Source organism: Nicotiana tabacum, chromosome 13 (assembly GCF_000715075.1).
Source record: "Nicotiana tabacum cultivar K326 chromosome 13, ASM71507v2, whole genome shotgun sequence".
Taxonomy (NCBI): Eukaryota; Viridiplantae; Streptophyta; class Magnoliopsida; order Solanales; family Solanaceae; genus Nicotiana; species Nicotiana tabacum.
This window is the reverse complement of record NC_134092.1, coordinates 22,143,245-22,215,333: the sequence shown is the minus strand read 5'-3', so window position 1 is coordinate 22,215,333 and position 72,089 is coordinate 22,143,245. Positions and strand designations below refer to the sequence as shown.

General features: G+C 39.1%; 3 protein-coding genes across 3 annotated transcripts in view; 1 reads left to right on the top strand and 2 right to left on the bottom strand.

Annotated features, from left to right (window-relative positions):
* The first annotated feature begins 28,627 nt into the window (after window positions 1-28,627).
* On the top strand, window positions 28,628-36,094 carry LOC107822639 (serine/threonine-protein phosphatase PP1). Its single transcript, XM_016649182.2, has 4 exons — window positions 28,628-28,944; window positions 33,507-34,066; window positions 34,254-34,472; window positions 35,837-36,094. The coding sequence occupies exons 1-4, from the start codon at window positions 28,770-28,772 to the stop codon at window positions 35,858-35,860; spliced, it is 978 nt and encodes a 325-aa protein (XP_016504668.1). The 5' UTR covers window positions 28,628-28,769; the 3' UTR covers window positions 35,861-36,094.
* A 9,959-nt stretch (window positions 36,095-46,053) lies between these two features.
* LOC107822641 (phosphoenolpyruvate carboxylase kinase 2-like) lies at window positions 46,054-48,616 on the bottom strand. Its single transcript, XM_016649184.2, has 3 exons — window positions 48,136-48,616; window positions 47,012-47,366; window positions 46,054-46,442 (listed from the first exon to the last, which is right to left on the bottom strand). Exons 1-3 carry the CDS (start codon window positions 48,562-48,564, stop codon window positions 46,384-46,386), a joined length of 843 nt encoding a protein of 280 aa, XP_016504670.1. The 5' UTR covers window positions 48,565-48,616; the 3' UTR covers window positions 46,054-46,383.
* Window positions 48,617-60,414: 11,798 nt separating this feature from the next.
* The window catches only part of LOC107822640 (inositol phosphorylceramide glucuronosyltransferase 1), a 14,201-nt gene continuing 2,526 nt past the window's right edge, over window positions 60,415-72,089 (bottom strand). Inside the window, exons 3-10 of the mRNA XM_016649183.2 lie at window positions 71,732-71,917; window positions 71,321-71,484; window positions 63,957-64,064; window positions 63,540-63,677; window positions 63,353-63,460; window positions 62,888-63,155; window positions 62,676-62,799; window positions 60,415-60,960 (exon numbers count right to left, since the gene is read on the bottom strand). Of these exons, the coding sequence (XP_016504669.1) occupies window positions 60,816-60,960; window positions 62,676-62,799; window positions 62,888-63,155; window positions 63,353-63,460; window positions 63,540-63,677; window positions 63,957-64,064; window positions 71,321-71,484; window positions 71,732-71,917 (1,241 nt within the window). The 3' untranslated portion in view covers window positions 60,415-60,815. The remainder of the gene's footprint in view (window positions 60,961-62,675; window positions 62,800-62,887; window positions 63,156-63,352; window positions 63,461-63,539; window positions 63,678-63,956; window positions 64,065-71,320; window positions 71,485-71,731; window positions 71,918-72,089) is intronic.

Sequence of the window (72,089 nt, the reverse complement as noted above, 5' to 3'; positions counted from 1 at the left end):
GTCCAACAATTGGCATAAAAAGTTTATATTTTAACATTTGGCATATGATAGTCTAAAGTTATTTTTTTTCTTCTAATGGTTCAACCTGTAGGCAATTAAAATTTTATTGAATTTAAATCCATAAGAAATTTGGATTTGATCTCAATTAAATATATTTTGGTCCAAATAAATATTATGAGCTAATATAATTGGATTAATTATATAAGTCCAATATAATTGGACTAGCCCATTTAATTGGGCTACAAATGATGAGTCCACTTTATTATGCCCAAGATATCATCTTCCTTGAGGCCCAGTTGGGTGCCACGCGTTAAATGACGGGGCACGCTAAGTCAAACGGAAGGGCCAATAGGATCATGCCACGTGTCAAGGCATGCCAAGTCAAATTAAATAGCCAATGAAATTGTGCCATATGTGCAAGTGACATATTCTGGCCAATCAAATGCGGCCTTGTCACACTTCAATTTGATTGGTCGGAAAGAGTTTGTTCTTATCATAGCTCTTTCCTCCCACAACTATAAATAGGGGTCTTCATAACTCAGAAAATACACCAGAAGTTATAACAAGAAGCAAGAAAGAGCTCGTGGATCAAACGCTGCAAATTACTCCACAAGTTCAAGTTCAAGCAATCAAGTTCAAGTTTAAGCAATCAAGTTCAAGTTTAAGCAATCAAGTTCTAGCTCAAGAACGAAGAACAAATCAAGTTCAAGCTCAATAATGAATAACAAATCAAGTTCAAGTTCAAGAACGAAGAACAAATCAAGTTCAAGCTCAAGAACGAAGAATAAATCAAGATTCAAGGAGTACGAGTTCAAATCAAAGTTCGTGCTAGTTGAATTCAAGATCAACGTTCGTGGCAACAACTACATATTCAAGATCAAGCTCAAAGGCCCTTGGATTTATTTACTATTGCAAAGAAGAATTAGAAGATCTATAGAGATTGTACACATTATTTGAAATCAAATACTATGATTGTTGCAATATTTTTCGGTCTTGGTTTTATTTTCTCGACGCAATTTATTGTCTACAAATTCTGGCATACCTAGTGAGACAATCTCTACCTCTCATCTTAACTTTTCAATCACCAAAGTTCAAGAACGTCGAAATGGCTTCAAAGAAAATCGACTCCAGATCAACATCCACCAAGGCTGCTAACTCCAAGTTCTACGCTAATGTGGAAAGCATTCTCGATGTTACCTTTGGAAGCTTTTTACCAGTTATGAGGAACAAAGCAAGCTCTTTAGGACAACAAGCACTCCAAGTGTCGTTCGCATCAAACCCTATTTTTGGATCTTTATCCTTGATAAGTGGGGATTTTGACTACCTATTAGCGCCTTTTAACTTTTATTTTAGTCTAAAAGCATTGAATTATGCTCCCAGAACTAATAAAATTATACAAAATTACAGGAATGCTGGAAGTTAGGCTCCCGAGATAAAATCCAACTCAAAGAGGAGTAGTCCAAGCACAAGGCAACAAAGGGCATATAAGCACAAATGTGCGGTCCGCAGAAGGAATTCTGCGGCCTCAAGAGAAATTGCGGACTACAGAATTTTACCTGTGGCCGCAAACAAAGAAGAAAAACTCAGCAGACATTTATGCAAATTGCAGACCGCACATGAATTGTGCAACCGCAAAAGCTGGGCTAGGATTCAAGATCAGAGAGTATGCAAATTTCCAAGTCCCGAGTCTCTGTGAATTACGGACCGCACAATAATTGTGCGACCGCATAAGAAGTGCCTTGCAGCCACAGACCTAATTATGCGAATCGCAGAAGATTGGCTTGCGACCGCAGACCTAATTGTGCGGACCGCAGAAGATTGCCTCGCGGCCGCAGTTCAGAAATGTGCGGCCGCAGAAATCCATTTTCTGCCAAGATGAAGAAATCTGCGGACTGCACATGGAATTGTGCGGCCGCAAAACCTCCCAAGGGGTATTTTTATCCGAGATTTTTAGACTTGTATAAATGGAAGAGTTTTTCTTTGTCAACAATTACTGTAGCCATTTTTCTTTGTCATTTTTGGAAGTTTACTTGGCTTTGGTGTATTTTATAATAGATTTAATTATTTTAAGCTATCATTATGAGTTTAATTAGTCCTTCTTCTTCATTTTCTTCAACCAAAGTATGAGTAGCTAGATTTTTACTAGGGTTATGACCCAACCCTAGTATGTAAACCTTATGAGTATTTAATTTAGTGCTTGTTTATGATTGAGTATTTATTGTTTAGCTTAGTTCATGCTTTAATTTGAGGAATTAATGGTTGCAAACATTAGTTTATGCATATTTGACTTAGTCTCTTCTTGAGAAAGAGAGACCTAGTCTAGAATAATTTGATTAACAAGGAATTGGGTCAATTGAGAGATTGATTTATCCAATTAAAGAGTTCAACCTAGAGATTGTAATAACTCAATTTCAGCTTTTATCAATTGTTTTGTGTGATACCCATTTGGTCTTGAGAAAACCAAATTGGGTAAAATCACTCTCTGACCGAGAGATATTGCGTGGGTAATTTAGAGTTGATAGCTATAATACACCCCAGTCAAAAGAATAAGCATTATAGTCTTTTTTCCATTAGGCAAATACCTAAGTAATAGTCACAACCCTAGGTTTTTTATCAATTTGGAAAAACCTCAAAAACAGTTATCTCTAGTTTTCTTTCGATATTTTGCAATCAATAGAGTAAAAATTAGAAATTGAAAACCAATCTTTTGTGGAAGTGCAATCTCGATAATTCAATCACGCACATTGAAATATATATCTTCTAACTCCCATCTTAGCTCTCTGTGGATCGATCTCGACTCTTAGTTGGGTTTCTATAATTTCAAATGATCGTTTCATACTTCTTTTGAGGTGTGTAATTGGACGCGATTAATTTTTGGCGCCATTGCCGGGGAGTTAAAAACGGTGTTAGCTATATATTTGGGTGTGTTTTTGGAATATCTTATTTTCCTTCAGTGTTACTAACTTGTTTGAGAAAGCGTAGGTACAACCATGGCAAACAATGAGCTTGAAAATATTGCTTTGGGGGATGTGGACATTGAGGATGACCAAGTGGATGAGGTTCCTTTTGAACCTCAAGCCAATAGAAGAGGCCGAGTGCCTCATGACAATGTGCCCGTTCCACCCCCACCTCCACCACGAGCGGCTCCACACCGGGTGTTACCCAATGAAGGGTATGCAAGTGCAATAGTTCCTCCCAGTATTAGGGTGGGAAACTTTCAAATCACCAACGTGATGCTCACGTTGCAAGAGCAATTAGATTTATTCACCGGTGCTCCAATTCAAAATGCATACACATATTTGAAGGGGTTTGTGGACACTTGTTGGGGGAGCAAACAAACAAATGTCTCCGAGGATGCATTGAGGCTAAGGATTTTTCCCTTCTCTCTACGGGGGAAAGCTTTAGATTGGTTGGAACATTTGCCGAACCATTCCATTCACACTTGGGATGAGTTGGTGAAAAAGTTTATTTCTAAATTCTTCTCTCCGAAGCACATGGCTGCACTTCGGGATGAGATTTTGGCATTTAAGCAAGAGCCAAATGAACCACTACACGAGATATGGGAACGCTATCGAACAATGGTTAATGAATGTCCCAACAACGATATGATGGAGAACATGATTCAACAAACTTTCTATCGTGGGATCAACACAACCAACCAATGTGTAGTGAATCAACTTACCAGTGGGAACTTCATGACTACACCATATGCGGAGGCATGTGAGATTTTAGATGAAATGGCAAAAACATCATCAGCGTGGAAATCTCGGGCTAATGTTCCACAAGGCGATCCCAACGTGATCCACCTTCACAAAGAGTTGCATGACCATGGGCAAGCCATTGCCGAATTGACTACCGCCATGAATCAATTAGCAAAGGATCAACTTCAACAAATGCAAAATACTAAGCAAGTCAATGCCATGGAGGGAGTAAACATGGTGATGAACAAAAGAAGAATAAAAGGTCCACAAGTGCAACATCGGGTGGATAATTTTGTGCAAGAGGATAGTAGTTTTGATCAAGATGACTCTTACAATGATCAAGAAGAGGAGGTGCAATATGTGAACAACTTTCAAGGGCAACGAAATAATTTCCAAGGCCAAAACCAATAACAATGGCGACCTCAAAACAATCAAGGCAATTAGAATTCTAACAACTAAGAAAATTGAAATGGTGAAAACAATCAGGGGAATTGTCATAACAACAATCAATGAAAATAAGGGGGTAACAATCAAGGCGGATGGAACAATAATTAAGGCAATCAGGGGTCGTGGTTTCAAAGGCCCCCGATGTATCAACAACCGAGCAACATGCCTCCTTATACTTCCAATGGTCCTAGTTCTTCAAACAATGAGATGGGGCATATTTAGAACATGTTCAAGCAAATGATGGAAAAGAATATTGATTCGGATGCCCAACCTGCCTCACACAACACATCGATCCACAACTTAGAAGTTCAAATGGGGCAAATCTCTCAAGCTCTAAATTCTCATCCTAAGGGGGGACTACCAAGTGACACGGGGGTGAACCCAAAGGGTGGGAATAGCACGGGGAATGCCATGGTCATTACTACAAGAAGTGGAAGAGGTGGGAATGCACCCACCTCATGTCAAAGGCAATTTGTGGATGATGATCAAGTGGTACAAGAAGAAGAGGTCCCGAACGATATGGTGCAAACAAATGATCAGATTGATATTGATGATAGTGTAGAAGAAACTCAAGAGGAGGTGAACCCGTCTAGGGATCAAGTTATTGACATACCGAAACCGGTAGTGCAAAAGGCTAAGGCACCATTGCCTAAGCCTCCACCTCCATATCCTCAAAGACTTGCCAAACAAAATGGCGAGAATCAATTCAAAAAATTCATTCAAATGATGAAGAGTCTCTCAATCAATGTGCCATTAGTGGAAGCTTTGGAACAAATACCCGGTTATGAAAAGTTTATGAAGGATCTTGTGACAAAGAAGCGGTTAGTGAATTTTGAAACTATTAAGGTCACTCATCAAGTGAGTGGAATTGTGCACTCAATGGCTCCTAAATTGGAAGATCGCAGTGCTTTCACAATTTCTTGTACAATTGGAAGTGCCGAGTTTGCTAAATCTCTTTGTGATCTAGGGGCAAGTATCAATTTGATGCCATATTCGGTTTTCAAGACCTTGGGAATTGAGCAACCAAGACCCACCTCTATGAGATTGTAAATGTCCGATCGTACCATCAAGAGACCTTTGGGAGTGATTGAAGATGTCTTGGTTCATGTTGATAAATTCATTCTTCCGACGGATTTTGTCATTCTAGATTGTGAAGTTGATTATGAGGTGCCAATTATTTTTGGAAAACCTTTTCTTTCTACGGGGAAGGATCTTTGTAATGTTGAAGCCGGAGAACTCACCTTCCGAGTGGGTGATGAAAATGTGGTTTTCCATGTGTGTAAATCCATGTGGCAACCAAACAACAATGAGGTGTGTTCTTTTGTGGATTTGGTGACCGATGTTATTGTTGATGATATAAGTGCCACAATCAATGTTGGTGATATATTGGAGGTCGTCTTGCTCAACTTTGATGATGACAAGATGGATAGCTTCATGGAATGTGTGAACTATTTTCAAGAAATGGGGGTACAATTATGCACCCCGGAAACTATCCTTGGATCTTGAAAATAGGAAATCTCTTCCTACAAAGCCTTCCATTGAAGAGCCTCCTACCTTGGAGTTGAATCATTGCCTCCACATCCTCGGTATGAATTTTTTGGCCCTTATTCTACTTTACCGGTTATTCTTTCCTCTTGTTTGACTAATATGCATGTAGATTCTATATTGGCGGTGCTACAAAAAAGCAAGAAGGCTATTGGGTGGACATTGGCGGACATTCGGGGGATAAGCCCAGTATTTTGCATGAATAAGATCAACTTGGAGGAAGGTGCCAAACCATCTATTGAACATCAGAGGAGACTAAATGAGGCTATGCAAGAAGTTGTCAAAAAGGAGATTATCAAGTGGTTGGATGCCGGGTTGTCTACCACATTTTCGATAGTTCGTGGACTTCTCCGGTTCAATGTGTCCCAAAGAAGGGGGCATGACAGTGGTCACCAATGACAAGAATGAGTTGATTCCTATAAGAACGATAACCGGTTGGAGAGTGTGTATGGACTATTGCAAGCTCAACAAAGTAACAAGGAATGATCATTTTCCACTTCCTTTCCTTGACCAAATTCTTGATAGGTTGGCTGGCCGTGCTTTCTATTGCTTTCTTGATGGGTATTCGAGATACAACAAAATCCTTATTGCTCCGGAGGATCAAGAGAAAAAAACCTTTACATGTCCCTATGGTACTTTCGCCTTCAAGCAGATATCATTTGGTTTGTGTAATACACCGGGAACTTTTCAAAGGTGTATGATGGTTATCTTCACGGACATGGTGGAGGATTACTTTGAAGTTTTCATGGGTGACTTCTCGGTGGTTGGGGATTCCTTTGATGATTGTCTTGCAAATTTAGATAAAGTGTTGGCAAGATGTGAAGAAATGAATTTGGTGCTCAATTAGGAGAAGTTTCATTTCATGGTCGAGGAAGGCATTGTCCTTGGCCACAAGATCTCAAAGAATGGAATTGAAGTTGACAAGGCAAAGATTGAGGTGATTTCTAAACTCCCACCTCCAACTTTGGTAAAAGGTGTGCGGAGTTTCTTAGGCCACGCGGGTTTTACTACCGTTTCATCAAAGATTTCTCTAAGGTGGTGAACCCGTTGTGCAAGCTTCTTCATAAATATGCTAAGTTTAACTTCAATGATGATTGCATGAGAGCCTTTGAATTGTTAAAGTTCAAGTTGTCAACCACTCCCATCATCACCGCTCCTAATTGGAGTGCCTCTTTTGAACTCATGTGTGATGCTAGTGACGTAGCGGTTAGGGCTGTTTTAGGGCAACATATCAATAAGATTTTTCATTCCGGTCTACTATTCTAGTAAGACCATGAATGGTGCCCAAGTCACCTATACCTTCACGGAGAAAGAGCTCCTTGCCATTGTGTTTGCAATTGAGAAGTTCCGCCCGTACTTGATGGGTGCGAAAGTTATTATCCACACGGATAATGCAGCACTTCGTTATCTTATGATCAAGAAAGATTCCAAAGCTCGGTTGATGAGATGGGTGCTTTTGTTACAAGAGTTTGATATTGACATCCAAGATAGAAAATGAAGTGAAAACTAAGTGGCGGACCACTTGTGTCATTTGGAGGAGGAGGGGAGGCTGCATGATGGAATTGAAATCAATGACTCCTTCCCCAATGATCAACTTTTGGATATTTCAATGAAGGAGGTGCCACGATTCACGGATCTAGCAAATTTCCTTGTGTGTGGAATCATCCCGGATGAGCTCTCTTCAAACCAAAGGAAGAAGCTCAAACGGGATTGTCAAGATTATTATTGGGATGAACCATACCTTTTCTAGATTTGCACATATGGGATGATTAGAAGATGTGTACCGGAAGAAGAACAATGTGAAATTCTTGGGACTTGTCATTCTTCGCCATATGGTGGTCACCATGGTGGAGCAAGAACGAAGGCCAAAGTGCTAAGTTGCGGTTTCTATTGGCCCACTCTTTACAAGGATGCAAGTGATATAGTGAAAAAATGTGATGAATATCAACGGGCCGATGGAATCTCGAAGTAAAATGAAATGCCTCTCACTATCATTTTGAAGGATGATATCTTTGATGTGTGGGGTATTGACTTTATGGGTCCTTTTGTAGGTTCTTGTGGAAACACCTACATCTTGGTCGAGGTTGATTATGTGTCTAAATAGGTTGAGGCCGTTGCTCTACCCAACAATGAGGTGAGAAGTGTGGTGGCGTTCTTAAAGAAGAATATTTTCATAAGGTTTGGTACTCCACATGCTATCATAAGCGATGGGGGGTCGCATTTTTGCAACAAGATTTTCGACACTTTACTTAGCAAGTATAGTGTTACTCATAAAGTCACTACTCCTTATCATCCACAAGAAAAACGGTCAAGTGGAAGTCTCCAACCGGGAAATAAAGAGTATTTTGTCTAAAATAGTGAATGCTAACCGGACGGATTGGTCCAAGAAGCTTGATGATGCATTATGGGCTTATCGGACGGCTTATAAAACACCTATCGGAATGTTGCCATACCGGTTGGTATTCGGAAAAACTTGTCATCTTCCGGTGGAACTTGAGCACAAAGCCATGTGGGCTCTAAAGAAGTTGAATCTTGATTGGGATGTAGCCGCTAACTTGAGGGTTGCACATTTGAATAAATTGGATGAGTTTCGGTATTATGCTTATGCAAGTTCGTCCTGTATAAAGAAAAGATGAAATATCTTCATGACATATACATTTGGAACAAAGAGTTCAAAGTGGGCGATCTTGTATTGTTGTTCAACTCGAGGTTGAGGATGCTTCCCAGAAAGCAAAGTCTAAATGGAGTGGTCCTTTTGAAATTGTGGGTGTGACACCTTTTAGTGCATTGGACTTGAAGAACAAAAACAATGAGGTATTCTGAGTCAATGGTCACCGGGTGAAGAACTATTTGGGAAAATTTGGATATGGCCACATCGTGGCGGTGATTCATTTCAACTGATGACACTTTGCGTCGTGTCGCGATGTTAAATTAGGCACTTCTTGGGAGGCAACCCATGTTTCTTTTTCTTTTCTTTGTTTCTTTTGTAGTTAGGTGTTATTTTTGTGCTAACTTGATTTGAAGTGTGGTGCAGGGATGAGTGTGCTTTACAGGAATTGTGGCCAGAAATCTGGTTAAGTATTGAAAGAATTGTGTACTGCAGTTGCATTGTGCGGACCACACAATTATGGTTGTTGCAGCAAAAGGTGCTCTGCGGGTGCACAATTAACTTGCGGACCGCACAAATTGAAGATGAAAAATGACAGCTCTCTGAAGTTGGCATGTCAGAAAAATGGCCGATCTATGGCCGCAACACAAAATCTACGGTCCGCAACAAGGATCTGCGGTCGCACATAAAATTCTGTGGACCGCAGACAAAATGAAGGTTTAATCTCACCAAGTAACATCGTGCGGTCTGCAACCGGAATTCTGCGGCCGCACTCACCCCTTTCCCCTTCTGCACTTCAAGCATATAAATAAGAGGGTTAGGGCTACTGTTACCTTTTTCCCTCTCTGAGCACAAATCTTGCACCAATTTGAAACCTCTTGGTAAATCATCTGCCCACACGCCTAGCAATTGTTGATCACTCATTTCTTGCACTCATTCATATCTAGTATGCTTCATTTACTTGTTAGGATTTTTCAATTTTTAGTTTAATTTATAGCTTTTTAATTAGTTTAGACCTTTTGTCAGAAAAAATAAATTGTTAACCATGTAGGGGTAAATCTGTAGTGGTCAACTAGTACATGCTCTATGGGGACTGGGTCAATAGATTTTCATGCTTGTACGCTGTTACCATGTCAAAATTTGTGCCAAAAAATTGGAAGCCCTAGATAAAAGGACTGACGTGTTAGTAATTGTTTGAAATCTGCGACCATATAAGAAATTGTGCAGACCGTAGAAGTTGAGTCTAGGGTAACTTTAGGAATAAATGGGTCTGCGTCCGCAAGGAAAATTGTGCGGACCGCAGAATTTCCATTGCGGCCGCAAAACAGTTGTTTCCTAGTGTGCATATTTGTGATTCATGTGAAGCCGCAATAAAATATGTGCGGTCTGCAGAAAACATGTTGTGGCAGCACATCAGCTAATTCTCCGTCATTAGAGAGTTGGCATATTTTTGGTTTATGAGTTGCGGCCGCAATGAAAAATGTGTGGACCACACTTCACATCTGCGGTCACAAGAAAGAATTGTGCAGTCCGAAAGGCCTAATATGCGGCCGTAAGGATAAATGTTTGGACTGCAGATCCCTGTCCTGCAAGCATATTTCAATTGTGTTCCTCACCGTGTCTTCTAGTGTGTCCTTACATAACTCATTGTGAACTTGAATTACAACTAACAATTGCCTTTGCTTGGTACAGAAAATGGTTCGATCTAGAGGCAGAGTCGACACTACGAAAGGAAGGGGTGAACCTTCCAGGGGTCGAGGCAAGAATGCTTTACCCCTCGGCCTACAAAAGACAATCATAAAGAAACCTACAACTGGCAGAGGGAGAGATGCAAAACTTTCCGATACCAGCTCTTATGTCCCATCTAAGGAAGCATCAGAGGGCAACTCTGCCTCTGTACAAGAGCAACCGGTTGTTCAGTCAAGGCCTCCAGGGAGGTATCAACTCGGGGACGAGTCGTCCTTATCTCATAGCACTTTCGAGGGATCGAAAAGTGCTAGTCAAGCTTCTAAGCCATCCACTACACCTGTCCATGAGGCACCAGATACATTAGTTCAGGACATCACCGATGATGGCAGATGGGGAGATACTACTGTTGTCGGCCTTGAAAGGTCGAAGAAGAAAGAGGTATGGAAGGACCGGTTTGTTAGCTTGGCCGCCTTCTCCAGCTTCTGTGAATGGTGGCTAGTGAGGTCATTCACTCTTGAGCGACAGTTTTAGTTGAAAGAACTGGAGAGGTATAACCCAGCAGTATTGAGACAGTGTAGAGAACGCAAAGGGTGGATGTGGTTTACTCAGAGCTTGGTGGATGCTAAGGAGTACCTTGTCCGGGAATTCTATGCTAATGTGGCGCATATAAAGCAAGGGACAAAGGTGATGACAGTGAGAAACCTCAAAGTGCGATTTGATCAACACACATTAAACATATACTTGGGATTTGATGATGTCGATCCCACAAAGTACTTAGTGAAGTGTGCACTTGGGGATGCGGCTCGTCCTTGGCTAGCATAGATTCTAGCAGCTCCTGGGCCACCACCACTATGGATCACAGCAGAGGTTTCTATTCACAGGAACACTCTGAGCTTTGAGGCAAAAGGGTGCCAAACCTTTGTCTGCAGCTGACTAGACCCGTGCCAGAATAAGACCTATCTTCTGATCCTTCGAGCAGTTCTAGTTGCTTCTATCATGGTGGGTACCCTATCAATGTGGGTGACGTGATGTCGGCCAACATCTTTGTGATTGCACGGAAAATTGACATGTCTTACCCGTATCCAAACACTATTAAAGAGTATCTCTAGGATGCGAGGGTAGAGCTGAGGGACTTTGATACAAAGGTGCGGTCAAAGAAGCCTTTCTCATGGTACTCACTGATGGATGCACACAACCCTAAGAGAAAGGGTCAGCCATCTACCACCACAAGCCAGTCTGATGAGCCATCGGTGGTAGTTGCAGAGGCAGTTTATATTCCATCCACTTCGGTCGAGCCTTCATCTAGTACCACAGCTATGCCTCTACCACCATCTTCAGTTCCCACTGCAGTTCCTTCCACATGTTCCACCTTGACTTTGAAGCCGCTGTCCAAGCCTACTGCTCCACTTTCTGCGTTGTGAGTCTCCCAGACATTGGCGAGCCTCAATAACTGGATGCAGATAGCCACTGCAAAGTTGTCTGACTTACCTAGTACTGTTGCAGCACAGTCGTCTTTTCAGGCACCTCAGGTTCCCCCGACTGTGGAAGAAATATTGAAGAAGCTCCTGGAGAACCAGAACACCATCATGGCTACCTTGGTACAACACGGGTTAGTGATCGAAGAGTTGGTCAAAGAAGTAAAGAAGATGAGAAAGTCCTAGGCCAGTAAGAAGTCAGTGGAAAAGCTCCGGAGATAGGTTACAAAGCTTGTTGCAGCCGGAGATATCCCTTTCGATATGTTGATTGGCCTATATCCTTCAGGCCCAGATCCTACAGCACCATCAGCACCGATAGCACAACTGGCCAGTCTGAGGAGCCAGACTCTGCTGCCGACACTACCGAGGCAGTGCGTCAGATGTTCACCAACCCAGTCACTCCCATAGTTGAGGATGATGAGATCCAGTTGGAAGACTGAGGGTGGTGACATTGCTGGGGACACAGAGATGTCCAAGGAGCCATAGGGAGTTTTCTTCACTCTTTCCATTCCTTTACTCTTATTTTGTTAAGCATTGGGGACAATGCTTATTTTTATTCAGAGGGTGGATCTTATTTCATGATTCTGAGACATTTGGCTTGTAATAACTTGATACTATTTTCTTCTTCTTCTTCTCTCATTATGTATATTTCTTCTCTTTCTCCCTCATTATGTATATTCGTTATGCTTTTGACAGTTTTTGCTTTGTAGTTTCTTTATGTTTGTTTTCTTATTAGTTACTGTTTAATTTAGTAGCTTCTTTTTATGTTTCAGTAGATAATAAGCCTTTGGTTTTCTTAATGCCACGGTTCTTTCCAAAGGTAGTTATTGTGTGAACCGGGTGACTCATCCCAACGATAGATGGCGTGATAACCTTCTTAAGGGAATGAGTCTATTTTGTGTTTAGGTAATAATAGTAGTAGTAATGAATAAGAAGACCTAATTGAGTCATGCTCGAAGAGTCAATCGTGCTTTATTTGGTACCAACACACTTAACTACGTGCTTATGGTTAAAAATAAGGTTTTTGAAAGAAATAGCCCTAGTTAGTGACTTTATGACTCTTGTGTTGACTTTGACAACCGTTTAATGGTTTAATGAACCATAGTGATTTTCAAACTTGAATGTGGTCGTTGTGGGCCCTCAACTCTATACTCTTTAACAATCCAGTTGCGTGAGAGGTGAGTTGCTTTGTTGTTAGTTCAAGTACCCATGCAAAAGGTCTAGAACTTGCCACGAATGTGTTTCAAGGTGAAATCCTAAGTTTTGCTTGGCTTGAGAAGTGATTGTAGGCTTTACTTGGCCAGTTTGAGTTTTCTATTGCCTACCAATGATGTCATCCCTAGTCAACCTCTTATAGCCTTTATCTTTTCTCATTTGAAAACCATGTTACAAGCCTTTACCCGTTTTATTGTGACTCTCTCTTGGCACCCGAGCTTTTAACACTCATGTGAATCAAATGGCTAAAAACGTAAGTTTGAGGGAGAGACGAGGAAATTTAAAAAGGTATCAAAGCACAAAAAGAGAAAAAAAAAATGATGAGAAGAAAAGAACAAAAAGAAAAATGCAACAAAATGAATAAGTAGAAGAGTTGAAGGGGTTCAAAGAAAGGCAATGATCCCAAACATGAAGAAATATGAATGTAATGATCAAGAAAGAATGATGTTAAGTCTCTCTGGTCCCCCAAGGAAAAGAAAGTGCCTCAAGGAATTTGCAAAGTGTGAGCCGAGAAATGAATGATGGAGTGCTTAAGGAAGGTGTAACCACTTACCCACATTGTATCAAACCCTAATCCAAAAGCCTTCATTACATCCCGAAAGAAATCCTACTTGATTTTGAGTCGAGTGAGCTTAAATTAGTGGAGATCTACATGAGGGGCAAGCCTATGGTACTTGAAGCCGTACTTGCGACATTCTCTTGAGAGAGATGAGTGAACCTTTCATAAATCTTTGGATTGAGTGCTAAATTTCTTAAGTGGGCCAGGCAACTGGAGAGTAGAGGAGGAAGAGTTTAGAATCCACAACGACCTACATGATAGAGAAAGTCCTTGATGAGTAAGTCAACTTTTGATGCTCAAATGTCATTTTAGAACTATATGTGTATAAATGTTTAACTTGTCGCCTTGTTGATAATACATAAGTAGTGTGAATAATTGTTGGTCCCAACTGATGTGTGGATTACTTTCGACTCACTGAAATGACCCTTAACTTTTGGAGGTGGAAACTAATTTACTTGCTTGAGAACAAGCAAAGACTTAAGTTTGGGGGAGTTGATAAGTGGGAATTTTGATTACTTATTAGCGCCTTTTAACTTTTGTTTTAGTTGAAAAGCATTGAATTATACTCCCAGAGCTAATGAAATTGTACAAAATTACAGGAATTCTGGAAGTTGGGCTCCCGAGATGAAACCCGACTCAAAGAAGAGTAGTCCAAGCACAAGGCAACAAAGAGCACAGAAGCACACAATGTGCGGTCCACAGAAGGAATTCTGCAGTCGCAGAAGAAATTGTGGACCGCAGAATTCCACCTGCGGCCGCAAACAAAGAAGGAAAACTCAGTAAACATTTGTCCAAATTGCGTACCACACATGAATTGTGCGGCCACAAAATCTAGGCTAGGATTCAAGATCAGAGAGTATGCAAATTTCCAAGTCCCGAGTCTCTATGAATTGTGGACCGCACAAGAATTGTGCGGCCGCATAAGAAGTGCCTTGCGGCCGCATACCTAATTATGCGGACTGCAAAAGATTCCCTCGCATCCGCAGTTCAGAAATGTACGGTCGCAGAACTCCACTTCCTGCCAAGATGAAGAAATCTGCGGACCGCACATGGAATTGTGCGACGTAGAATCTCCCGAGAGGCATTTTTGTCCGAGATTTTTAGAGTTGTATAAATAGAAAAGTTTCACAAAATTAGGTTACGTTTGGACATCAACAATTACTGTAGCCGTTTTTCTTTGCCATTTTTGGAAGTTTACTTGGCTTTGGTATATTGTACAATATATTTAATTATTTTAAGCTATCATTATGAGTTTAATTAGTCCATCTTCTTTATTTTCTTCAAACTAAATATGAATAGCTAGATTTTTACTAGGGTTGTGACCCAACCCTAGTGTGTAAACCTTGTGGGTATTTAATTTAGTGCTTGATTATGATTGTATGTTTATTATTTAGCTTAGTTCACGCTTTAATTTGAGGAATTAATGGTTGCAAACATTAGTTCATGCCTATTTTACTTAGTCTTTTCTTGAGAAAGAGAGACCTAGTCTAGAATAACTTGGCTAACAAGGAATTGGGTCAATTGAGAGATTGATTTACCCAATTAAAGAGTTCAACCTAGAGATAGTAATAACCCGACTTGAGCTTTTATCAACTGTTTTGTGTGATATCCATTTGGTCTTGAGAAAGCCAAATTGGGCAAAACCACTCTCTTACCGAGAGGTATTGAGTGGGTAATTTAGAGTTGATGGCTATAATAGACCCTAGTCAACAGAACAAGCATTAAAGTCTTTTTTCCATTAGGCAAACACCTAGGTAATGGTCACAGCCCTAGGCTTTTTATCAATTTAGAAAAATCCCAAAAACAGTTATCTCTAGTTTTCTTTAGATATTTTGCAATCAATAGAGTAAAAATTAGAAATAGAAAGCCATTCTTTTTGTGAAAGTGCAATCTCGATAATTCAATCACGCACATTGAAATATATACCCCTAACTCCCATCTTAGCTCCCTGTGGATTCGACCCCGACTCTTAGTTGGGTTTCTATAATTGCAAATGTCCGTTTCATACTTCTTTTGAGGTGTGCAATTGGACGCGATCAATCCTCAAACGGAGCAAGATCCTCTACGAACGTATCCGACGGAGGAAGCGATATTGCTGAAAAGATCAAGAAAACTCCAGCTCTGCTTGACCTCTACGGATCCAAGAACTCTATTGTGAAGGAATATGATGATATTTCAAGTGATGGATCTTCCCCACTAACATTGCAAACCGTGAACCATTAGAAAATCAATCTGTGTGACAATCCGTGCTAATCCCCATCATCTACAACAATCATGCAAGCCATGGTGATAGATACTTCATCTGTAGAAAAGCAGTTGGCAAACTTGATGGAAGCAATCGCTGGCTTGACCAAGTACATGCAAAATCAAGATGCTAGAATTGACAAGTTAACGGACAGGGTGGGAATCTTGATGGAAGAAGAATCCACCCATGCACCTGGCAAACTCCCAGAAGTTCAAAAGAATGATCCTCCCCCACGACAAGTTACATCCACTAAGGAAATTCCAATCTCTTCGGAAGGTATGATTCCAATCAATAAACTAAAGGAGTTCATTGAAGGGACTATAAAAAACAAATATGAAGTTGCTTCTAAGTCCTCCTTTACCTACGCAAAGCCGTAACTGCAAGGATCAATATATTGAAGATGTATGCTGGCTATCAACCTCCAAAATTTCAACAGTTTGATGGCAAAGACAATCCAAAGCAATATGTGGCGCACGGTGTTGAGACATGCAACAATGCTGGGACTTATGGAGATTGCCTCATCAAGCAGTTTGTACGCTCATTTAAAGGAAATGCTTTTGATTGGTACACAAACCTCGAGGCTGGATCTGTTGATAGCTGGGATCAGCTAGAGCAAGAATTCATCAATCGCTTTTATAACACAAGACGTACTGTGAGTATGATAGAACTTATAAATACTCGTCAACGAAATGGTGAACCAGTTATCGACTTTATCAATCGTTGGAGGAATGTAAGCCTTAACTGCAAAGACAGGCTTAGTGAAGCTTCAAGCATAGAGATGTATATCCAATGCATGCATTGGGGACTCCGCTACATCTTGCAAGGTATAAAGCCTAGCACATTTGAAGAACTTGCGACTCATGCCCATGACATGGAGTTAAGCATGGACTCTGCTGGAAATGAAAGGCTACCTATCTATGAGCCTCACAAAGGGAACGACAAGCAAGAAGTCAGGAAATGGAGCAAGTTTGCACCCAAGTCTGAAAACAAAGAAGATATGAATGTCAACACATCACATGTGAAGTTCATAATGAAGGTGAGCAAGAAGCAGAGTACGAAATCCACTTCTTTTCAAGATAAACCAAGTGTAAAGTTGACTCTAAAAGAAATGCAAGAGAAGGAGTACCCATGTCTGGATTCTGATATGCCACCAATTTTTGAAGAACTCCTCGAGTTAAATCTCATTGAGCTTCCGGAGATGAAGCGGCCAAATGAAGCTGGTAAAACGAATAACCCAAATTACTGCAAATACCATCGACTCGTGAGTCACCCTCTCGAGAAGTGCTTTGTCTTCAAGGACAAAGTTATGGACTTGGCCCGTGAAAAGAAGATCGTGCTTGAAGATGAGAAGGAAAGTGAGAACCAATTCTCTATCACCTTTGGCTCATTCAGTCTAGATGAGCTATGTAGTTTAAAAGAAATCAATGATGAAGAATTACCGGAGAATAACAAAGTCGAAGTAGACGACCATGATGATGATAAAGGTTGGACGTTGGTGACTCGCCGTAGGCGCCACAAAATGAATCAATAAAACAACCAACAAGGAAAATGATGGTGAAAAGACCAAGGAGACGGGATCCAGTTAAGCATTTGAAGAAAGCAAAAGTGAGGGTGCACCATCCTCAAAAGCCACGACATCCAGTGACCTTGGAGGAGTTCTTACCAAGTTGCTTCCGCAAAAAGATTTCCCATGAAGGTATTGGTGCCTCTTGTTGCCATACTGACAAAGGGGAAGAAAAGAGTGATGACCTACAATCGGCACCATCTTCGAAAAAGCTCATCGAGTCCATTCCTCAAGAAGTTAATGCTTGTGAGGAAAAAGTTACGTTCACAAATGACGATCTTCTACTAGGTGACACTTCTCATAACCGCTTGTTGTACCTGGTTGGCTATATGCATAATGAAAGGGTAAATCAAATTTTGGTTAATGGAGGATTCTCAGTGAACATCTTGCCAATTTTATTGTGAAAGAACTTGGTATTCCCATGAACAAACTCTCAGAAAGTCGCGTGATGATTCAAGGATTCAACCAAGGGGGAAAAAGATCCATAGGTGCTATCAGGTTGGGAATCACCATTGAAGATATGCAATCAAGTGCATGGCTACATGTGATTGATGCAAAGACTTCATACAACGTCTTGCTTGGAAGGCCTTGGATACATGAGAATAAAGTAGTTCCATCTACCTACAATTAATGTTTAAAATACTACGAGGGTGAAGTCGAGAAGAAGATAGTTGCTGATGAAGAAAACAGTGAATACCCGTTTGAAACAGCCCAAAAAAATAGAAAAGGATAGAGACATTGCAGTGCCAGTGCATGTGCATAGTTCAGCAGTATTTATAGTACAACTTTGGTTTTGTTAGATACAAAAGATTACCCTATCGGAAGCATCTTGAACGGAGGGAGGAGGTTGTGTTTCTTTCTTAATGCCGAAAACCCTCTTCATCTTTCTACCTTTCCTCTTCTTCGTCGGCCTTAAAATTTAGGGTTTCTGATTCAATCGGAGTTGCTAAATTATAAGGTAATTGCGCTTCACAACTGATTAATATTGATAAATTTGTATGAGCTCATGTCGTTCGTCTTGTTCCTAGAGCAAATCCGATCAAGTTCGTGATGTCAAAACCTGTCCTTAGTGATCGATTAGCAAGATGGTACCTCTAGTTTCAACAATTTAAAATTGTGTACATCCCTCAAAAGTCTATAAAAGGACAAGCCTTAGTATACTTCTTGACATATCACCCTATACCTGATGATTAGGAGCTAACCGACGAACTACCTGATGAGGACGCAATGGTCATTGAAGTTCAACCTCCATGGAAGATGTACTTTGATGGTGATGCACATCGCGGATGAGCTGGTACTGGCGTAGTATTTGTCACTTCTCAAGGTGAAGTTCTGCCCTACTCTTTTACATTGACGCAACTCTGCTCTAACAACGTTGCTGAGTATCAAGCATTAATACTTGGTTTTGAAATGGCTGTCGAAATGAAGCGGTTGCAATTACAAGTCTTTGGTGTCTCTCAGTTGGTGATCAACCATCTTTTAGGTAGTTATGAGGTTAAGAAACCTGAACTACGCCTATATTATGATTATGCTAAACAATTAATGGGGTGGGTCGGTGATGTGACTATTCAACATGTGCCAAGGAAAGAAAATAAGAAGGCTGATGCTTTAGCTACCCTAGTTTCATCGTTAAACCTGCCTGATCAAACACAAGTTACTATCTGCCAAAATGGGTAGTACCGCCGCTAAATGAGGGTGAAGGTGAAGAAAATGAACTCGAGCATCTTGTGGCCATTTCTGAGGCTGAGAAGGAAGAATGGCGACAACCCATTATCGATTACTTGAGCTACGGGATACTCCCAGAAAATCCAAGGGGAAGGACTGAAATCCACCGTCGTGCACCTCGCTTCCTTTACTACAAAGATACTCTATATAGAAGATCATTTGAGGGAGTACTCTTGCGATGTTTAGGGCAAGATGAAACACTCCAAGCTTTGCAAGAAGCGCATTCTGGGGTATGTGGATCACATCAGTCTAGACCAAAGCTCCACTTCCACATAAAAAGGAAGGGATATTATTGGCCAACGATGGTAAAAGATTGCTTGGACTACACTTGAAGATGCAAGGCTTGCCAGTTCCACACAAATTTCATTCATCAACCTCCTGAAGTGCTACATCTGACTGTTGTATCATGTCCATTTGACACTTGGGGACTAGATGTTGTTGGACCATTACCAAAATCCTCTGGCAGACACTTATATATCTTGGCTGCAACTGACTACTTTTCAAAATGGGCTGAAGTTGTTGCTCTTAAGGAGGTAAAGAAGAAAAATGTTGCAAGTTTCATCCGAGTAAACATAATCTATTGCTTTGACATTCCTCGTTACATAATAACGGATAATGGCAAGCCATTCGACAATAGGTTGATGAACAAGATTTGTGATTTCTTTGGCTTCAAGCAACATAACTCTTCTATGTATAATGTTGCCGCCAATGGTCTAGCTGAGGCATTCAACAAGACTCTATGCAACTTGCTAAAGAAAGTTGTCTCCAAATCCAAACGAGATTGGCATGACTGTATGGAAGAAGCTCTGTGGGAATACAGGACAACTCATCGCACACCAACACAAGCAACCCCTTATTCACTTGTCTATGGAGTCGGATCCATTTTGCCACTTGAGCGTCAAATACCTTCATTACGATTAGCTATTCAAGAAGGGATCACTGATGAAGAAAATGCTCGACTTCGATCAACAGAATTGGAGGCTCTTGATGAGAAGAGGTTGGAAGCTCAATAGGGTCTTGAATGTTATCAAGCTTGATTGTCTCGCGCCTTTAATAAAAGAGTTCGCCCGAGATCCTTTCAAGTAGGAGATCAAGTCCTTGCCATACGAAAACTCATTATTACTTCCCATAAACATGTAGGGAAGTTCACTTCAAAATGAAATGGGCCATATATCGTACAAGAAGCTTACTCAAGCGGGGCTTACAAGCTGGTTGATGCAGATGGCATGAGAATTGGCCCTATCAATGGCAAGTTTTTGAAGAAGTATTACCATTTAAGTTTCAACGCTCCTTAACGCACGAGCCTAAACTGCATGCTCCTACACTCCTGGCATGCATGAGTCTAAACTGTGTATGGCCCACCACCAAGAAAAAAAAAGATTCTGCTAGGTTGAAAACCTCGAAAGAGGCGGCCTAGGCAAAAGTTAGGACATAAAATAAAAAATAAAAAATAAAAAAAAATGCTAGGTTGAAAACTTTAAAAGTGGCGGCCAAGGCAAAAGTTAGAACATAAAAAAATAAAAAAACATCACCCATTCTGAACTACGGTATGACTTGATCCTCTTCACCGAGGTAGGTAGGTAGCTTAGAGTTTCATTCTGAGTTCAGTCGCATAAGTTCAAAAATACATAATCTCCCAATCATTGTCCGAATGAAGTACAATGGAATGTAATCCATTCAATCAACACTTGAAAATCGAGCTTAGATACCATTCTTTTATTAAACTATGGATCCCATTTGATTAAAAGAGGGCAAGCCGCTATGGTAAATTGATGTCTTCAATAAAATGATTATAGTCTTTTAGGAGGCTACAAAGTATTTGCATTGAAGTCTGGGAATTCGCTATGTTTTCATGTTCACATAACTTTCAAGTTTGTTGGTCTTCATATCCGCTCACTTCCCTAAAAAAGAAAAAAAAGGAAGAGAAGAGAGGCGTCAGAAGGGAACACAAGTATAAGAAGGAAGATTACCTGGCACGGCGTTTCAAATTCAGTGAGACTTGAACTCAAGATGTTTGGTGAGAATGAAGCTCGAATTTCAATTTTTGGAAATTAAAAAATTCTTGCGATCTCGAGGTTTCCACACCAAGATACAAAATATTTGGTGAAGTCGCGCTAATTTGGAACTGTCGGCATATCAGAAACTAAAGTTGATCTCGAACTATCATCCGAAACTATCCTTAATGCATTAAATTTTACATTTTGGATATAATTTAGATTTTGAAGTTTAGTTTCAAATAAATCAAAGGGTTCGTGATTTCGACATTCCTATATCAAGATACAAAAGTTTTGGTGAAGTCGCACAAATATGAAATTGTCGCCGTGTCAGCATTTAATATTGACTTCGAACTATTATCTAAAACTATTTTTAAGGCATTAAATTTTATATTTTGGATATGCTATATATTTGTAAGTTAAGTTTCCAAAAAATTAAACGGTTCATGATTTTGGCTTTTCTACGCCAAGATATGATTTTTTTGGTAAAACTGCACATATCAGAAATTTTCAACGTGGTGGAATCTAAAGTTAGTTTCAAAATTTTATCTAGGGCGATTCTGAAGATGTTTGATTCTAAGTTTTGGATATGTTTTAGATATTGAAGTCTAATTTTTAAGAAATCAAACGGTTCGTATTTGGACTTTCCCACGACAAGATATGAATATTCTAAGCACGTAAATCTGAAAATTATGCGACTAAGATAAAAGTCGGATTATGTAAAGCAAAAGAGAAGCATTTTTATTTAAGATGAAATAAATATCCACTAGGTCAATATAATATAAAGATAAAAGGGGAGATAATGCTGATAGCCTAATCTAAACAGAACTTGTAGTTGATCAATTCTTGACAGCTAGTCTCCAGGTTCTTCTTCTTCTCCTCCAGATTGGCCGAATCATCAACAATCAGCAAATTTACGTTGTCATATGAAGAGACCTCAGTCTCGACAGCTGAAACTTTTGCTTGAATCTCCTCAACCTCCTTTTGAGTCGCTTTTATAACACCTTCAAGATTCTCCCTCTCTTGTTGTAATGTCTACAACTTCTTCACAACTCTATTCAGTTTATTTTCACTAGAGGAATCTTTCTTGACTTTCTCACTTGCTTCAAGTGCAAATCCTCCAAAATCTGAGTAAGGGTGGGCATAATATCGATCGAACCAAAAAAATCTGCCGAACCAAAAAAACCGATTTATTCGGTTTTGGTTTTTCGGTTTATTCGGTCAGTTTGCGGTTTATAGTTTTAAAAAGTTCGGTGTTCGGTTCGATGGTCGGTTTTAATGGTTCGATTTTCGGTTTAACCGAAAAACCGAAAAAAATGAATTTTAGTATCTGGTTCTCATCTTGTCCATAGGTGCTTGAGATCGCCTCTTTGCTTTCCCAGCGTCAAAAATATGCCTAACATGAGCAATAACGGATGTTAAAATGATAAGCACTCGACATATAAAATGAAAATCATTTTCTTGTTTACCTAAAATATTGAATGAGGAAAGGGAATAATATGGGAAATGTTTGGTAAAGTTCTGAAGAAATGCCCACAAAGAGAGCAAGGAAGAAAGCAAGGCTGCATGGAGAACTTATGAATAGTAGGTGTGACAACCGTGAAATTATCTTCTTATACTTTAGGTTCTTCCTTATTTGCCTGCTACAGTTACACATATTGCACTTTGATGCATCTACTTGTCTTTGAAGATTGGAGAGGAAAGCCATTTATAACATCTTTAACCACCTTTCTCAAATTTCTTTTTTTCCCAGAATGTTACAAACTATTGTACCGTTTCATTTGATTTTGGGCAATCATCTCTAACTTTTGGGATTGAATTAGATCAAATGTCCTCTTTGTATTGACAGTAGAAACACTTTTATCGGCGGCAAAAAGTAATCTATTTTCGTTGTTTTATACTATTTTTGCCATGGCTAAACCGAAAATCGAACTGATTAAACCGAATCGAACATGAATAAATCGAACCAAACCGACCAATACCCACCCCTAAATCTGAGTCCTTCATCTAGAGAGGCACTACAAATACTCCAAAAAATCAGGGACGTTCTGGTAAAACCTAAATTGATGACCAAATCGATGCGGGCTATATGACTCGATGATGAATGAGTTATCATACCTCAAAGAGAGGTAGTTAAAATGTAAGCTCATGAAGTAATTTGACTCCAACTCTTGAGGGGCCTCGTTATCCACATAATAATAAGGATGAGAATTAGTTAACATTGTTGGTGTCCAAACTATATCCTCTCCCTTGTGGATGCGCTTTCTTCCATCTTTCTTGTCAAAGTACCTCGCGGATCCCTCTTCTGAGTATGCTACCGTCAAAGGGACAGACGAACCCTTAGCAAGTGGATAATGGATTTTGAGGTAATGTTCAAGCCAGCCGTAAACATAATGGATGGGAAAACAAACTTTGACCTGATCAAGTTGGGAAGAACACAAAATCTTATTCAAACCATGACAAACACTCGCCAAAACTGGGACCGCAAGGCTAGTCTTTCGCCCGCTTGCCATCATGCTTGCCATCTTAAAAGTCTCGGCACGGATGAAGTTTTCTGCCTTATAGGGAAACACAAAAGCACATAGCTAACATGATAAGAAGGTTGTTATATATGTTTCATCTTTCTTGTCAGACCTCACTCTAAGCTTGGAGAATATAGCTTCATAAACAACATCATAAATCTTTGTTGTACTCAGGGTTTGTTGGCTTCCACCAAGTATATCTTCAGCCCATTTCCAATATCCTGGAATATGATAATACTCGCCCTCGATTGTTGCTGTGTTTTCCCAACGTACTTCTCCTTGAGTTATGCGACGCCCTAAGTTTGGAAGTGTGCTAGCAATATTTACGTGGCGATGGATTGGCACTTCGAGAGATCACATCTTGGACAATGGATTAGAAGTAGACTTGTGCTCCAAGGTCCAATTTTTTACATGAAGCGAGTTCCTCAAAGAAGGCCATGAGGCTGTATACCGGCCAGCTTGTGGGGTGTGAACCAAAAGCTTGGTTTGTTCTATGTCATATTCAGTCTCGATTATGAGATATCTATGTTTGGAGGAAGATGAGGTATAGTCTCTGAAATTTGCCATCTCTTCGGGCTGCAAAGGACAAAAAGAAAGTCATCAAAGTCAAAATCGAGAATATTAGAATGGGCACAAAGGTCTAAATGGATGAAATGGCCTTCGGTTTTCGGGCGGGGATGAATATCCGTCCCTTCACACCCTGAGAGTAATCTCTCCGATAGTCGGGTCATCTTGAGAGTAATCTCTCTGATAGTCGGGCCACCTTGAGAGTAATCTCTCCGATAGTCGGGTCATCTTCAGAGTAATTTCTCCGATAGTCGGGCCACCTTGAGAGTAATATCTCAGATAGTCGGGCCACCTTGAGAGTAATATCTCAGATAGTCGGGTCATCTTGAGAGTAATCTCTCCGATAGTCGGGCCACATTGAGAGTAATCTATCTGATAGTCGGGTCATCTTGAGAGTAATTTCTCTGATAGTCGGGCCACATAGAGAGTAATCTCTCTGATAGTCGAACATAGAGAGTAATCTCTCCGATAGTCGGGTCATCTTGAGAGCAATCTATCAGATAGTCGGGCCACATTAAGCGTAATCTCTCCGATAGTCGGGTCACCTTGAGAGTAATCTCTCCAATATTTAGGCGGGGATGAGTACCCATCCCCTCACACCCTAAGGTCACCTTCTTCGTACCTGAATCATCTCGTTAAACAAGAACATATCTTTCTTGTTTGACCTATAAAAAAAACTAGTAAAGGAAGAAAAGCACAAGAAAATAAGAAGAAATTATTTTCGCGTCAATACTTTCAAGTCGTCAAAAGTAAATTCAAGTGGTTTGCAAACGTCGAAAGTGATGCTAATAGAATAAAGAGTATACTGTATTTACAGATGTCAAAAGGCGATGGTTGAAAGTGAAGTGACGACGTGAGATCGAGTGTATAAGGCGGCTGTTACAATTGATTTCCATACGGGATTCGTCTAATTACGGCGGCGACAATTGTTGTAAGAATTGCCAACCTAATATGTAATTATGTATAATCATGACAATAAGAAAATACTTGTTTCCCTAAAAGGAATCGTAGATATGCGGCAATTATGATTTCACATTGAAATCACAAATTTCAATGGTTTTGTATTATCCCTATTCAAAGTAAATGGTCATTATATTGTTAAAGTAATTGACCGGGTGTACACGTAACAAAATTACATAGACAATCCTTTGTGCTCTAAACTGGCCTAAGCCAAATTTGATAGTCCGTTGATAGTCCGCCGGTGCTTCATTACCCGTTTTCGGTTTTGGCAAGTCTACATCTCAACAAGTCTTAAAGTAGGGGATATTTATTAAATTTTTATTGAATCTAAATTCATAAAAAAATTTAGATTTGATCTTAATTAAATATATTTTGGTCTAAATAAATATTATGAGCTAATATAATTGGATTAATTATATAAGTCCAATATAATTGGACTAGCCAATTTAATTGGGCTACAAATGATGAGCCTACTTCATTAGACCCAAGATATCATCTTCCTAGAGGTCCATTTTGGTACCACGCGTGAAATGACGTGGCACGCTAAGTCAAACGGAAGGCCAAACATGATCATGCCATGTGTCAGAATGACAAGGCATGCCAAGTCAAATTAAATAGCCAATGAAACTGCGCCACATGTGCTAGTGACATGTTTTGGCCAATCAAATGCGACCTTTCCACACTTCAATTTGATTGGTCGGAAAGAGTTTGTTCTTATCATAACTCTTCCCTCCCACAACTATAAATAGGGGTCTTCATAACTCAGAAAAGACACCAGAAGTTATAACAAGAATCAAGAAAGAGCTCGTGGATCAAACGCTGCAAATTCATCCACAAGTTCAAGTTCAAGCTCAAGAACGAAGAACAAATCAAGTTCAAGCTCAAGAATGGAGAACAAATCAAGTTCAAGCTCAAGAACATAGAACAAATCAAGTCCAGGTTCAAGAACGAAGAACAAATCAAGATTCAAGGAGTATGAGTTCAAATAAAAGTTCGTGCTAGTTGAATTCAAGATCATCGTTCGTGGCAACAACTACATATTCAAGATCAAGCTCAAATGCCCTTGGATTTATTTACTATTGGAAAGAAGAATATGAGGATTCATAGAGATTGTACACTCATATAATTTGAAATCAAATACTACGATTGTTGCAATATTTTTCGGTCTTGATTTTATTTTCTCGACGCAATTTATTGTCTACACAACCATCATCCTAAAAAAAAGCTCCATCAAAATTATATCCAACAAAAAAAAAGAGAGAGAAGAAAAACAAAGTTAAACTCTATTTTTTTTTTCTATTTTCTCTTTTAGTTTTTGCTTCTAATTTTCTCTGATGTGAGATTAACCTTACCTTTTCATCCTACTAATTTTGTGCATAATTTGCAATAATTTTTGCTAAATTACGAGAGAAAAAGAGGAGAGATAAAATAAGAAATATAATGAGAGAAAGGGAGAAGGAAATGAAAAAGAATACATAGAGAAGGGGTTATAGAGAGAATAAATAGGAAGTGAGTTTTTTGAGATTTGGTTATGCAATGCCAACTTTTTTGGGACTGCCTTTGCTAATGTAATTTACGACCAATAATTTACCGATTCCTCTTATGTATTGTTACCTGGTGTCAATTTCTCAATTGTGAACCCAAGTAAGCGGTCCAAAATATAACCATCTCCACCCAATTTTTACTCTTCAATAGACTGATCCTGATAGAAGAATTGGAAGTTTTCATTCAAAAAAAATAAAAATGGATCAAGAGCGCACTTGGATTCAAAGATGGGCTTGTGGTGCTTACTATTAGTCCAATAGAGCTAACTATATTCTTGGGCTACATTTCTTTATGGGCAAATTACAAATTGACCGTCGACTGAAACTAATTACATTTTATAGTTAAAATGTATATGAAAAATATATAATTTTTGTATGTAATATACATATATAAAAAAATTATAAATTTTATCGGTTATTATTTTTAGGATCTACTTATCCAATTTATAGTCATGACCCACTAATATGGAATTGGTTTTGGTATGCAATTTTCGGATAGAATTCCAAGTCTATGACCAAACAAAAGAAACCCACAGTTTCAAGTACAGTCAAAGATCTTTCATTTTTTCCAAGATATAGGAAGTGTAGAACAACTGTAGAAGATAATCAGATATTTAGGTGGTCCCAGTCCAATAAATCGTAGTGGGCCCCCCACATAAGAATTCTACCACTTGGTCCACTTGCTCCCGTTCGTGGGTCGTATTAAGACTTAAGACTACACACACCCACGCGACGCTCAGACCTCTATGCAATATGTGCGGCTTAGTATGTACCTATTTTATCTTTTTTTCAAGAATTATTTTTCATACAATACAACTATATATATATATATATATATATATATATATACAAAAACTCTTATGTAGAAAATTCAGATACCCTCACATAAATTGAAACGGAAGAAGTATCTATTTGTATGTGTAAAACTAAATTCTTTGGTTAATGATAAAAGGATCCGATCACACACTTGATGGTCTCAACGTCTTCTCAAGAGTTATGACTATAACAATCTCCAATTTATTAGTTTAATGTACTCTTTCGGTCCACAATAAATGATTTTTTGGCCTTTTTTATGGTTCAAAATATCTGATTTTTTTATATTTTAAAAATAAATTAATTATCTTTTTCCTACATTACACTTGAAGTAAATAATGTTGGAGTATGTGTTAGAAGTGTTTATGTGAAGAAATAGTAAAAGTTAATATGGTCAATTTCATTGCTAATTAATGTTAAAAAGTGTATTTCTTAATTTGTGTGAAAACAGCCAAAAAATCACTTATTGTGGACCAGGGAGTAAATATTTAAGTTTTTGTAATTAATGATTTCGCCCTATTGGTTTGATTATTTGAATTTATGCATCTAGTAATCAGGTAAATAAAGGTCAAAGAATTCTCCATTTTCTTAATTAGAACTCGAAATGTCGTTTAACAGAAGAAATAAAAAGCTTAAGAAGGAATAATTAAATATCTTTGATTCGTTGAATGATTGAAGTGCAAAACTTAATGAAAAAACGCATTCATAAATTAAGTAAGAAATATTTTTATAAAATGGGTAAACTACATGAGAAAGAAGAGCTTTCTCTTTGGTTAAGAAGGAAGATATATCATTACAATGATCCCAATTCCCATCCTTTTCTTATGGTCTAACAGTTTTTGTATATATTAAAAGAGTTTACATTATATACTTATACTGTGAATTTCGTATACACTATTAGGGATTGTTTGGTATGATGGAGGAGTAAAAGTAATTTTGGGATAAAAATTTAGTATCGTCTTATTTCTTATTTGGTTACTAATTCTGGAATAAATTATACCTGGATTAAAAATATTACTGAGATAATTATACATGCCAGAAAGTGGAATGGTAATATCAAAATAAGTTATTTCAGGATAAACCAATAAAATTAATAATCCTAACATAATTAATCCAGTATACTAATCCAATCATAATTTGTATTCAAACCAAACGATCCCTTAAGTTATTTAAACGGTATATATATAAAAATAATCCTAAGTAAAAAGTGAGATTCGTAATTTTAAAAATACTATTGATAGTATAATTTCTTTAACCCCATCGATAAATATGCTAGTAGTTAAACTTTTTAGTTATAAATATGCCTCCCCATTGGAAAAGAATTTTCACTTTTTGACATGTTTAAATTTTCATCATGGTCTGACCAAAAAGAACAGAATGTTTCAGATTCTTTAAAACGACACACTATACATAATAAAACGGCAACCACTTGACCCCTCTCCAAATCGCAACCACGCATATATAGAAAAAAGGAAAATAGCGAATCAATCAAATAATCTTCTTATACCAAGTCCCTCACATCTACACCCTCAAAACTCAAACCCCATTTGCAGTAGGTAAAAAAATTGTTAGTGAAACTTTTGAAGATTGAAAAAAATGGACCAAAATGTGTTAGATGATATTATAAGTAGGCTTCTTGAAGTAAAGGGTAAACCAGGGAAGCAAGTAGTGTTAACAGAGGCTGAAATCAAACAGTTGTGTTTGATTTCTAAAGAGATTTTCTTGAAACAGCCTAATTTATTGGAACTTGAAGCACCCATCAAGATTTGTGGTAAAAGTTTCAATCTTTTTTCCCGTTAATTCTTGATTAATTGGTAATTAGTTCTTTTTAGCTGTTTGGGTTTCATTTTCTTGTAAAGTTGACTTTTTTAGATGATGGGGTTTTTGTATTAGTTGCTAAGATTGCATTATTTTTTCTGTTCTATGTTACATGGTGTGTATCTGATACTGATATTTTTCCCTAAATATTTAGTGTACTTTGAAAAATTTACATGTACTCAAACCCTTTTTGATGACGGTGGTATCCGGGCCAGCTTGCGCGCGCTCTATCTGATCCATTGGGTAGCGGCTACCTCCCACCAGCACGATGTAGTCAGACCTATGTTACAGCAGTCTAATGCGAGTAGGTCTAGGCAAATGAGTATTCATATTATATAACTATGCTTGTTACAACAGTCTAATGCGAGTAGGTCTAGGCAAATGAGTATTCATATTATATAACTATGCTCGTGGTCTATACTGGGGCGGAGCTAGGCCTGGATACGGGTTCAGCCGAACCCAGTAGTTTTTGCTCAAACAGTATTTTTGTGTTAAGAAATTCATTAAATATGGTATAAGATATTAAATTTATAACCCAGCTATTAGCACTTATCGTCATTCTGAAATTCAGAATCCATAAAGTTGAAATGATGGTTCTGGTGCTGAGATGACAAACCTATAAGTTATTAATGGTTTGTTCAGAATTAGCTTCCTTTATGATGTGTTTGAAGAGGGGTGTGAATCATGCTCTTCGAATTTCTTGGTTTCTAATTTGTTCAGAAGTCTTGTCTTTTCCAATAGCTGGAGAAAGTTGTATATTATGTTCTGATGCTTTGTCTTGTTTGAACGATTCACTTGGCTTTTGTTGGGTTAATGTACTTCCCCTGCCAATAGATTTTTTGTTGAATTAATCTAATTTTTCTGTTGCTACACTTTCACTAAGATTGGCGATTGACATAGGTCGTTGTTTGGATGTGTTGAGACAAGTGCGAGATTTGGAGACCTCTAGTTGTAGAGAGCCCCTACTTTGTCTTAATGAGAAACTGTTTGGTATTGGATTGAAATGGTCTTGAATAAGAGGATTCATATCAGTGACCCTGATTAATTTGGATATGAAATGCTTGGTTGTCAATTGCTTGTATCATTTTGAATTATATGCTTGGCATTTGTTGCTTTTATAAGTGTGATGCATTGTTATCAAAGGCGAAAAGCTCAGAAAAGTTCTAAAGTCCGTTGGGGCTTTAAGCGCAAATAAATTGTGGGCTTTAATAAGAGGTGAGCCAATAGAGAAAAAGTACAAATATGTATGCGACACGAGGTGGCGTTAACGAGAGGCCGGAGGTTTGGAGGCAGGCCCTTGAGTCTAAGGGTTTCAGGCTGAGCAAGACTAAGACAGAGTACCTGGAGTGCATGTTCAGCGCCGAGTCTAGGGAAGCGAGCATGGACGTGAGCTTGAATCACAGGTCATCCCCAGTAGAGGATGGGTTATCCCGGGGATGGGGAGATCGACGAGGATGTCACACATCGTATTGGGGTGGGGTGGATGAAGTGGAGGCTAGCATTTGGAGTCATGTGTGACAAGAAAGTGCCACCGATACTCAAAGGTAAGTTTTATAGAGCGGTGGTTAGACCGGCCATGGTGTATGGGGTTGAGTGTTGGCCAGTTAAGAACTCACATATCCAGAAAATGAAAGTAGCAGAAATGATGATATTGAGGTGGATGTGCGGGAACACTAGGATAGATAAGATTGGAAATGGTGATATTCGGGAGAAGGTGGGCGTGGCTCCCATTGATGACAAGATGCGGGAAGCGACGCTCAGATAGTTCGGGCAAATACAGAGGAGAAGCCTAGATGCACCGGTGAGGAGGTGTGAGCGACTGGCTTTGGAAGGCACGAGAAGAAGTAGAGGGCGTCCTAAGAAGTATTGGGGAGATGTGATCAGACAGGACATGGCGTGGCTTCAGATTTTCGAGGACATGGTCCTTGATAGGAAGCTGTGGAGGTCGAGTATTAGAGTTGTAGGGTAGGAGGTAGTTGCGCCTATTTCTATTTCGTAATTATGTGAGGCTAGTTTTATAGGATTTTTGTCTTAGACTGCTAGTGGTTAATGTTGTGTTCTCACTACTCTTTCGTTTTTCATAGTGTCGGGACTATTTACTGGTTATTGCTATTGCTTTTCATCTATTTTCTGATTTTTATGATGCTGTTATTATTCTTTTGGTTTCTGTTGATGGTACTGATATATTGTCTCTTTTTATCTTTTTGAGCCGAGGGTCTTTCGGAAACAGCCTCTACTCTCTCGTGGTAGGGGTAAGGTCAGCGTACACACTACCATCCCCAAACACCACTAGTGGAATTTTACTGGGTCGTTGTTGTTGTTGTTGTTGTTGTATTCCAAGACTAATAATTATAAGCATGAATAACAAATATATGGACAGAGAAATTGAAAAATACTTACCATAAAGTGAAAGATCAATTGTTTAATGTTGTCTCTCCAGGATTATGGTCTCCGGCGAAGAAAAAGTATTTCTTAGAGCCTTGATGACGACATTGAAGCGTCCACTAAGCGAGGCCAAGTGCTCAACATGTTTTGCGCGTAGCTTCAGAGCTTAAGCGTGCTTTTGATAACATTGTGTGATGCACGAACGGAAGAAACCTGTTTACTTTTGATTCATTTTATTCATGTCTTCATGTTCACCGGGACTACCTTGGGCATTGGTTGCGTTTTACTGTCTCGCTACATCTATGCTTTTCTCTTTATATGTTGTTTGGTCATTTTTTTTTTTCCCGACAAATAAGGTAAGAGATTTCATCAAAATGCACCAAGCGGGAGCGTCCTATGTACAGCAAAAAGGATTTCATCCTCCCTCATTTTAAACCTGCAGGCTGTTTTTTGGTTATTTCCAAACGTCAAGTTGCTGAAATCTAGTTTTCTTCTCACTTCCTTAGCTTGCCTCTTAAGCCTTTAGTTTTCCCTCCTTTGATGAGCTTGTTTAATTATTACTTACATGAATTTCCTTTGAAGTACCAAGGATTAAGCAAAGGTCAAATGGGAAAAGCAAGTTTGGTTTAATTCTATTAGCTACTCTCAACCTACAAAATCATTATGCATAGTGGAGATGCTTTTACCTTAAAAATTCATGTATAATATAGGACTCTCTCTCTTGTGGTTATTGAGCTAGGTCATTCGAAGTCTAAGTCCAATCTTGAAGCTATATGAGCGAGTTTGTCTTAGGAAAACGATAGGCACCATTTGGCTTAGCACAAAGTTTAAGAAAACAAGGAAGACTTTTGAAATTTGTGGTCTAAAATAAGCAGCAGCCATTTGTATGGCCACAAATTATGGTAAAATAAAAATTTTAAAGTTAAATTGTATCTAAATATGGAAAAGTGACATTCTTTTTGGACAGATTGGAAAGGAATGAGTGCCACATAAAGTGGGACGGTAGAAGTATTGAATAACTTAAGCCTTGAGAATAGCTCATGGCACAACTTAGTTCTCCTACACCCTGTTTCTCAATGTTAAGTTATGTTACCCAAGTTCAGATACAATTATGAGATTCACGAACTAATACAGCACAGGGATGTTCAATTTTTGCTAGTCTTTAATGTATCTTTCGGATTTATACGAAAGCAAGTTGAATCTGTGGCTTGAAGTGTGAAAAATGTATTGGTGTTTTATTGCCTTCTATGCCAACTTATTAGTGTTATTTTAGATCAAGCACCTAGGAGCTAGGATTTATGGGGCCCCTTATTGCGCTGCTCATAGCTTGTAAAAAGCCATAAATGAAATCTTGATGATCTGTTCATATGCAGTTTATTGATGCTTTTTCCTGAACTGTGTTTGGAATCTTAAGATTTTATTTCTGGCCAAAGAACAGAAGATGTGATTCTGGAGTCAACTCCAATTCCGTTTCTGTGGATTTGTGGCAAAGCGTGGTGAGGCAAACTAGGATTGAGCATTTCCAAGAATGAGCTTGTTCTACTGATGTGAGATGTACAAAACAAGACTCTTAGCGAGCTACCAACTATTTGGTGGATAGTAGAGATACCAGAAGTTGACCAAGCTACCGCCAACTGTATGATGGCTATTGATGATTTGATGATATGTAGGGTATTTATATGCCAATTTTCATGTGGAATAAGCCTCAATTTGAAACATCCGTAAATATAGACCGGTTATAATATAATGTCTTAGTTTAACTAATCCAAGGAATTAGTTGTTCTGGACTTGTATGACCTCATTGTTTTGCATGTAGGAGAAAGCAATTAGTTCATCTCATGAAAAAAGGGAAATTTAAGAGCCTATTTACTTCATATGCAAAGCTCGCATTTAGGAATATATGTTCATGCAGTCAATGTAATACAATATTTGGTTCCAAATTGTTTCTTTTCGTGTCATAATAAAGGAAGCAAGGCATATTATTTTATTTTTTCCTTGTATCAGAATTTTAAATTTGTTTTGACAAGTGCTTGAGTCAGTCTTCTGACTAGGGAAAGCATGTCTTTGGATATGCACAAAAATTCTTGACTTAATGTCTTTTTTTACAGTTTATCCTGTTTTGACTTTCAGGTGACATTCATGGTCAATATTCTGATCTTCTGCGGCTTTTTGAGTATGGTGGATTGCCTCCTCAATCAAACTATTTATTTTTAGGGGATTATGTTGATCGTGGCAAGCAGAGCCTAGAGACTATATGTCTTTTACTTGCATACAAGATAAAATATCCCGAAAACTTTTTCTTGCTTAGGGGAAACCATGAATGTGCTTCCATAAACCGCATATATGGATTTTATGATGAATGTAAGAGAAGATTTAATGTTAGATTATGGAAAATCTTCACAGATTGCTTCAATTGTCTGCCAGTGGCTGCCTTAATAGATGAAAAAATTCTATGTATGCATGGAGGCCTCTCTCCCGATTTGAACAATTTAGACCAAATCAGAAATCTCCAGCGCCCGACGGATGTGCCGGATGCTGGTTTGCTCTGTGATTTGCTTTGGTCTGATCCTAGTAAAGATGTTCAGGGATGGGGAATGAACGACCGCGGAGTTTCATACATTTTTGGCGCAGATAAGGTGACGGAATTTCTTGAGAAGCAGGATTTGGATCTTATCTGCCGTGCTCACCAGGTCTAAACCCACTGCTGTAAACTTTTCTTCGCTATCTAAGTGTATTTATTTATGCTTATAATCAGTTGTCAGTGGTCTATTAATTGAAATGGTCTATGGTTGGAAAGGGGCAATCACGAGGTTCAGACAAGGTTTCCTTGTTTGCATTCTTTGATTAAATCTCCTAATTCCTTGAAAGTTGTTACAGGTGGTGGAGGATGGGTATGAGTTTTTTGCTAATCGGCAACTCGTAACCATATTTTCTGCACCTAATTATTGTGGAGAGTTTGACAATGCTGGCGCTATGATGAGCGTAGATGAGACGCTAATGTGTTCCTTTCAAATACTAAAACCTGCTGAAAAGAAGTCCAAATTCAACTTTGGAAGTACAACTACTGCTAAACCGGGATCTCCCACTGGAATGAAGGTAAAGAAAATAATTGCTTTTTACATAAACTCTCTTAGATGATTGATTTGGGAGGTGGTTGTTTTTTCCTATAAGCAGGAATCACTTGTTTAAGAGATGTTTTATTTTTAAAAAATTCAAATAGATAATAGGAGTTCAGTTCTTATATGCCTCATGTAACATTAGCTCCGCGGTTTCAGCTATGGATTTCCTATTCTACCCATAGGTATTTTTTGTTATTACACCTTAGCAGAAACTTTGTCCTTCAAGTTTCTGCAATTGAAAACATATTGTGATGCTAAATTCTTAGTATCTCTCCCTCGAAAAGTGAATTTTGGTTATAAAACACTCTCCTTTTATAATTTTTTTCCAATAATAAAAAGAGAACTATCCTTTTTATTACTGCCTATCGTTTAGTTGCTACCGTGGCCTTGGTCTTCTTTTTATCATGTTGTTGTTACTACTTGTTGCCATTACTTCTTTTCATCTTTTCTTTAGCCGAGAGTCTATCGGAAACAGTATCTTTGCCCTTCCACGGTCTGTGTATATCTTACCCTTCCCAGACCCTTCCCAGACCCCACTTGTGGAATTTACTAGGCTTGTTGTAAAAAGAGAACTATCCATAATATAAATGTCTAACTCTACGCCACTGGCTCTCGAAGATTTCTCAGCAATTAAAAAAATAAGTAAGAAAGAGAATAAACATCCAACTCTATCAACATTTTAAAGTTGTCTTTCTAGTGGGAAAATCTGGAGAGGTGGAAATGAGGGGGAGTGGAAGCTAAAGTTGATCACTATATATTTAAGTTTATATTCTTACATATAGATCTCAATTTAAATCCTAGTTAGTGGTCTATCCGAAGGCATCGTGATATCTAGATTTCCTGCACCCTCTTTTGCACTCAAGGGTGTGGCATAGCGGTCAATGAATAGGGCGAAAATCATCGAAAACCAGCTTTTGAATCCTAATAGAGACGATAAAAAAGCTAGGTGGTGGGCTGAGTTACTCGATACCTATGCTGGTGAGAGACCTCGACAGAATAATTAAGGTGCGCGTGCAAGTAGTCTGGATTCCACCATTGTCAAAATAAAAAGAAAAAGATAAAAAAATGAGATGTCCTGCACCCCCTTCTATATTTCCTTTAAAGTTTAAAACATCGGCTAGTTTATCTACTAACACTATTTGTTTTGAATGTGTTTCAGTCTACTTGCTTACTGTTGACCTGCCTGGTGAAATATATAAATGTGTGTCTGTTAGTTAAATGAGGGTACAACTTGAAACTATGTGTTTACTGCAGTCCTTTCTTAATGTCAAAGTATGTGAACCGGCTTCATGCGGGAATTAAGCAAGAACTGTTAACGCTTGAAATTACTGTTTGTTGCAGTCCTTTTTTAATGCCAAAGTGTGAGAGTCAGCTTCACACGGGGATTAAGCAAGAACTGTCCGACGCTTAAAGTTACTGTTTACTGCAGTCCTTTCTTAATGCCAGAGTATGAGAGCCAACTACTGGAGTTGCCACAGAAGGCATTAAGAGTGAATAGGTTAATTACCCAAACTTGATGATCATTTTAACCATGGTGGACATGTAAAAAGTATGAGAAAATGATGGAAAACCATACTTGTCACTGTTTTTTTGCCATTTCCACGATGGGCCGTAATGCGTCAACTGTTCCCTCAAGGGTCGCGATGCGATCCCCATAATTCACCATGGTCAGAAATGGTGGTAATTGCAATGTGATCCCTCGTCCGATGTCGAGCCTAGGCTCTGATACCAACTGTTACGCGGCGCCTTCCTGAAGTTCCTTGGAAGGGCGACGTAAGGCTAGGCAACCGATGTCAGTACGGTTGCTGTCCGCCAACTGAGGTCCCCTCCGTACGCTAGACTAGATTGTCAGTGCCGTACGGGAAAACCAATGTCATGAGCAATTGAAAGAGAGCAGAAAAGAGAATTGAGAATGAAAGAAAGCTTGATTGCATTGAATGAAAGCTATTACAGAAAACAAGACGGTGTCGGGGGGAGAGACACCAGTACAGAGAATTGTTTGCTTGCTTGAAAGTTTTGATTGCTTGGTCCCCCTTAATAATGCTTAAAAAAAATAAACCAAAGTTACATGACTAGACCTATGAAAGCTGGAAAATCACACTTAAAGAAAATGCAGCAAAACTACTCTATATTTACAATGAAAAGGACTTAGTCTTCTACAAAGCAGCAGCAAGTCCGTTGGCAGCAACTTTGTCTTTAGCATCAGGGTCTGCGCGCGCGGCGCTGTTGGCTTTTGCCTGTGGCTGGGCGCTGGCGATGGCTATCGGTGGGGCGACAGAGGCACATGCGCGCTTGTCACTTGGAGCTGCCGAGACCACGGGGCCGACCGTGGCGACGGGCGTTGGGAGGCTGGCCAGGACGCCACGGGGCGCGTCCAAGGGATCATGGGGCATGGCTGGAAAGCCGCCCATGACATTCTCCCCCACCTGAGTTGGCGACGTCCTCGGCGCCTTCCTTGCAAGGTAATCATCAATCAGGCTCTTGTAGGCTTTGAGGTTTGTTCCCCTCTCCCAAGTATTCTCCTCTGCATCACATCCCTGCCATTTCACCAAGAACTCCTGGTGATCTTTTCTTGAGGCGTGAATCACTCGATCATCAAGAATAGCTTCAGCACGCCTTTTTCCGGTTGAATTGGGGCCTCGAATACTTGGTATTGTGAGTTGGCTTCGTGAAGGATCCTCCACATCTTCCCGAAAAGGTTTCAGGAGACTGACATGGAAAACAGGATGGATTTTCCACCAAGCTGGGGTATCCACCCGGTATGCAACTTTCCCAATGCGCCTTTCAATGGACAAGGGTCCAATATATTTTTGCAATAGGCGAGGGTCATGGACCCCTGCAAACAAGTACCGCTTTGGGATTTTGACCATCACTTTGTCTCCCACCTGGTATTCCACAAAGCGGCGATTCTGATCAGCATGCCTCTTCATCCGCTTTTGGGCTTTGACAAGATAGCTCCGCACTATCTCCAAATTTTGCTTCCATTCTTTTGAGAAGCTGGCAGCCCGAGGAGATTTTGACATGTTTGGTGCGTTCACTGTGTGTGGTTCACAAAAGAGCTCAAGTACCAACAAAAGCTCTTTTGTGAATTGAAACACAGTTGAGCAGCATCCAGAAGCTTCACCCAATTCTTCTGCGATCCGGTCACAAAGTGCCGGAGATATTCCTCTAGCATGCCATTGAATCGCTCCGTCTGGCCATCAGATTGCGGATGAAAACTTGAGCTATGACTCAATTTTGACCCGAGGCACTTAAAGAGTTGGGTCCAAAAATTGCTAGTGAAGCGTGAGTCGCGATCACTAACAATGTCTTTAGGTAAGCCCCAATACTTGACGACATGAGAGAAGAATAGTCGAGCTGTATCTTCTGCTGATATATATTGTGGGGCTGCTATAAAGGTAGCATACTTGGAAAACCGATCCACCACAACCAAGATAGTTGTGAGATCTCCGACCTTGGGCAATCCGGTGATGAAGTCCAGGGAAACGCTTTCCCAAGGTCTTTTTGGTACAGCTAGTGGTTCCAAGAGCCCTGCCTGTGTCAAGCGGTCTGACTTATCTTTCTGGCATACTAGACAAGTCTTCACATACTGAGCGACGTCATCGACCATTTGAGGCCAATAATATGCACGGCGAAGCAATGCCATGGTGCGTTCCTCGCCGGGATGACCGGCCCACAAAGTATCGTGGCATTCTGCAAGAAGAGTCCGTCGCAGATCTCCTCCTTTAGGGACATAAAGTCGGTTCCCTTTCACCTTCAGGAACCCATCTTCGGTGTAGAACTGGCGAGTCTTGCCCTGTCCTACCAAATCAACCAAATACTGTGCAGCAAGATCCTTGATGAGTAGATCCTGTATCTGGTCTTTTATGGTGGTGGTTACTTCGCTTCCCTTTAGGGCAGCGAGAACACACATCGATGCTAGATCAGCTCTCCGACTGAGTGCATCAGCAACATGATTGGTCTTTCCACTTCGGTACTCCAGGTTGAAGTGAAATTCCGCTAGGAGTTCCTGCCACCTAGCCTGTCGTCCATTCAGCTTTGGCTGGGTCATGAAATGGCTAACGGCTGTATTGTCTGTCTTGACCACGAATGGGGCTCCCAGTAGATAATGCCTCCAAAGGCGTAAGCAATGAACGACAGCCAATAATTCTTTCTCATGGGCGGCATAGCGTCGCTCTGCATCCTTCAGTTTCCGGCTCTCGTACGCTACGGGATGCCCTTCTTGTAGCAATACTCCACCAAGTGCATAGTCGGAGGCATCCGTTTGCACTTCGAATGGCTTGGCCAAGTCAGGGAGGGCCAAGACTGGGCTACTGGACATAGCCATCTTCAATGCGTCGAAGGCCTTTGCCCGCTTGGGGCCCCAATCCCACGGGGTGGCCTTCTTGAGAAGTTCTGTCAGCGGCACTGCAATGAGGGAGTAACTTTTCACAAACCGCCGATAGAAGTTGCATAGGCCAAGGAACGACCTCAAGGCATGTATATCCTTAGGAGGCGGCCATTCTGTAATGGCCTGAATCTTCTGCTGGTCCATCTTGATCCTCCCTTCCTCGATGACATGTCCGAGGAAGTCAATTTGTTTCTGAGCAAAGGAGCACTTGGATAGCTTCGCATATAGTTCGTGCTCCCGCAATCGGGCTAGGACCTTCCGCAAATGCTCCAGGTGTTCTTCTAGTGTCTGGCTATATACCACAATGTCATCCAAATAAACCACGACGAATTCATCAATGTATTCTCGGAAGACTTGGTTCATCAAGGTGCAAAATGTGGCTGGCGCGTTAGTCAAGCCAAATGGCATAACCAGGAAGTCGTACGACCCATATCTTGTCACACAGGTCGTCTTGTGCTCATCACCATCGGCAATCCGAACTTGCCAATAACCTGTCCTCAGGTCTATTTTGGTGAATACCGTCGCACCACCCAGTCTATCAAACAAGTCTGCCATTAGCGGAATAGGGTACTTGTTTTTCACGGTGATTTTGTTTAGAGCCCGGTAATCCACGCAGAGTCGCAAACTACCATCATGTTTCTTTTGGAATAGCACAGGGGACCCGTATGGGGACTTAGAGGGCACAATGATCCCTGTGTCTAGCATTTCCGTCAATTGTCTCCGAAGCTCGGCGAGTTCGGGTTGTGACATTCTGTATGGCGCCCGGGCAGGTGGCTTCGCACCCGGCACCAACTCAATCTCATGGTCCACAGTTCGCCTAGGCGGAAGACGCTTTGGCATGTCTTGTGGCATGATGTCTTCAAATTCCAGAAGTAACTCCTTCACGGGTGCAGGAATGGGACCCGAGGAGCGTTCTATATCTTCCATGCAGAGGGTAGCCAGGAACGTGGGTTCATGTCTTTTTACCCCCTTCTTCAACTGCAAGGCCGAGATGTTCTCGGCTGCCATCTTCATGGGAATGCACGGAATAATGCAGGGCTTGGCCCCATTTGCCCCCATCATCATCAGCATGTCTGCATACGGTGCGGGCATGGTATTGGTCTGTTTCAGGAATTCCAACCCCACGATTAACTCAAAGTCATCTATGATCACTACGCGCAGGTTGAACTTTCCTTCATAAGGGCCAAGCTTCACTGGTACTTCTTTGGCTATTCCACCCACTGGTTGAGGTGGTGAGTTGATAGCCTTCACACGACCTTTGCCCTTTCCTACGACTAGTCCAAGACGCTCCACCTGAGTCGAGGCTAAGTAGTTGTGGGTGGCACCTGTGTCTATCATTGCCCGAATGGGCTTGCCATTTACCTTCATGTCAACGAACATTAGGGTCCTCTCTTGATGAGGAGGAGTCCTCAAATTCGCCTTCTTATTTCCTTTCCTGGCAATTGGACAGGGGTCCTTCTTCTTGCGAATACCGGCACTGGTACCCGCTAAGGGCTCAGAAATGGAGCCAACAATTGCATTGAATGCACCTACTGGCTCGGTCTGGTCCGCATCATCGGCGTCGTCATCCGTCCCATCCTTAAAAGCTTGATGGGCATTCATCTGTGCATGTGGACATTCATTATTCCAATGTGGTCCGCCGCAATGGCGACATCCTGAGGGGGGTTTCCTCCCCCGATCATTGTTGTTAGATGCAGCACTAGTACTGCCGGAAGAGGGAGTCTTGGATTTGGGTGCACTCCGGTCTCCTCCACTTCTGCTAGGGCCACTAGTGTTTGGTTGGCCCCCTTTGTATCCTCCTCGGACAGGCTGTTGAGGCCTATCCTTCCGGGCTTCCACTTGGTAATCCCCAAGGCACTCTGCTGCTTGGATTGCCTTAGGCAACGTGTCTACCCTTTGTCTCTGCAACTCCATCCGGGCATAAGGTTTCAACCCTTCCAGGAAGGTGAAGAGTTTGTCTTTGTCCCCCATGTCACGGATGTTCAGCATGAGCGCGGAGAATTCCCGCACGTAATCTCGCACTGATTTGGTCTGGCGGAGCTCCCGCAACTTTCTCCTGGCATTGTACTCAACATTTTCGGGGAAGAACTGTAGGCGTATGGCTGCCTTCAGTTCCGCCCATGTGTCGAGGGCATCTTCACCTGCCTTGATGGCTTCGTACTTCACCCGCCACCAGAGTTTGGCATCACCCTGAAGATACATGGCAGCAGTTGCTACCTTCTTAGCTTCTTCCAGGCTTCCCACGGCATCGAAGTATTGCTCGATGTCGAAAATGAAATTTTCCACTTCTTTGGCATTCCGAGCTCCACTGTATGGCTTTGGCTCAGGAATTTTCAGCTTTTGTGCCATGGGGGCGAGGTTCACACCACCCCCAAATTGGTTTCCGCCTCCTCGAAGTAGGCCTTGTAAAGCAGCATTGACAACATTGAGCTGGCCTGTCAAGTTGTCAATGGTTTGTTGCATGGCAGTCACCCTGTCTGCCTCTTGTTCCCTGTTGGCTAAATCCTCGGCACGCTCCTGCTGGAGGACCTCAAATTTACCAAAAATTTCAGCTGCCTCTGTGGCTGCTGTTTGCCGGTCTCCTTCAGAGTCGCGGCTGATGTTTTCTATGTCAACTTCGGCCTGGATGAGTCTGCGGTCCAGGTCGTCCAACCTTTGCACTAGGCTGGTTTTTAGATCGGGCACCATTTCCACGATGGGCCGTAATGCGTCAACCGTTCCCTCAAGGGTCGCGATGCGATCCCCATAATTCACCATGGTCAGAAATGGTGGTAATTGCAATGTGATCCCTCGTCCGATGTCGAGCCTAGGCTCTGATACCAACTGTTACGCGGCGCCTTCCTGAAGTTCCTTGGAAGGGCGACGTAAGGCTAGGCAACCGATGTCAGTACGGTTGCTGTCCGCCAACTGAGGTCCCCTCCGTACGCTAGACTAGATTGTCAGTGCCGTACGGGAAAACCAATGTCATGAGCAATTGAAAGAGAGCAGAAAAGAGAATTGAGAATGAAAGAAAGCTTGATTGCATTGAATGAAAGCTATTACAGAAAACAAGACGGTGTCGGGGGGAGAGACACCAGTACAGAGAATTGTTTGCTTGCTTGAAAGTTTTGATTGCTTGGTCCCCCTTAATAATGCTTAAAAAAAATAAACCAAAGTTACATGACTAGACCTATGAAAGCTGAAAAATCACACTTAAAGAAAATGCAGCAAAACTACTCTATATTTACAATGAAAAGGACTTAGTCTTCTACAAAGCAGCAGCAAGTCCGTTGGCAGCAACTTTGTCTTTAGCATCAGGGTCTGCGCGCGCGGCGCTGTTGGCTTTTGCCTGTGGCTGGGCGCTGGCGATGGCTATCGGTGGGGCGACAGAGGCACATGCGCGCTTGTCACTTGGAGCTGCCGAGACCACGGGGCCGACCGTGGCGACGGGCGTTGGGAGGCTGGCCAGGACGCCACGGGGCGCGTCCAAGGGATCATGGGGCATGGCTGGAAAGCCGCCCATGACATCACATACGTATCGGGCATAAATGTGTGTGCGCGCCCACACACACAACTATAGGTTATAGTTGTTACAGAAAGATAGTCTTGCATCAGAGTGAGATGTCGAGTAATTTTTTTTAAAAAAAACTTTGGTTAAATTTCAGCCTGTTAAATATGTTTGGTTGGTATATAAGAAAGTGAAAGTATTTGGTGATTTAAGGAGTGCTCTTTCATCATCCAAAAGTTAAAAGTTACTATAAACTGACTTTTAGCAACAAAAGTAAACCATCTTTTTACCAAAATATTTTGTTTGAAAATGTTGAGTATCAATAGTTAGTTTTCCATCTTTCCCATAAATCAGGTGGAGGATGCCAAATATAAACACTGTGAAACACCTTTGGAAATATAGGAAACACAACTTGGAATTCTACCCAATTGTACTCTCACTCGTATGGACTGAAGAAAAACAAATGTTTTGCTTTCCTCTTGTTTTTGTTTTTGTGTTTTCGAAGTTAATGTAACAACTAACAACAACAACAAATTCATTGCAATTCTGCATGTGGGGCTTGAGGAGGGTAGTGTGTACGCAGACCTTACTCATACTTTATGAAAGAATAAAGGTTGTTTCCGATATATCCCGGCTCAAAAACTGTTTTCGAAGTTAATGTGGATTTAGTTTTTAATTCACTTTTGTTTCTGTTACAAATCTTTCCATAATCTAATATTCGTGCTTTATGTCGTTTTCAATAAGGTCTGATCTATATATTTAGACCAATTCTATTTCCCCCTCTCTCTATCTCTTTGTACTCTAGAACACGACTTGAATTACCACATGTCATGTCTAATTTTCCCTTTTCTGTTTACCATTCCCAAAATTTGTATCTTTACTTTTTAAATAAAATATTAAATTCTTTGTATACTTTGGTTAGACAGTCAATAACTTCACATACAGTTCCTTCTAACTGTTGCTTTCTTTCTCCACCCCAACATGCTAAACAAATCCAGAGCTTTGATCTAAACTTGGTATTTGTTTTATGAAATTTATCAACTATGTACAAATTATTAATTTATAACTCAACAACTCAAAAAAATTAAATTTCCCAAACACATAAACTTTAAATCATGGATTAGTACAATCAACCATACTCTTGGTCCTTTTGCCTTTCTCATTCTTCTTCAAGAAAGTTAAATTCCAAATAAAGCATATGCTTATAATTAGGGGTGTATATATGTCGGGTTGGTTCGGATTTTTCAATTATCAAATCAAACCAATGGTGTCGGGTATTTTAATCTCGGTTTTTCTCGAGTTTTTCGATTTTTTTTTTCGGGTTTTTTTTCCGGTAAAGTGTTCATAGCATAAAATATGTAACTTGTGCTCTAAATATTTCTTAAGTCCTAGTAAAATACCACTATATAATATGTTTTCCAAAAAACTAACACAATAATATGAGATAAGTCATGCATTATACTAAAATATTCAATAACAAAGATAAAATAATAAAATCACATAAAATAAATATTGCTAATTAATAAGCCATAATGAAAATTAACATAATCTAAAAATATTATATAGGTCATGCTAAAATAAGTATAGCTAATAAGTACTAATATTAATTACATAACTAAGCACTAAAGAAAAAGATAAACTAAGTTATGCTTTTTCATTATAAACAATGTAAAACTAAAATAATTATCCAACTCTTTCGTCATTGCTAGTATTGAATTGAATTTCTTTTGTTAGCATTAGTATTGATTTGAACTTTGTCTGAGTTACTAGATTTATGGGCTATACAATTTATTTACCATTCAAGAATGTTAAGTGTAAACTTAAAATAATACGTTAAAAGATAAAATAGTGAAAAAGTTTAAGAAATATTTATAAATTATATTACAATAAATATTTATATGTATAAAATATTTTTAAAAATTATATATACTATCGGGTTGGTTTGGTTTCGGTTTGACTTTTTTTTAGTTAAAACCAAACCAAACCAATTATGGCCGGGTTTTATTTTCCAATACCAAACCACATCGGGTTTTTTTTTCCGATTTGACTCGAATTATAGATTTGGTGCGATTTATCGGTTTTCTTTATATATCCCTACTTATAATATACCCCCTTAAATATTCCAAGGAATGCAAGCTTAATTTATTACATATTTAGAGCTCAAGAAAGTAGAAACACATTTAAATTTCTGGCATATTTCACATCAATAAAGAAGAGATAAAGGGGATTAACCCAGATGCTTTATATATATTTCCATTGAGTTGCATGTAAAGTCAAATCTCATTATTTAAAGAATCGTATCTGTAAAGCAGCAGTGATTCCGGATAAAAATATATATAAAGGAAACGTAAAGATTATAAAAATAAAATAAAATAGCACCTTTATACATTTGGTCCTCTAAACAAAATTCCAAGTGGCACTAATACTTCCTTCTTTTCACTTTAATTGCTAAGTTTAAATTCTTTAATTTGGTGTAAATATAGATAGTGAGTAAGTATTTATCCTCATTTATCCCATATATGCAGTAAAGAGCGGTCGGGTGCACGTAGAGGCGGACCTACTTGTACTATTGAGCGGTCATTGGACCCCGTAAACTTTGACAGAAATTTTCTATACGTATGTAAGTATCCTTAAAAAATTAATGTATAAAAAACTTGACACCTTGAAAACTAAAAGCATTTAAGAGAAACTGATAAAAAAATAATGGTGCCCTATAGCGTAAAAATCTTGGTTCCACCTCTGGGTGCATGAAGCATTTCATATTCACGCAAGATCGGGGAAAGAATCACACCTCAAAGGAATGTTATGTAGCAGCTTACCCTAATACAAATATTAATAATTAATTTCACGATTCGAACTCGTAATTTATAAATTTTATTACTAAAAGGCTTCCCTTCCTTCCCCCATATAACATGTGGTAACCATTTCAAATAACTTTTTTGTTTATGTTCCATCATTCCTCGATAAATTATTCCTTTATATCAATATAAAGTGGTCGTTGTATTGATAGAATTTTGCGGTCCGGTCATTCCCCGAATCCCGTACATAGCAGGAGCTTAATGCACGAGATTGTCCTTTTTATATTAATATAAAGTGGTCAATAAAGTGAAACAGACCAATTATTCAACGCAATTGGATGCATAATTTTCAGCTGACATAAGGGTATAAAAGGGTGGTCCAGCTTAGATAATTTCGTAACAGTGTCACATGACTTAGTTTGATAAGCTACTGAACATTTCATCTATGGCTTTGGAACCATCTTTTTATTTCAATATCTATTCTTAGTGTGACCAACCACATGGCACGGGTTTAGCTCAAGGGCAAAAGTAAAGCGTTAGTTATGGATTCGTCCGGATCAAGTAGTTTTGATACAGATGCATATGTATTAGAGCATTTACTGTAAGTACAAATAATTAATTTGGAACCGTCTTCTAGTTCTTTAATTGCTGCTTAATCAAAAAAGCTAAATTCTAAAGCATATGCTAACAATATACCCCCTTAAAATTTCCAAATGCCTTTGATAAATATTCCAAACTAATCAAGAAACACATTTCTCCAGTACTGATTCCAGACATCAAATATGCAGTTAACATAAATATTCATATAAGATAAGCAACAAACTTTATACATATGCTGTTTTATAAACAAAACTCTAAATAAGCACAAGGGATTCCTTCTTGATAGCTTAACTTTTTATTTCATTTGCACATATAGGAAGAACTCATTATCCGCATATATTTACAGTCTCAGATTCTTGATTTCCCTCTACAAGGCAAAATCAAGAACTAAAAAGGTAAATTTCACACCTCAAACGGCAAAGGTCCCAAGTGTATGTACGGCACAACCAGGGGCGGAAGGGGTTCACAACTCCTTTCACCGGAAAATTATATTGTACATATAAGACAAAATTCGTTTTGTGTCTCTATATATTATATTTTAAATCCTCTTGCCACAATCCAAAACCATAGCTCAATAGTCAAGAGGGTTCAAAATCTTTACGAGGTTGTTGGTTCAATTCCTACTATCAGCCATTGATCTTGTTTCTCCGCCATTAATGATCCATGGATGCCCTGCATTTAACGAAAAAATTTCAAGATCAGATGTAAACTACGGAAAAAATAAAGGTAAAGGGAATGCTAAACAAAAGGCGAAATGATTTAACTTATATACAATGCAGTCTAAAACACTTTACACCATCCTTATATTTTAACAAGTCGTTCATCTTATTTTTATGGATATTTATCTTTTATAAAGGAAAAAAGGGTCATATACGTCCCTGAACTATGTGAAATGATCTTAATATAAAAAGGGTAACTCGGTTTATTAAGCTCCCGCTATGTATGGGGTCCAAAGAAGTACCGGAGCACAAGAGTCTATTCTACGCAACCTTACCCTGCATTTCTGCAAGAGGCTATTACCACGGCTCGAATCCGTGACACCAGTTACGCAAAGGCTCCCCTCAATGATCTTAATATGCCTTCAGTTAATAATTTGGTTCAATCATGTCACTGTTGTACGTTACACCAGAAAAATAAATCACACCTATTTGCAAAATTTTTAAAGGTTGCATAGAAAGGAAAACAAAAAAGAATCCATCAAAATCAAAGGGCTTAATTTTGAGCGAGAAAAATCAACTTACTCAGTACTTGCTCTGCAGAAAATCGCCTAGAAACATCTTTACATATCATCTTTCTCAGCAAATCCTTGATTTCAGTTGAAACTGACCCAAAAATCCTAGTCGGAAACCTCAAATTTCCCCTTAGAACTGCTTCAAAAATTTCTTTTGTAGTGTCACCACAGAAAGGTGCAACCCCAGAAAGCATAATGTACAACATAACACCTGCACTCCATATATCCACTTTCTCATTATATTCTCTGCCTAATAAAACTTCTGGGGCAACATAGTACGGTGTCCCTACCAACCCTTTCATCATCTTTCTCTCGTTCCCCACAAACCATTCTGCATATCCAAAATCAGCTAGCTTCAAATTATCCTGTTGCAGAAACAAAAGCTATAATTTTAGTTAATACAATTAAAGAATATAATTTGTCTTAAAAACTTGAGAATGAGATAATAAGAAGCAAGTACAAACAGTAAACAACACCTACGCTTCAATACAAAGCACGTTAGGGACCATTTTATGAATCCTTATCATCCATTTTGCTTACACTTGTAAGTGGGCAAGATGGTGATGAATTGTGATTAGTCCAAACGTTCCACTAGCGACTTGTTAGCTACTATTTAAGCCTGTCAAGTCTAACATTATAAAATTAATTAATTTTTATAGCATTAAAGTTTCTCTTTTTTTTTTTTATTGACGCACGACTAAAAGATTCCTAATGAGCAGTAAATCCAAAATAAACCATAAGCGGACCTAGCCTATATTGTGCAGGTTCGATCGAATCCAGTTACTGCCTATTAACATGACTAAATTTTAATCCCAACTAATTTGTAGAGGTCTGCGTGTACTAGTATATAACGGCAGTCAGGTGCACAACGCATGGTTCGGGGAAGGGCCGCCCACGAGGGGTGTGATGTAGACAACCTACCCTAAGACAAGCATTAGTGGTTGATTCAACGGTTCGAACCCATGACCTATAGTTTATACGAAGATAATTTTACGTTGCTAGTAGGCTCTCCTTCCTACGTGTACTAGTAACAATAGGAAAAAAACACGAACAGCTAAAAATAAAAGAAATTGGGAATTAAAAAGAAAAGTGATTGTAACGTAAGAATAAAAAAAACATGGAAACATGTTTTACCTGGGAATCAAACAAGATGTTATCTGGTTTTATATCACGATGTGCCACTCCCATTTTGTGACAATAATTAATTGCTGAAACCAATTGCCTTAAAATAACAGCAGCAGCTTTCTCAGAAAATAGTCCATTAGATAACCTCTCGTAAAGATCATCGCTAGAGCAGAGTTCTGTTACTATATGAAGATAATTATCATCTTCATAAACCTTATATATTTGAAGAATATTGGAATTTCCACTCAGAAGTTGCAGAATTTTGGGCTCTTTGTTTAGACATTCACGGTCTGTGGAATCAAGAAGAAGTGTTTTTTGAATGGTTTTACAGGCGAAAATTTGACTAGTTAATTTGGATGTACAACGGTATATTGTACCGAATTTACCACGGCCAATTTCTTCACTAATTTGGAAGTCAGTTTTTAAGGTTTCAAACATGTTTTTTGTTGAAGTTGATATGGGGAGTTTTTGTAGGTTTTGTTTAGAAGAGTTGTAATGTATTTATAAGAGAAGAAGAAGAGAGCAGGAAATAAGAAAACCGAAGTAGAATAGAATTAGGAGAATATTCGCAGGTAGGGTAGGGTGTACTTGAAAGACAGAGATTCAGGTCATTCTCACATTTTTATTTTATTTGAGCAAGATTTAATATTAATTTTTTATCTGTATAGTAGTAATATATTCTAATACCACAAAATTATTACGCTAACAAGTTCAACACTATATACGCTAGTATTCTTTCTTACTCAAATTCAGTTTTTAGTCAAATTTCTTAACCTAAACACTACTAAAAATATGAATTACTGACGGATAAATTAAATTTTGTGGCTAAACAAAAAAATCTGCTAATCTTATTTAGCAAAAAATTAATTAGGATATTATTTTCAAATTCAAATAAAAGAGGAAAATTAGGGTAGAATATAACAATTAGTCCGTAAAATTAGTCTTGATCATTAATTCTTATTGTATAGTAACTCAATTGGATCCTCCTTATTAGTTGGGAGGTGGAAAAAAAGGAAGGATAAAACTTTTAGATGATAAAAATTGGCAAATATTATTAGGAGATAATACAACATATGATTCCTACAAGTACTGTATTTAGAAATGAACTTTTCTGATTGATGCGAGAAAAAGATAATTTCACTCCACCAACTTATGTTAATTGATGAAAAGAAAAATCATGTTAAGTTCCGTTTGAATTACGTCTAGGTTCAATTTAAACAAAGAAAACTAGATTTGCAAATAATTTCTGAAAATAAATTTATGAAAAAATGTATGCATCGCTTTACTTTTTGCAAAAGATAATTCTCAAGAGAACATTTATGTTAATTTTTATAAAAGTTTACCTTTTTTGTTCTTTTTCTTCTTTTTTCCAAAATATATCTTTGTTGTAGAATTTTTTTGGAAAAAGCTACTTCAACATAACAATTTGAAATTTATTTTTTGATATGGCGTTAATATGTTTTAAGGGTTAAATTGAAGGTAAGGTATGTGAAAACGTACACCTTTTCCCTTTCTTATTTTATAGTGACAGAAGTGTTTATCCGTAAAACGGTACAATTGAATTTATACGTGGTTTAAAGACGAGTGAATCGATTTGATCCTAAAATGATAAATAAATTAGACAAGAATGTAAGACTTAGCCTTGAAATCGAGATAAAACGGCAGAAATCTTGGTTCCAGGAGCAGAGCTTCCGGAGGTAGTAAGAACAATATAATTAAACAAAAGGATAAAATAGTATTAAGCTTTTGAGCAGAGTATAGTATTAGCTTGTCCGAAAAATCATCTCTTTACAATGGTTGTAGAGCTCACTATTTATAGTTGCACCTAGGGAATAAAGTCCTAGGATCAAACCCCTCTTAAATGATAATTATGAGGGCTATGGAAGAATATGTAACGGTAGGCAGTGAATGACATATTCACTATAACAGACCACGTACTTAATGCTATAGAATATTCCCCATTAAATGCTACCGGATGGTAGACATTTAATTCACATTTGTGAATACCATTTCCTTAGGTAACAAACAAGATCATTGCCTTCAGCCCTTATTGTCTTCTGTCTTCGGCTCCACGTATCGCTTTATCATGCGAGCATTAAATATGAACATATTTTACCCTATGCAGATAGTCCTCCTGCTTTCCGGTGGCATAGCCTTGTGTCATCGGAAAGTTGGTAAAGATACCTTTCTTGGCGGGAAATTCCCTGACCCCCTCTGAAACATTTTTGACGATTGATTAGACTCACGTCTCTCTACATTTAATGCCTCGGATGCGCGTCATCCCAGGATTCAACAATACTTTTGCCGGTTATCGAGGTAATTATGGCCACGATTTTAGCCGACTATTCTTTTACTTATACACATCAAACTTCTCTATTTACACTTCATAATTTTTTAAACTGTCTCAAACTCTCTTGACTCAACTCATACTTGTCTTCAACTTTCTCTAATCTTTTTCTTCAGAAAAAATCCTTCTCTCTCTTCTGATAACAATGACCTCTTCTTCCAGAAATCCCGGTTCCTCAAAGAACAAAAATAGTGTTGATGATGCTACTCCTCCCACGGTGAGCACCATTATTCCAAGGAAACTTATCACAACTAAGGACTTCGAAGAGAAGTATCCTTCCGCTAACCCTCGCACATGGGTTATTGGCGTGTATCCTTCTTCCATCCGTCCTTCCAGCATTCCTGCTGTGAAGGAAGACTGTCGTTGCCATGATTTAAACATCATCTCTCCTAACCAAGCAGAGCGAATATCCTTACCCAAGAAGGGTTTCACGTATTTTTACACGTATCCCTTCACTTTGGGACCGTTCTCCTTGAGCGGGGAGCTTGACTCCATTATCGTGGAGCTCTACATCCGTAACCAGGTGTTCCTGGCATAGGTAAGTCCTTTTGTGTGGAAGACAGTCGCCTATCTTCGGCGTCTATGCCATGAGACGAGAGAAGAGCTATCCTTGGCTCGATTAATGAACCTTTATTCCCACAAGATTTTTCGCGGGGGAATGATAAATATCAAAAAATGTAGCCACCATGCTTTTCTAACTAGCATAGATGATGACAACAACCGTAGGTGGATGGAACAGTTCGTTGTAGTGTTCACCAGGGATATCATTCCGGCTACGACTCCATCCTTTTCGAAATTATGGAATCGTACTCGTAAGTTCATCGTTTGTCTTTTCTTCTAGTTAAAGATCGCCTCATGCTGTTACTGGTCCCTCTTCTATCACTTATTTCAGCAACTCGGTGGACACCACCTAGGGTTGAAGGCTTGGACCAGTGGGTATGTTGCACCCTATTTTGCACTAGTAAAGACAGGATTCAACTTGTGGTTTCTCTGTTGTTGATGAAAGAGAGTCGCCACCTAATATTTAAAGGTATACTAGGGTACCTATTTAGTTGCTAAGTCATGTTCTTTATTGGTCTTCTAACCGGTGAGATTATGAGTAAGGGTTCTTGTTCTTCTAAGGGGAAGGTATTAGACACCCCTTAAAATCTACCTGAGGTAGCTCCATAGGATTTAGACTAAGTTTGTGATCAATTATTTGTAAAAAGCTTTGATTAATAATAAGGAAGGCTGCTTACTATACACCTAAGAATGATATTGATAAAAAGAATACGGAGTCTTAAGGGATATGAATTTATGAAAGAGTTCATAAGAGATGTTAAAAAAGTTTTGAAATTGGTACATAAGTGGTCTAAATTTTATAAAAAAAGATTGAGTTATGTAAACACTTGATTGGGGGGGAAGGGGGGGGGGGGGATGGTTATTTACATAATACCTAAAGGATGTTTGTGAGAAAGCATATCTAGAATTTACCTTAAATTCGAAGGATTTTCAAAGAAAGGGCCATTTGCTGGAAATTCCTTAAAGGCGACGATTTTCTAAAGTTCTGATTTTTCTTTTGAGAAAACAAAGTTGAAATCTGATTTTTCCTTTAGAAATAGAGCTGCTTTTCACTAAGTTCTGGATTTCAAAATCTTTAAAGAAAAGAAGGGTGAGTAAAAAAACATACTCCCTCCGTTTTAATTTATGTAAACTCATTTGACTGGGCACAGAGTTTAAGAAAAGAGAAAAGACTTTTGAACTTGTGGTGTAAAATGATGCACCTATATTTTGTGTGGCTATAAATTATTGCATAAAGGTTAATTGTTTTCAAATAGGGAAAGAAGTCATTCTTTTTGGCACGGACTAAAAAGGAAATAGGTTCATATAAATTGAAACGGAGGGAGTAGTAATTAGCGAGCAGATTACAACTAGTGAACTAAGGATCTACTATTAGCTAATTTTCTTTTTTTAAATCCTATATTGTTTAAGGCATGCCTAAGTTCATATGATACTAAATCATAAAGAAAAAGGAAGGCATGTGTTCTAATATTTGAGTGTTATATACATGATAGATAAAACAACAATAAAGACATAACAAATAGAACTAACATTAAACTAGTAGAGGCAGTAAACTAAATTAACGAGGTAGTAATAATAAAAGGAGTTAAAGGAATGATGACTAGACTCTGGGATTGGGCCTCAAGAAGATAGGCCCATCAATAAAGAAGAGCTAACACAACTGACTTTGGACCCCCGGATGCGGTGCAATATAGCTGGAATTAAGCCTGAGTTCATCAAGAACTCAGAGGCCCAAACAGATGTACATGGGAAAAATAAGAAGGTCATTAGATATATATATCCAATACATTTAACATATTCCAACTACAAAACATTTTTTGATGTTCATAACAAATACATAAACAGTTAATTAAAACAAGAACAATATTAATATGGTAGAGGAAATTACATATTAACATGGTGACTTTACTTAGCAAACAATTTACATTGGAAACCTTTCGTTGTCATTAAACACTAAACCCTTAAAGAACTTGATGTGTCAATGAATTAAGAGCTAAGGAGGGAACCCCACTCAAGGTCGATGCTCCCTTTGGATCCCCCGATACTTCAAAGTTCCCAAGGGACTCAAGGCCTAGGGCAATGCTTATGTCGGTGAGGGCAACCCAACCTAGAGTTGAACTCCGCTCCCAAATATCCTTAATCACTAACGACATATTTTCCTTATGGGTTTAAGTGCCAATGAGGCCCTTCCAATGCGAACTAAATACTAAAGTATTACCTACCAAAATATATATATTTTTCCCTTAATGAAAATAATACGAGAGAATACAGATTATTATTATACTAACTAGAGGACTTCATATCAGGGAAACCTAAGGAGAGAGGGGCTGAGTTCAGAATATACATAGATACAAAGAGCTTTTATAATCACACCATTACAGGGATGCACCACTAAGGCATGGCATATTCAAACAGGTATTAACAATCATCACTTGACAACCTAAAGACATCAAGGCAGATTCAAACCAACAGTTATGGTCAGCACTTGTTACAAAGAGATTGTCAAGGTTATGGGACTGAACCCTCATCATGATTACAAACTCACAAATTTAAACATAGAATTCCTAAGGTCTAAACATGATTATGCTTCTAACAATGTTAGCAAGTTATCATGTTCAAATAATATCAACAAATGGACTTCACAAGATTAGAGAGTCAGATTCAGTTTTAGATTAATAGTAAGAAGAATGATTGAGCATGGTTCAAGACAGAGCATGGTGTTGCAGAATTATGCAAAAGGATAGCAACATTCAGTCAACTGCTTATGGGCAGAATAAATAAGGTAGTGACTTCAAATAAGCATAGGATCTCATTTGCTTCGGGAACCGTGCTTCTTTAATGTTCCTCATAGCCGACACTGACTCCACTATGCTAACGTTAAAGTTGTATTCGGAAAGCATGGGGTAGGAAGAATCTCGAGAACCCGATGTCTCCTTGTCCTACAATGACCTGTTATTCCGGCCACGATCAGCTCTCCTATCGGCAGCGAATCTATCCGCCGACCAGAAACCTCTGCCACATCTTTCGAACCGTTCATAGGGAAAAAAACGATCCCTTGAAGACTGTCGATCTGTGTCGAAATCATCCTTTAATTTCTCTTTATTCTTCTCCCGGTCCCGACCCTTGGTCGACACCGGGATACCGAGTAGATCATCCTCAATTCTTATCTTTGACTCGTACCGGTTGTGAACATCCGTCCATGTTGTTGCCTGAAACTCGAGCAGACTTTTTTTTAATTTTCGGGAAGTATCAGAACTTCTCGGATTCAGCCCTTCAGTAAATGCTTTTGCTGCCCATCATCTGGTACAGCCGGGAGCAACATCCTTTCTTTCTAGAATCGGGTCACGAACTCCCGCAACAATTCGGGAAGATGGACCATAATGGCCTTTTGTTGCTCCCTCAGGATCCTTACTATTTCAATGACGTGCTCGTCTTCAGCATCATCAGGAGTTGCTTCTCGAACATGTCACGGATATTGCCCGCCATGAACCGGCGTAGCCTCATCCCCTTCATTACGGGTATCACTGATTGAATCTTCGTGCTAAGGCTGATTTACCTGTGCTTCAACGTTGTGTGCAATGTTGACACCTTTATCTGCCATTTTCTATGATTTTTTCTAAGAACAAATAATCAGACGAGTTAGTAATAGGTGTAAAGATCAACTCAATTACACAACTGTCTAAGTCCTACGGTGGGCGCCAAACTGTTTACCCATAAAATGGTACAGTTAAATTTATACGTGGTTTATAGACAAGTGAATCGATTTGATCCTAAAATAATAAATAAATTAGACAAGAATGTAAGACTTAGCCTTGAAATCGAGATAAAACAACAGAAATCTTGATTCCGGGAGCAGAGCTTCCGGAGGCAGTAAGAACAATATAAATGAGCAAAAGGATAAAATAGTATTAAGCTCTTGAGGAGAGTATAGTATTAGCTTGTTAGAAAATTCGTCTCCTTACAATAGTTATAGAGCTCACTATTTATAGTTGCACCTAGGGAACAAAGTCTTAGGATCAAGCCCCTCTTAAATGGCAACTATGAGGGCTATTGAAGAATGTGTAACGGTAGGTAGTGAATGCCATACTCTCTATAACAGATCATGTATTTAATGCTATAGAATACTTTCCATTAAATTCTACCGGGTGGCAGGCATTTATTTCGCTTTTGTGAATACCATTTCCTTTGGTAACAAATAAGATCGCTGCCTACGGCCCTGATTGTATTCTGTTTTCGGCTCCACGTGTCGCTTTATCATGCGAGCATTAAATATGAACATACTTTATCCAATGCGACATGTAAAACACATGTAATATGCTCTAAACCTTCATTATCTCAAATATGCTTTTTTACATGCAAATGGCAAGAAGTTGGACTTCTTTTAATTAATACTACCAAATTTAGGAAATTTGAAGCACATGTTTCTCTGTTAATGAAACCTAGGTTTGTGAATAAGTAACCACAAACTCCAGGGCTTATGCAAGATTTAAATTTATTTAAAAGTTACATATAACTTTTGATAGCAACTATGTACGGATAACCTAAAATCAATGATATATTATAACAAGTAAAATTATATTGATAAGCTAAAAATAATTTACATATTATATAAAAAGTTAAATCCAGAATGACAACTTTTTGAAGTTTAATTTTGAAAATATTTTGTACTATTTTAATATTGGGTTCTAAGTCTCACCACTATTCATTATAAAAAAAAATTTAAATAAATTTTTAAATGAGATTATCACACATTTCATCACGCGTAAGCTATAGGTCCTCGTCCGTTGCAAGTATAGTTTTATACGCAAATGGCGTGAAGGTGGATTTTCTGTGTTTGAAAGGGAAACATTTAATAAATTGTGGAAGTCAGACTTCTCTTTACTAAAATCAAATTCATTAATTTGAAGCTTTTATTTTTTTTTCCCATTGACAACAAGGTTAGAGACCTGCGACATGAGACTTGTCGCTATTGGTGTTGGTACGTATGCAAGAGAACATGACAGAATTCAATGCAAGACGCAAAGTTATTTCTCCTTAATTGTTATACAAGTGCTTGTTTAAATAACTTATTGTGAAAGAATTTGAGTATTAATCAAAACTAAAATCTTTAGGCAAACTGCTACGTAATAGATTTATACTTGAAATAATTTAGCTATTATGAATTCATGAGGAAAGTTGTATTAATGTGCATGAAGTATTTTCTATTGATATGATTTTTACGTGTATTCTTAATATGATGTTGCGATAAAATTTTGTACATTTATTATGTGACACCACTTACCAAAAATCTTACCTACGCTACGGGTTCAACTCATGGGCTAAGCGAAAGGGAGAAGCGAATTAAGTTTAATAGGCTAGTGGGTGGATCTAGAGTAATGTTATGACTCGATGGAAGAGCCCCGAATAGCTTCATGTGTTGAATTGAGATAGACAAGCTCACACTCAGGGGCGGAGCTAGTGTTAATATTACGAATTTAGTTGAACCTAATAACTTTAGTGTAAACTTTTTATTTGTCTTAAAAAGCTCACTAAATATGTATAAAATATTAATTTAGAACTCACTAACTTAAAAGAACTAAAATCTCAAATTCATAAGTTTCAAATCCTGATTCCGCCTTTGCGCAAAGTGATCGATACATCTAAGCAATAAACTCACAACTTTAAGGCAATGTGTGGAATGACCCGTGAAATAATTAAACTCCTGTGGAAATCCTCACAAGACAGAGATGAAGAACAATTTTGTTCTCAAACAAATATTTACACCTCTTTTTTAGTTTTTGCTACTTTCACACAAATTTTGGGATATTTCAGTAATAATAATCTCATTTATAATGACTTTGTCTATTACTATCATTTTGTACATACAAATTGCTTTACGTTCATGACCTTTTCTCCACCCAAAAAAAAAGGACATGGAAATTAGATAAATAAATCACTAAATAAAGACAATGCATGTAGTAAGATTTAAATTAATGAAGGTGGAGGAATATTAAATATATGACCCAGAGATCGTAATTCTAACCAAATGTATGAATTCAAGTTCTAGTTATCTCTGTAACCATTGACTCTTAAGCTTTTTTCATTCTCTTATTAACCATTTCAAAAAGGAAAAATCACACTATATAGCCACTGTAAAAATAATAACCGAAAAAATGTATAAAATTTATATATTTTTTGTATATATATGCATTCTGTAAGTTATATACAAAAATTATACAAATTTTATACATTTTTTTGGCTACCAGATATAAATAGTTTCTGGCGCGGGCTAAAAGTGATAATACCCTTTTCAAAATTGCTTAAAATAAACCAAGAAAAGCTAAATTGCTACCCATGAGGTTAAGATTTATGAGAGACACCCAACTTAACACTCAAACTTCTACAATTTTGGTTAGCAGTAACTTCCTCTCCTTTTTTGGATCGATGTATAAACTTCATAAATATTACTTGAAGTAATTTTGAGGTTAAAATTTCAAGTAACTAATCACCAGAAATCTCTTTATTTTTTCTCCTTAAATGATGCAGAAATCCAAGTTAAAATATAAGAAACATAACTCATGGATAAAATAGATAGATTTCACTTTTTTTATTTGATAATAGACTTTTCTTTTTTTGGTTTCCGCTACTTGCATTATGGCCGACTAAATTCGGATTTGCGCCGGAAAGTTCTATATTTGATGGTAAAACGCTCTCTAACAAAGGCGATTTCATACCCATGATTCAAACGTAAGACCTCTGGTTAAGGTGAAAGAGTACTTACCACTCTATCACAACCCTTATGGATTATTTGATAAAAGTTGGAAAACAATAGTTGATTGAAATGGCAAGAATATTCTAAGCATATCAGAGGTATAAGTTATAACCATCTGATCAGTATATTGGGAATTTTCTAGTAAGTAATAGATAATCCTTAAATACCTAGTATTAAAATACTATAAATCCAAATAAAATATTTATGATATTAAGAATTGATATTGTTGACCCAACAAACTTGAAATTGGGCATAGTTATTATTGTTATATCGATTGTTGGAGGGGAATAAGTGGATAATAACAAAGGGGGAATTCAATTATTGCGAGGGCAATCAACCAGAGGCATAGCCACCTTAGGTGTCATATGACACCGTTTCGTCAAAAAATTTTGTAAATATATTTAATATAAATATTTAAAAAATGTTTGTCGTTATAGTAATTTATTTATTTGTTCACTTCTTCAAATATTGACGTTACATAACAAACAATAAAATTCGACATATGCCACTGAAACCAACCATCAGTATGAATTTATCCTTAAAAGTGGAAAGCACATGAAAAAGACCACAGCAGCAACCTTAAGAACACTACCACTTGGAATTACAACAGTATTCATTGTAACTCATAATTCTAAATCCAAGATTGACATGGACCACTCTTTGTTTTCCAACCTTTTGTTTGTAAAGTTTTCTAGACGATAACAGGCGATGTCTGCATCCCTTTCAAATTTTTTCCCACTCAACGTGCCCTTTTTGCACATAAAAAAATAGAAGGATTTAACTTGTATAACATACTTTTATACAATATAATTTAGAGAGTGCTTAAATTAAACAAATTAAAAGGGGACATAGGAGAAGCGAGTCCCGGAGTAACGATAAAGTTATCTCCGTATTACCTAAAGTTTACGGGTTCAAGCCGTGGAAACAACCATTAATACTTGTATTAGGATTCGCTATCTATATCACATCCCTTGGATGCGGCCCTTCCCCAGACCCTCTCCGTATGACCTATAGTTCACGGGTTTGAGTCGTGAAATCAGCCATTAACACTTGTATTAGAGTACGCTGTCTACGTCACGTCACATCCTTCAGGTGTGGTCCTTCCCCGAATCATGTGTTAACATGAGATGAGATGCCCTTTGCATCGCACTGCTTTTTTCTTAAGGGGACACAGGAACTGCAAGAGAATGCAGCTAAACTCATGCCATGTGGTTGGTTAGTGGTTTCTCAAGTACTTACCAATTAGAGATTTCCTACCAGCAACAATACTACACCAATCAGGACACGTAACTAGAAATTCCATTCTTTTGCAACCATGAATAATAAATTTAGTAAGTCCTTGTATAAAGATAATGTATAAACAGTGGCATAGCCAAAAATTCCGTCAAGGGTATTCAAATTTATATAAGCCAATAAATGGTGTATCAAATTTTTTAAATCAAACTACGCAACATTTAGTTAAATAATAATAAAAACTTTTAATAGAACCGTAATTTTATAACTCAAAATTAAAATAACAAAAAAACAACATAAGAAATTTTACTAATAAAAGTAAGCATAAAACAAAAGGAAAGAGAGTAGAGAGGATTTGTAGTTTGTAGAGAGCTTTTGTTGAAGAAATTACCGTAGAGCTTGCCTTTTAAATTATAAAATTTATTTAAGAAAAAAATTTTAGTTAAATTTTTTAAAAATTAGTTGTTTATTTCTACATAAATTTTAAGTTTTAAAAGTTATTTTATTAGAAAATATTTTAGATTGAAAAAGAACCAAATAGACCACACATGGTGGTCTCCGTTTAATTTTGAACAACATGTCACTTTGAACATCCTGAACCACTAGACTGCCCCACTCAGCTGTGTTAAGGGTGTTCAAAATATAATATATAACCATAAAAAGTAGTATTTAACTTATATATACAATATAATTTTTCGGCAAATGGTGTGTGCCTGACCACCCTTGACATAGGATGGCTATGCCACTGTATAAATAACAACTTAAAATGGAAGGCTTCCAATGAACAGTCCAATGTTAAAAAGATGGAAATTTGAACCATAAAATTACCAATTAATTTGAATCCTAATGATCTCTTTGACAGAACTACAGCTTAGTAGTAACATGTATAATTCAAATTCTAGCAGAAGCAATAACACTAGATGATTCTTTTTATTTGTTCAAGTGCTAATGGACAAAGTTATTTAATATTTGTGTCGGTAGAAAATAGCAAATACCTCATAAAATTAGTTAAGATATACGCAAATTGATCCAGACATCATGGTCAGAGAAAACAAAAGAGAGAATGAAGCTCAAAACATGCCATGTGGTTGGTCAATGGTGTTTTCAAGTGCTAAGAAAGGTAAAGAAATAAATATTTGGAACGAAAGCCATAGATAGATCTTAAGATAGATATAATATATTTCCCGTAGATTCAACTTATTCAGACATGATCTGTCGACTGTGGTAAACTTTTTATTAAACTCAAATTTGATGCAGGACAAGATAGGCAGTTTCTTTCCCCACTGCTAAAAAAAATTAAATCAAGTAGCTTGGACATTTACTAGTAAGCTTTACGTTCTTGGCAGTGCTTCAATGCACAAAGCCTGCCAAACCTATGCAAAAAAACAATCCGATGTACTAAGCTTTCGCTATAAGGTGCTAGAAACAATCGAACCATATTTACATTTCTGCAAGAGACAGTTTAGACGGTTTTAACTCATGACTTCCTAACCATACATAGACAGCTTCTATCAATGCGCGACATTCCCTTTCATACGCCGAACCTACACAACCTTTCAAAATACTTGGAAACTAAAACCTAACATCAGATACTTTCATTTTGTTAGATTAAAAGATTCATATACAGGCAGACACTTTACAAAGAATTACACCACAACCTTTCTAAAACAATCAAGTGAGAGACCAAAAAAATCAGCATATTCTACAGGTTAAGTTACCTGGAGGAATATGTTGAAATGAATTACAAGTGCAAGAAAGAGCTTGCATGTAGTTGGCTGAGACCTGAATATGCCATAATCAGCACAAGAAACATATACTCCTATTCCTTTGTGTGCCGCCCCCTTCTTCAAAGCCCCTCATAAATGATCTAACCGATAGATGCTCCGAAGCATATGTCATGAAGGATGCTAAAACAAGGCCTCCTACGACCATCAATCCTAACCTGCAACAACATAAACACAGAATAAAACATAAACTTTAAGTTTTTCAAGTGCCAGACGACATGTACTGAAAAGTTGAAAGGCATATGGTGTTATCAACAGAATGAGGACAAATCCAGCGAGAAGTTCAAGAATGCACTAGAAGTCCATCTGCGTGAAGCCATATGGTTGTAGACATTAGTTTATATGTGACACAGCATTTTAGAATTACTGCATAAAGTTTAACCAAAATGGTTACTACCGTGAACCATCTCCTAGGCTACTTAATCAATGATCCGATTTACTCTAAATAACTTCTTTTTTTTTTTTTTGGGGGGGGGAAACATAAATGACCTATTTTAAAATATCTAATTACATCTTTTATTCAATGTGCTCTCACCCAACGGTCTCAAAAGGATCCCCTTAGAAAGATTTGGCTAAATACAGAGATGACTCCTCAAACTTGTCAAAAAATTTCATTTAGACACCTTAACTAAAGTTGTCACCTATCGAACACCTGGTCTATACTTTGTGCCTATCAGACACCTAATGGACAATCTCTCACAAGAACGAAGTGTGACTCCCAAATGCTATGACACGGCAAAAAAAAACCCAGTATGCAACACGTGGAAGATTAAAAAAGTAAAACCTCTCATCTACAATTTTTTTCAGAATCTCTCACACCTGTGTCGTCTTTTTCGACTCCCCACCCACCCCCACCCCCAAAACAAAGTCCTTTCTTCAAATCCCCACAACACCATTTTTCACTGTCAAAAGTGCTTTCACCAATTTTAACATCCCAAATCTTCAACCCCCCCAACCATTCACGCCACAACATAGCTTCATCAACAGTTCAACACCAATTTTAACATCCCTGTTCTCTCTTCTGTAATTTTAAAGGCTATCAAGTATATAGTACTACAGAAAATGGCTAGACGTGGAAGCAAGCTGCCGGTGAAATTCCACAATATTTATAACTTTTTTGAGAATTGCCTTTCACCAAACTTATGAAAAGGGTTGTACAATTGCTCTTCGAAGCAAGAGAAATCCAATGAAGATGGACATGGGTGTTGGTTGAGAAAGAAGAGACGGAGGGGTGGACTGTAACAGCGTGGGCTAAAATAGGTCGAGGGCGGGATGAGTGGCAGTGGTGGCGAGAGAGAGGAGGAAGAGGAATGATTTGATAGTGCCAGTGGTAGCGAGGAGAGAGGAGGAAGGGGAAGGGGAAGGTAGGATATGGTGGCAGGGAAAGAGAAGAGGGAGGAAGAAAAAAAAACTTAAAAACAAAAATTGTGGCCTCTCCACGCGCTCAAAATTGGTGTTCTACACGCACTATGCCATGTCAACATTATGTGTATAATATGCACAGTTTTGGGTATAGATCGATATTCAATAGGTCACACCTTGAGTTAAAAGTGTCAAAATGAAAATTGTTGGCAAGTTTGGGGGGCCACTGATGTATTCAACCAAAAGATTTTATCCCTTTTCATATTAAATACATTCTGAACTGATGATGTTGCAATGGAATTCAGCATCTCATATATGAATACTAATTTCAAACCTATAACTTCAGGCAATAAATCGGTGAACAGATTCAACTTTGTTGACAAAATAATGACCCAAGGCAAGTAAACGCCAAATAGCATTTTGTCGTTCTAATGCAGCCATTAATACATATATACACACACATAACTATTATAAATAACTTGAAATGCAGAAGAAATTATACTAAAAGTACCTCAAAAACAAAGCAGTGATTCCGAAAATACTAGGCAATGCAGGGGATAAAATTGCAAGAGATGCCATCCCTAACCCATAGTAGCACGCAGCAATGTCGCAACATGATTGCTGCCGCTGATGACCTACAAGGCAGCAAAATTCCAGGAACAATGAAATAACGCCACCTCAAAATTTAGTAAAATGAAAACTAGCAACGTTATGAAAACCAACCTTTTCCAGATTCATGGTCCAAAGATGCAGGATGAGCCTGAAATTGTCCAGCTCGATTTGCCACAGCCTTTCCCCATTGGTAAATTAAGTGCAAATAACTTCCAAAAAAGAGGAAGAAAAGTGTAAATGTCCACTCATACATTAGGAGAAGACCAGTCCACGGCATTACTTGGCGTGGGATAATTACAAGTGAAAGACCAAGGGACACCAGAACAGCAGCAAAACAGACACATACAGATATCCCACCCAGAAAAGCAGGCACCTTCGGCTGCATACAATTTGTGAACTTGTTTCATTATCATTTAAGAACAAGCAATATAAGCTTATTATAAATTGAGAAAAACATTAGAAATAGGAGTAAAAACTTCACAAGCAAAATATGTCATGCTTGATATATAATTGAAAGCCATTCTGCAAGACATGAGAGGCAATTCACTATAACCGATAAGGAAGGAGCAGAGATACCTGCTGAGGGGAAACAATGGTGGATGAAGGAACGGAAGAATAAGGTAGGACACCTCTAGCTCTGACCTTGTAGTATAGCTGTCTAATATGGTCACATAATGATCGGGTCTGCAGACAGAAATCTTTTTCAATGACAGATACTCAAAATGCTGACAACTTTGTAATGACATCATTTTAAAGTGCTGACCTTTAGAAATGACCGATAGTAGCAAAATACTATCAGAAGTAACGGAAACAGAAACAAAAATTTGACAAGAAGTTCATCTCTAGGATTTTTGCCCCATCCAGTTCCAGGTAGCGATTCTTGAAGACGTAACCTAACATTCTGCAGCATGAGCAAACATAAGGTCATACAGTTATTGGAGATGAGTTAAACAAAATCCTCTCTCGCACACCAACTTAGAAAGCGCAAACTCAGCCTCCAAGCCGCAAACAGCAAAGTGCATAAAATGGCGTTTATGTTGAGCAAGGAAGCAGTGCTACGGACCATGTTATCAGAGTAAAATTTAGGATACAAATGGAGGAAGAAGACAACAATATCGAATCCAAAATGACTTGCAACAGCTGGGGGCAGTGACTAGAGTACACGGAAAAAGAAAAGTACCTGCCACACGTCAACAGGTTTTAACAGCCAAGATGTCCACCAATCCCATGGTTTAAGGGGTCCCAATGTGTAATGAATAACTCGGAGTTCTTTCTCATCTACCATCCACTACAAATATATAAAAGAAAAAAAGGGTTAGTGCAAGCAAGGAAAAGTTAAAATGCATTTAAAGGAAATCAAGTTCTTGCATCTAAAAAGTTTCTGCTCTAAACATGTGTATTCTAAAGTTTACCTTTTCCATCAAAGATGAAATTTTCTCACGTACCTGTTTCTTTTGTTTGACTGATTTCTATTCACACCACGCGCGTATCAAATAACATTTCCCTAAACGGCTATTTTCAACTTTCTCCAACAACAACAACTGCGCCTAAGTCCCAAGCAAGTTGGGATCGTATGTATGAATCTCACTAACCATGTTACGCCATTTAAACACATCTCAGGCCAACAATTTTATAAAATAAAAATAAACATAAAAAGTACTAGAAGTTCTTTATATTTTTTACTAGGCTAAATAACTCCTAGAAAAATATAGGAAGTAAAGTAATAGTGCTAATATGACAAAAACATCTTCTCAACTAATAGATATCTCCTATTTTTTTTTTGATAAGGTAAATTGTATTAATCAAAAGGGAGAAAAAACTCCCGCATACAAGAAGTATATAAAAAGTAGAGAATTTACATCAGAACATGATTCTCTATAAAAGACGCCCAATCTTCTACACAGGTAGGGGCTATATGTGTGCACCAAAAAGCGATCAAAGATAAAAGACTATTCTTAAGATGTGAAAACGGAGACTCAATCCCCTCAAAAACTCTCCTATTTCTCTCTCCCCAGACTAACCACATGAGAGCTAACGAGGCGAACTTCCACGCCTTTTGCTTGCTTCTTCTCCGAAAACCGACTCAGCTATATAGCATTTCCTTTACAGTGTTTGGCATCACCCATTGAACACCAAAAAGATTCAGGATTGCCCTCCACAAACCCCAGGACACAGGCAATGTAGCATAAGATGATCAACTTATTCCCCTGAGCTTTTACACATGTAGCACCAACTAACATGTGTAATTCCTCTCTTTCGCAGATTTTCAGCTGTCAAGATCACTCCCCTCGCTGCTAGCCATGCAAAAAAGCACACCTTCGTGGGCGCCTTATGAATCCAGATCGATGAGTATGGAAAAGTAGCCTCCTCTCTCACCAACATACTCTGGTAAAAGGACTTTACGGTGAACAAGCCATTGCCACGCAACCCCCGTCTCCAAGAATCGCAAGATGGATGGGGCATGTCTTGCCCGTATAGCAGTGCCAACAAATTTTGAAACTCCGCAATCTCTCAATCTTGCATGTTCCTTCTAAAAGAGAGGTCCCATACTATCCCTCCTTCATGCTCCTTGCGAATCTATTGAACCATCAATTCATTCTGGTTTGAAACTCTGAAGACGTGGGGGAAAGAGACCCTCAGAGTATCCTCTCCACACCACCTATGATTCCAAAAGCTGATTCTCCTTCCATCTCCCACCCTGTAAGTGATGTTGCCATAGAAAGCTTCCCAATTCTTCATGATATTCCTCCACATGCCACACCCGAACGGTGTTGTGATTGCCTTGGTCCTCCAACCCCCTCCCGTGGAATCGTACTTTTCTGCTATGACCTCCCTCCATAGAACATGCTCTTCTACCCCGAATCTCCACAGCCACTTCCCCAGCAAAGCTCTGTTGAATACCCTGAGATCTTTTACTCCAAGTCCACCCCACTACTTTAGGGAAGTGACTGTCTGCCAATTCACTAGATGAAACTTTCTAGTTCCATCTGCCGCATCCCAAAGAAAATTCCTTTGAAGCCGCTCCAGTTTTTCTGTGATGCTCACAGGTGCTTGCAACAGGGATAAGTAATAGGTAGGGATACTCGACAAAGTGCTTTTGATAAGCACTTCCTTACCGCCTTTTGACAAGTATCGTTTCTGCCAGCCTGCTAATCGTTTTTCAACCCTTTCAATGACTGGATTCTAAACCGTAGTATCCTCTTGCAAAGCGCCCAATGGTAGACCCAGGTAAGTAGTGGGAAGAGAGGCCAACTTGCATCCGAGAACATGAGACAAAGCATCAATGTTAGCAACCTCACCCACCGGGAAAATCTCACACTTGCCGAGGTTGATTTTGAGTCCTGATACTAACTGAAACCACTGTAGTACCTGCTTCAGGCAGGTCAACTGATCCATACCGGCATCACAGAAAACCAGGGTGTCATCCGCAAAAAGCAAATGAGAGACCCTTCGGGCACTAAGCACCCCGATCGGAGCTGAGAATCCTCTCAAGAAGCCTCCACTCGCCGCACGATCCATCATATTACTCAGAGCATCCATCACTAAAATGAATAGCATGGGGGAGAGGGGGTCACCTTTCCTGAGCCCCCTAGAGCTGCCAAAGATACCACACGGGCTACCATTAACCAGGACAGAGAATTTGACTGAGGAAATGCAGAACTTGATCCATCCCCTCCATCTTTCCCCAAACCCCATCCGCTTCATAATGAAGTCCAGGAACTCCCAATTGACATGGTCGAAAGCCTTCTCAAGGTCCAACTTGCACAGTAAGTCGGGTTCTCTATTTTTCCTTCTGGAGTCTACAAGTTCATTTGCCACCAGAGCAGCATCCAGGATCTGCCTACCTTCCACAAACGCATTTTGGGAGGACGAAACAGATATGTCAAAAACCTTCTTTAGTCTGTTGGAGAGCACTTTAGAAGTAATCTTGTAAATGCTCCCCACTAGACTGATAGGCCTGTAGTCTCTGATACAAGATGCGCCTTCTTTCTTAGGCACAATGGTAATAAAAGAAGCATTGATGCTTCTCTCGAAAGCACCATTCACGTGGAAATATTCGATGGCTTCCATCAACTCCCCCTTAATGGTGTCTCAACAGAGCTGGAAGAAGGCCAAGGAGAAACCATCAGGCCTGGGGGCCTTATCACCAGCACAACTCGATACAGCATCGTGCACCTCCTCCTCCTCGAAAGCTCTTTCTAGCCACTCATTGTCTCCCTCCCCTATGTGGTTGAACTCTATTCCCCCAAAGTAGGCCTCCAACTAACTTCCTCTTTGTATAAGTTCTCATAAAACCTCACTATCGCCCCTTTTACCTCCTCTTCTCCCTCAATCCTCACCTCATCCACAACTAAGGACTCTATGAGCTTTCTCCTTCGATTTGCAACCGCAACCCTGTGGAAAAACTTGGTATTCGAATCCCCCTCCTTTAACTAGAGCGCCCTTGATTTTTGTCGCCAACTAGTCTCCTGAGCTATTGCTAACTCGACTATTTCCCTCTTAACCTCCCCCAATCTCACTTTCTCAGATTCATCTAACTCCATCGCCCCTTCCCCTCTCTCTAATTCTCCCAATTCATGCATAAGCTCCCTCATTTTGACCTCCACCCTCCCGAAGACCTCCTTATTCCACCTAATAATATCTCCCTTGAGCAATTTGAGTTTCTTCGACAAACGGAATGAGGGTGACCCTGATACCCCGTAGTTGGTCCACCATTCTTTCACTTTGTCACCAAATCCTGAAACTTTCAACCACATGTTTTCGAATCGGAAGGGAGCACGCACCCCCTCCCTTTGCGTCTATCTAGCAAGATAGGCAAATGATCCGAAGTCAGCCTAGGTAAAGGAATCTGCAACACATTCAGCACCAGCTCATCCCAGGAGGGCGATATCAGAAATCTATCGAGTCTAGACCTTGAGTTGGAATCCTCCGCCCTGACCCAAGTAAACCTTTCCCCTGACAGAGGAAGATCAATGAGAAAGTGATCATAGATGAAGTCAGAAAACTCCTCCATGGCCCTCGAAATCAAATTGCACCCTAATCTCTCCTCCGGGAATCTAATAGTGTTAAAGTCTCCCCCTAGAACCCATGGAATGTCCCATTCTCCCATAATATTGGCCAGTTCCTCCCAGAAAGACACCTTGGACCCTTCCCCTACCGGCCCGTACGCTCCCCCAAAACCCCACTCCACCCCACTCACTCTATCTTTGACGAGAGCTGCTAAGGAAAAAACTCTCTTCCAAATCTCCTTTACCTCCAAACTTCTATCATCCCACATAAGTAGAATGTCCCCGGCACTTTCCGCTGCTGGGACCCAGTCATATTTCACCCAACTACCTCCCCAAACACTTCTCACGATCGCATCCGACAAAACTTCCATTTTGGTCTCCTAAAAACAAATTAGGTTGGCACCCCACTCCCTAACTCCCACTTTGATGATGGCCCTTTTGTTTGGGTCATTCATCCCCCTGACATTCCATGAAAAAGATCTTAACTTCCATAAGCAACAATAGCCCCCATTTTCCCACCCCCCTAGCCGAGGTCCCTTTCTCCCTGTCACACACTCGACCCCTTCTCTGATACACCACTACATCCCCTAAGTTATTTTGCTTAACACATTTACCCAACTCCCTCCCTGCGCCTTCGTAACAAGGTTGTTGCTCAATCTCCCTCAACAGTTCTAGCACCCTATCTTCCTTCCCTTCAAAAGAAATACCCAAGAACTTCCCAAAGTTTAATAGTTTATCCTCCATCCAGAAGGACATAACCCCTTCTCCAATCCGTGACGAAATTGGACATGCGTCTTCTGTAATTACCTTTTCCTTGCCCCTACCGGAGGAATACAAGACCATAGCATTGCTAGCAATAGGAACTCTGGGTGTTGGGTGGATCTCGTCGTTTCCTTGAGAGGCACCAACCTCTGAAATCAATGCCTCTCTGGCATTGTATCGTGATGGAGCCCTTGGCGGCATATTAACTGGTATTACTGGCCCGCCACTGACATCAATTGGGGCAAGCGCAGCAATCTGCCTAGAAGAGAAAGGAGATTGTATTGTAACCTCAGCACAGCTAAGCACAGGGGAGATGAGGGGGCAATGGAGCTGGGTTCATCAGAGGCGGGGGGCCGTGGAATAACACCACCAGCTTTAGCCGGTGCTGCCCCTGGAGCAGTGGCCGAAGAGGGGCGCAAGTCACTAGTGCTTGGTGAAGAAATACCACAGTGTGAGGCATCATTGGCAGAAGAAGGAGGAGTGACTGCTCCCATATGTTTAGGAGCCTTATCGGACACAGCTTGATATAATCCAGGCCCCTTTGGATCAATTATAATAGAATTGGGGAAAGTTGTTGGGCCCATGTGTGGAGGCCCAGGCCTATACTTGCTTAAATCTTGCCCGACTATATGATAGTTAAAAGAGGACCAGCCCATTCTGCCTTTCCAGCCCGCATCACTAACTCATTCACGTCTTTTCCTCTTGTTAAAATTTTGTCTTCTTCTCCCAAATTCAAACCTCCCGTCACTTCTCGATCTAACGTCTGATTCCAGCTTAGTCCACTGATCCGGTGAGCCCTCCCCTCCTCTCAGAGACTGATTTCCCCTTCCCTCCCTTCTATTTGACCTTCCCTTTTCTTCTGCCAATATTACAGGCATAAAGATAGGGCGAAATTCAGGGCTCAACCAAACCCTATAACTCAAGTAGCCATCTTCCACTACAGTGGAGACAGGGATTCTGCCCTTTTTCCTCACCACAATCCTTACTCGCGAGAGATCGTGTAAGCTGCAAGTGACATCAATAAAACCCCCACAGATTTCCCGAACCTTCTTGAATAGGTCAAGACACCAGAGATGCACCGGGAGACCCACCATGTTGACCACCAATATTTCGCTAGTGAAACGAGGGTCGAGACACCCATCGTGCTCCACCCATCTGTCTATCTTTAAGAAATTCCCATCGAACCACATGTTTCCTCTGACAAGGATTTCTGAAGCTTGAGACTCGTCGACAAATCGAAAGAGATATTGCGTGTCCCCCAATTGCGATATTTTCAGCCCGTCCTTGACGTTCCATGCCTCTGCTGCCCAGTTCCTAACAGCCTCTAGAGAATCAACCCATTTGGAGAAAGACCCAATCAAACAAGATTCTAAGAAACCTTTACGCCTGAGAGTGTGATCCTCAGACAGCGAGAAGTGCGGCTCCTGCCCTACGTCAAGCTTTCGCTGGATTCTTCCCCCAAGTTCTAGGGCTGGCCAAGATGCAGCTTTGATGAAAGACATGTTTTCCAATTTTCTAGATTCTAGGGAGAAGTAGGAGTTTCTCTCCGTAGAGTCCATCATAGCTAAACCAAAAGCCTCGCTAGGAGACTGACTGAAGAAGAGAAAGTGAGAGGGAGTGAAATCTAGCCGTAAAAAGCCACCTCCGTCACCGGAAAATAACAAAAGTGGTCGGAAGTTAGAGGTTGGTGGATGGGTGGTGTCGGAACAGTCTCACGAAGAGGCTGTCTGAAGAAAAAAAGTTAAGATCTGGCCTGGAAAAGCGTCACGCGCCGGCGCGTGGGTTAGAGGTGGTCGGAGCTCTGCCGCGCGTGACGGCGCGTGGGGTGTCGGATTCCGACGATTCTTTCTGGGGTAGTGTCCATATCTTTCGCCAAGTCTACATGAGTCCTAAGAAATTGTAGGTCCTCCGATACAACTTCCCTAAGTGACTTTAGGTCTACCTAGTCCCATTTTTACACTTTACTCACCATGGTTTCTCATATATGGACCGGTGCATCTGGCGGACAACGTAGGACATGACCCTACCATCTCAAGGACCTTCTTTCATTTCATCCTTGGTGTGAGCTACTTGAACCTTCTCGTGGATGCAATCATTTCTAATCTTGTTTAGTTTTGTATGACCGCACATCCATCTTAGCATTTGCATTTGTGAATGTGTTGGACTTTAGCGTTCACTTTTGTAGGCATCTCTCTATGACATAGCACTTCTCCATTTCAAGCATCCGAATTTTGATTCTATGAGTAACTTCTTCATATAATTTCTTGGTGTGGTTCTTCTTTGTATAGAATATGGTTTTGTGAATCACTAAGATTGCAGAACTGTTCATACTTGGTAGAAAGAAGTTAAGCAAACAAAACTGCAGTAGCTTCCAATGAATGAAGCGTGATTGACACAACCACAATATTGTAGCCTCTTTAGGATAATTTTCTCGCACAACCACAGTAAGCCCACAGAACAATGCAAAGTTGAAATATCACATGTTGCAAATTTCCAATGACTGCTGCAGGGTATTACAGTTCTCATGTATATCAACTAATCAAAGTATTCTGTGTCAAACAGAAATTCCATTTGAAGTCATTGCTTCCAGATCCGAATAATTAAAAAGCCAAAGCACACAACCCACCCCCACAAACAACCCAAAAAAAATAAAATTAATGTAAAAAAAAGGAAGAGAAAGAAGAAGAAAACACACACACACACACACAAAAAAAAAAAAAAAAAAAAGGTCAAAAGGATTCAAAAGAGGCAGTCCCTTGATCATAAAACAAACCTTGTTAGCAAGCATGTAAAGGCCAACATCTGCATTGTAAAGAGTAGAAAGTCTCTCCATTTCAGGGACCTTTCTAGAATTTAGGATATCTGAAGGCTGATTTGGCTCATAAACACGTGCATTAGCAAACCCAACATAGTAGGAGTTAAGAAAACCTTGATCACCTGTCAGCAGGAAGTTAATGCATCAAATTTTCACATTCATTCTCAAAATAGGAATATGGATTGTTAGGACTACACAAGATAAGCTCCTAATAAGAATAAAAAACTTCCACACCTAGACAATAACTTTGTAATATTAAGACAACAGAAGATAATCCAAATCCTCCAAAATACAGTCATATGTTTAACTATTAAGGTTGGACTGAGAGGAGATAACCTAAGAATTAAACAGTTAACAGAAATAGCATACCTCCAGTGTAAGAAGGCAGAGTGGTCACCTTGCTCATCATATCCTTAAAAACCTCTTCTGAAGGCTCAATCACCATTACTCCAGAATTTAGTCTCTCAGAATGTTTTAAATTTGCACAAAACTTCCCACATTTAAATAGATCTTCAATGCTCTTTACTACAATAGTATCAGCATCAAGATATACCACTGCCAAAATAAAAGCAGAAATTCCAACATTAAGGACTAGAATTCAGAAAATGTGTCACCTTTACTTTTAAAAAATATGTCATGAATTTATCAACAAAATAGAAAAAAGAAAAAGATGTCATGAAGTTATCACAAAAGATCAGAAAAAGATGCCATGAAGTGAAAAAGCTTA

Bases quoted from the DNA above. Each gene is read 5' to 3' on its own strand.
- LOC107822641 (XM_016649184.2), bottom strand. From the start codon at position 48,564: ATGTTTGAAACCTTAAAAACTGACTTCCAAATTAGTGAAGAAATTGGC. The intron at 47,367-48,135 runs GTAAAACATGTT...TTTCTGCAACAG, and splicing joins ACATCTTGTTTGATTCCCAG to GATAATTTGAAGCTAGCTGA. The intron at 46,443-47,011 runs GTAAGTTGATTT...CGTTAAATGCAG, and splicing joins TTCTGCAGAGCAAGTACTGA to GGCATCCATGGATCATTAAT.
- LOC107822639 (XM_016649182.2), top strand. From the start codon at position 28,770: ATGGACCAAAATGTGTTAGATGATATTATAAGTAGGCTTCTTGAAGTA. The intron at 28,945-33,506 runs GTAAAAGTTTCA...TTTGACTTTCAG, and splicing joins AGCACCCATCAAGATTTGTG to GTGACATTCATGGTCAATAT. The intron at 34,473-35,836 runs GTAAAGAAAATA...TGTTTGTTGCAG, and splicing joins GATCTCCCACTGGAATGAAG to TCCTTTTTTAATGCCAAAGT.